Below are 72,089 nucleotides of genomic sequence, written 5' to 3'. Positions count from 1 at the left end.
GTGTTTGACTGCATGACCTTGCCATTGTTCACATCATACTGAATTGAGCTGAATCAAACATTTCAGGCCTAACTTTAAAAAGAAGTTAATGTGAACTCTGTTATATGAAATTTCAGATACACATGTGAGAAGCAGCCCAGACCCTGTGATAGATGGAGAAAAAGTGATATTAAGCTGTTCAACAAGATGCACTCTGGATAACAAACATACTTACATCTGGTATAAGAATGGACAACAGGTAACAGATGGATTGACATTATTAAACAAGCTGTACCTGGACTCAATCAACAGTGAGGAGCTACAAGAGTATTCCTGTACTGTAAGAGGTAACACAACATCTCATCATACATCTGATGAAATTATATAAGAGAGAGTTTCTGTCCTTGATGCTGATTGGTTTATTCTCAGCTATGACATCCTCACTGAGCTACTTTTAGTCTCACTGTGCAGCACTCATAGCTGATCATTAATATTTGCTGAGTCCCAATTCGCATACTATCCGTCCTAAATAGTATTCAAAACTAGAATTAGTACGTCCCAAATCGTAGTATGTTGAAATGAGTATCCCAAAGATATCCGGATGATCTACTATTTCCGGTTAGAATTCGAAGTGCAGATCAATGCACACTCTAACGGCTAATATTGCCCACAACCCATTGCGTGCGGGAGGGAGGAGCTTAACCACACTGACTCTCTTGCTTATTTGTAGTAATACTGTGGCTGTATAAATGTTAACTTTATTAGTCCAACAAAATAAACATGGTTACTGCACTTTTACTATAGTAAAATCATGGTTCATTTTCCTCTGGGTATTTTTGAGTTATATACATAAGTATAAAATACGTTAAACAATAGTTATACTACAAACTTTAAATATTTTGACTTTAAAATAAGTAGCTTTTGTTACATACATTGGTTCTACGATGACGCTCTGCTTCATTCCTCAACTTGGTAGAACACATTGTAAAATGTATTGTGAAAAAAAAACAATGAGAAAAAAGATGGTAATAGTAAATAAAATTATATTGGACATAAGTTATAAGAATGAATGAAATATTGTTAACAGTCATGGTGTGCGTGTTGTGGCAAAAAGTCTTAGCTTGAATCTTCATAAGAAAAAATACTCAGGAGACAAAGGTTCCAGGTGCCAAACAAAAATTACTTTATTTGCTCGAGCCAACCAAGTGAGACAATCAATACCCCTCAAAGAGGTGCTCAAAGATCATCTGCCCTCCCAACATCTGACTCCATTTTTATACAGTAAGATCAAACACTTCTTATCTGAGATGATGTACATTCTTCTCATTGGTCTCGGTCTGCCACAATTAATTTATTTGTTTGATGTAGAAAAAGTGCAGCTGGATCCTTCCTCATATCTAAAATGATATATTCTGCTTATTGGTTCTCATGGCTTTGGCCTAGCTTGCACAGATACCTTATTGTTAATGTAACGAAGCTGGGCAAATTCTCGAATCTAAAATGACGTACTCTTGTTTCGACCTTGCTTCTCAAGATAATCGTGGCGAGAACAATCGAGGTATAGTCGCAGGATCGCACCTGGGCTCTTTTAATTAGGAAACGAAAGTTAACTGAGAAAACGAAAAAGTTTAACTGGGTGTCTTATAGCCTTGTGTAACAACAGGCCTTAGGTCTAAAATAATATTAATACAGTATATGATCAGTAATATACCCAACAAAAACTAATATATGCGTAACTAGGCAACCACGTTTTCGTTAACGTTGCATGACGTCATCGAAGTATGTCCCAGAATGTGCATACTCTTTTGCTACACACTCAAAAGTATGTACGTTTTCCTTACAAAAACAGTACATACTTTTAGGTCGTAGTATAAGTAGGCGCATTGGGACTCAGCAATTGTGTCAGTTAAAGTTATAGTTATTATATTAAACACTTCAGCATATCTCATAATGAAAGAACCCAGGTGAAAAAAGTGCACTAAAATACACTTTAAGTACACTTAAGTACACTTAGTACACTCCACAATATACTAAAAGTGCTCTATTTTCGCACACTAATTTTGAACTTAGTATACTAAAAAGTAGTATTTAGTATTTCTTAAGATGAACTTAATACCATCTTTGTCATGACTGGGTAGGAGTGACAGGACGCAAACGCAAGGTTCCAAATAAATAACATTTAATAATAAAAACACGAGGGCTGACATGGTGAATACAGAAACTCAGGAACATTAACACAGGAAACAGACAGGGTATCAATGACAATAATCCGGCGACTGGTGTGACAGAACAAAGGCATATAAATACAAAGACAATTAAACATGACAGGTGTGGTGTATTGGCGTAATGAGTCAATGAGAGTCCAGATGAGACGGATCAGTGCAATACACAAAACATGTCACGGTCTAACCGTGACAATCTTAGTGTACTCAACTGTGCTATTTTGAGACACCATGAAGTTGTGAACTAAAGAATGTAAGAACTAAAATGTAATTTTAACATACTATGTCTGTATTTAAAAACAATATGTTTAATTATAACTTGAAGTACACTTGAATCCACCTTTAAAGGCAGGATAGGCAGGAATTATCTAAAAAAAACTTTTTTTACAAATTTGTTTAAACTGTCTATACAAATACATAATTAAAATGTAAGTACTCTGAAAAAGAGAGTATAAAACTTGAGTGTCTGTAGACCTCTCACGACTGTTTTAAACACAGCTCACTATTTCCATTTGGGACGAAACAAATGATTTGCTTGGGCGATTGTCACTCTCTCTTGCGACCATAGCACAACCCCTGTTGCTATGGGATCTGCCCAAACATACGCACACCCGATTGATTTGAACGTGCACGAGGCACTCTAGGAAGAGCAAAAGTACGTCAGAGAAAGAGCATTCAGAACTCACAGTACTTGCATATCCAGTCAGCGAAGGCAAACAAGGCAAAAAAAGGAATAAACGAAGCAATCAAACGAGAGTAAATATCACGTGGCTTTTCCTCGAGTCGATGATGCGGTAGCGGTATTGTCTCCGGTGTGTAGTCCTCATCAGAGTCAACAATGCTTTCATCATGGAAACTCTTCCATGCAAAACACTGGCTTAATATTGAGTACTAAAAGCCATCCTATCTGTTTATATTCATAGTGATAAAGTTAGGTGTATTATTACATGTGATTGTGATATGATGTTACTACATGCACCGCGCTCCTTCCTCTCCGCTCGTCTGGTAAATGCTTCTCCCAGCAAAGCAGGCAGTGGCGCGCGTTCATGTGTTTTAGAAGAAACCCAGAAGGGAGGGGGTGGATCAAATGAGCTGTGTTTAAAACAGTCATAAGAGGTCTACAGACACTGAATTTTTATACTCTCTTTTTCAGAGTACTTACATTTTACTTATGTATTGGTATATAAAAACAGTTTAAACAAATTTGTAAAAAAAGGTTTTTTTAGATAATTCCTGCCTTTAAGCATTTTGAAATATACTTTAAAGTATACTAATTGTACGTTAAAATAATATTCCAAATGTATTACCAGGTGAAAAAAGTTCACTAAAATACACTATTTAAAGCTCACGTAACACACGCTGTTTCTGCATTTCTGATATTAATCTGGAGTACCTATGGAGTAGTATGACATCCTTTATATCTCTGAAGAGTCTTTAGTTTAATCAGATTTACAAAAGAAAGATTAGCTTTAACGAATCTTTCCGATAACGTACGAAAAAATGAAGAAGGAGGAGTTATAACACGGGAGGAGCGAGTAGGAGTCATACAACACTATACAACACTGTTTTAACTTATGATTCACTACATGTTCGTGTGATTTATATAATATACACGCGCCTATTTCCAACATAAGACAGAAGTCTTACTTACCACGTGTAACTCGTCATGACCCGGTTCTGAAAATCCACCGCATCAAACACACACGCAAAACTCCGCTGCTAATCCGGATAATAAACTATATCCATTGTTTCCATAAGGCTGGATGTCTTCTCCTTACATCCAAAAACACACTTCTTCTTGTGCCATTGTTGACTTTTGAAATTAAACAAGGCTGAGTGGCGTGATAAGCTGTTAGCAAGCTCTAGCGTCTCCCGCTGACTGACGGCTGGGCGGGGTTTTCCGGGGGAAGTTTTCCGGCGGAAGCCCATATAAAGAAGTGATACGTATCGAAAACCCCTGAAACGTCAGTTAGAACCGTAATCGAAAATAATTAGCCGAAACTTGTACGAACCCTGGCGAAGTGCATTCGGCACAGAAATACTCTGAAACACGCCCAACTGCATTTTTGACACTTTGCCTACGTTTAGCATGAGGAAACAACTCTATAACTGTGTTAATAAGTCAGAATGCTTGAAATACCATTAACCCCCCCCTTTAAGTTCACTTTCCACATTATACTAAAAGTGCTCTATTTTCGCACACTCATTTTGAACTTAATATAATAAAAAGTAGTATTAAGTACTTTTCAACTTAAGACCATCTTAGTGTACTCAACTGTGCTATTTTGAGACACAATGAAGTTGAACTAAAATGTCATTTTAACATTCTAGGTCTGTTTTTAAAAAATATCTTTAATTACAACTTGAACCCACCTTTAAACATTTAGGAATGTACTTTAAAATATACTAGTAGTGTGTTAAAATAATATACCAAATGTATTCCCTGGTGAAAAAAGTTCACTAAAATACACTTTAAGTTCACAACCTTAAGGTAACAAAAGATCTTTATTTTCGTGCAGTAATTTGTGCTTAACATACTAAAAAGTAGTATTTAGTACTTGTTAAGACAAACTTAAGACAATCTAAGTGTACTCAACTGTACTATTTTCTAAAATTGTATTCAGTTACAACTTGAAGCACATTTGAACCCACCTTTTAAACATTTATAAATATAATTTAATAATTTCAGATATAATCATAGTACATAAATAATATAACATACAAAATGAAATAATAATATATTGCCCAGTGCCCACACATTTGTTTACATTAAATAATTCATTTCTAATGTACTGTAACCATATTATGTGACATTTGAGGTACGGTCAAGTATACTATTAGAATGTTATATGTACTATTTTACCTGCATGTTTGCCACCAAAACATGTTTTAACTCATTCTAAAATGATACCTATTCTGTATTCATACATACGAACCGTTTTCTTCCATCATTAACAACTAATTAAATGTTAAAGGGACAACAAAGTATGTATTTACTGCTATTGAAATGATTTTACAATATAAAACAAAGATCATTGAAATGCAATGAGCTACTTTTATCAAATTGTGGAACAATTAATACATTAATATGAAAAGTACACTATGAATATGCAACCATTGAATATTCATATAATCATAATAATGTAATTATCTAAACAAAAAAGCTACTGGAAAAGATGCAGAAGTGCATTTGAACTAACTCGATATAAACCTGCAAATGGCTGAACCAAGACACAGAGCGGTTTAAATGTCACATTTAAGTTAGGGATGGGCACGAGTACTCGATTGCTCGAGTACTCGAACATGGCATCGATGATCGATCACGAAAACGATGATCATTTGGGTTTATTTATTTATTTATTGTGGATATGGCGACATTTGGGTGTCTGGTTAGCGTTACAAGCGCATGTGGTAGTAAAGACTGGGTCTGGAAATGCGTGTTTGACGTCGTGTTGAGCTACGCAGACCGACGTATGACATCAGTAACATTACCATGCGTGATTCAAAAACAAACAGATTATTCCGCTCGACCGCGCATCAGCAAACCCGCCGGTCCACGTAATGCGCGGCAGCCCGCGAGCCCGCAAAGCCGGTCACACCTCACATCACTGAGGCACTATGGTTTAAAAGGATGCCGTGATTTTCGGAAATACAGTCAGTCAGTTGCAAAATGTACAGCGCCGTCAAAAGTTCAATGGGTTATCATATTTAAACATCAAATGTCAAGAGATAGACTTTACATCTTGACTGAGGTAAGAGGACGACACGACACAGTTAAACGCTAAAATGATAGCAAAACACTTAAAGCTGCTTAATGTTATGAAGCTTGTGCTTTGACTGGACGTGTTTAAAAGTGCACTGTTTATGATGCACATCCACAAAGGGAGTTCAACTTTCTTTTTTTTAGATAACTTAGTTGAAAACTTAGTTAAAGTCTTGCATTTATGCAGATAGATGGACGTTGTACATTTATGTTATATAAAGGCTTAATATTATGCAGAGTGCGTCATATAGAAAGCGCTTCGGTTTGTGTGTGTTAACCCTTTAGTTTCATTCCATCACGCAGCTTTTCCTGTTAGAGGTTTCTGTTAAAAACATTAAATTCATTAAAAATCTAGTATGTGTTCATTGTTTTGTCATAGTTTCTTCGAAATTAAGTTTTATTTGAGTGTTTTTAATAAAAATATTTTCATTTTCACCATGACGTGTACTCTTTGATTGCCCCGCCCCCAGTTAATCGAGTACTTGTTCTTCAGACCTATGGATTAATCTAAATGAAAAAATTACATAAATGCACATCCCTAGTTTAAGTGGAGGGTCACTTCTTGCAATTCAGACACTGTAGTAATTGAAGACTTAATCACAAGGTCTGTGAAAAGGAAATTAACCAATAAATATAGCTGCAAGCAGCAATTGCGGGGCCAAGCACCTTCAGCGCAATGAGCACCTAAAGCACAGCAAACACCACACGACGCAGCAAATGCGCAAAGCGCAGAAAGCGCGCAATACAGAGCCCGAACCTGAAGCAAATGCAGAGCAGAACCACTGCAGTGTGGAGCGACAACAGCAAATATGGCAAAAATATAACACATGTGGAAAACCAGACAGGTCGAGAAGAACGTGTTAAAGTGAACACAAAAGAAAATCTCAATAAGTGAAAGTAAGAGCTGGGTTTCGAACCCATGACCTCAAGTTCCCAAAGCATGGCACTTACTGCATGCACCACCGAGTAAACGACTAAACCACTGAGTTGGTGTACAGTATCCAAGCTATAGAATAGACCTTTAGAGCTATAAACATTGATATCCAGCAATTACCAAAAGTGCAGAAATGACAACAGAGAGCACAAATAACTGAAATACAATGTATAGTATGAGAATCACAAAACTTAAGTGAGAAAAAAGTTAAGACAAAATACCACTGCACATGGGCTTCGAACCCATGACCTCAGGTTCCCAAAGCATGAAACTTACCGCATGCGCCACTCAGTAAATCTGGAGTGACTAGGCTGTGGGAAAAAGGTTTCAGAGCTGTAAGCTTATATGCCAAATCACTGAAATGACACAAAGCAAAAATAAACAGAAATACAAAGTATAGAGCAATCAGATAACTTAAACGGCAGTGAATTCGTGAAGAAAATTTGGTACAATAATGAACAACATGGGCAAAATTTGTCAGATTCATTTTAATATGACAAAGGGACAGCGTCACAGGCACGGTCCGCTTCACAGAGGTATTTCTCAAAAATTTCACAGGCAGCGGAAAAATCTGTTCAGTCACATCTGTGCGGATTGCTCCAAACATTATACAAGCAGAAACTTGCATAAAATAAACAAAATTTGTAAAAGGAGTAGCGAAAAAATCATTTACCATATCCCTTACAATAAGACATAAATAGAATGATGGAGAATGAGAAATGAGGCATCATTGCAATTGGCATAAACCAGTGAATCCAGTTTCACCAAAAAAATTATATTAGACAAAGTATTTAGAAGTTATAAGCAGTTCTATAAGAACTGTTATAGTTCATAACCCCTAGGTGGCGCTGTACTCTCATTTCCCAGGTACCTTCAGGACATCACGCTGAAGCTCCCTATCAATTTTTGCACGGATATGTCCAATAGTTCAAAAGATATAACAATTTATGACAAATTTCAAAATGACAGACAGGCGGTTTGGTCAAACCCGACATAATACATATTGACAGATTCGGCATGAAATTTTGCAACGGAATTTTGAAATCCTTAGACACAAAGATCATAATTTTCTGACAAACAGTTCAGTAGTTATAGGCAAAAATAGCTATTTTCCATATCTAATGACCCATAGGTGGCGCTGTCACCGAATTTGGCATGGACCCCCAGTTCATGTTCGACAGGACGCGTACCTAATTTAATTTCAATTGATCAAAGAATGACCGAGATACAGCCTCAGAACTATTTTTGTGTCAACCTCGTTAAGTTTGCGCATTTATTACTTTTGAAAAAAGATAAATATCAAAATTCTGTTCAGTCATTTCTGTGCGGCTCACTCCATAGATCATCTGTGCCAAAATTCATAACATTTGCACCAAATTTGAAGGAGGAGTAGCGAATAAACGGAATACTGTACATTTCAAAATGGCCGCTACTGTAATGGGTGGAGTCTTACTGTAAGGTATTAAAAACAATAAGCATGAGGAAAGCAATCACGTGTACTAAGTAGAATTTTCATAGATCAAGCGGATCAGCAGTTATAACCATTTGAACATTAAATATTTGCACTGCTGGTGGCGCTATAGAGTAAGTACTAGAGAACCCATTTTTGGTCACATGACTTTTTAAGACCACCACTACAACTGTGCCAAATTTCATCATTTTCCTACTTACGGTTCATAGGGCCGCCATAGACTCCCATTTGGGAAGAAGAGGGAGAATAATAATACTGACAATTCCAATAGGTGCCTCAGCACCTTCGGTGCTTGGCCCCTAATTAATGAACATAGATATGCATTAGAATTTTGTTAACTCCTCAGTTTACCTTTTAAAGCTTTGACTGTGTCCTCATCAAGCTTGACATGAGTGTCCGTTTGATCCGTTGCTACATGGCACTCTACAAGTTACATTGAACATAGGGTTATAGGAGGCTTAGCTCACTGACACTGATATAATGCAACCTGTGTGTATTACAGGATATGCCTTACTTTGATAATTGTGTTTTACTTTAACCAAGGGCATTTTCCATTGACATGTCTATTGTCATGTCTATTGTGGTCTTGCTTACAAGAAAAGTTCACCTCTGTTTAACCCTCTGGGGTCTAAGGGGTTTTTAGGGCCCTGGGGAAGTTTTGACATGCACTGACATTTGGGCTTTTTTCAGTTACTTAAAAACATATAAATGGCCAAAGTCTCATAACACTGAGTTCAGAACAAACTGGGCTACAATATTATATGATCAACATGTATGTACATGTTTGTATTTTTGAGAGAAAAATGTTTATGTGTGGTTTTTGAAAAAGCTAAATTTTTAAGTCACTGATACAAGTCCACAAAACTCATTCTAAACATGTTTTCCCAAGACTTTCCAAAACAGGTTCTAGTAGTCTAGAGTTTTTTCTTCAAAATGATGTGAAAATCGTCTGGCCTGCTCATTCACATGAAAGAATATATTGATTTACAATTTCTAAGACACATTTGCTTGGGAAAGGCTGTATGCGTGGAGGGGGGAAAGCTCCTGAATAATCAGTGATTGACAGCTGAGAGACAAAAGAGTTGAATAATGAGCCACATAATGAGCCTTGTTGGGATGTTCAACAGGAATGTAACTTTCTCTGTAGTAAAACCATGATAAGGTTTACTTGGGAATTTATAACAAAACAATTATATATATATATAATGTGTGTATATATAGAAATATTTTCTATTAATTTCACAAGTATACCTTTAAAAACCATAGTAATCATAGTAAAGGTACTGTTACAATGATAAGGTTTACTTGGGAATTTATAACAAAAAAATTATATATATAATGTGTGTATATAAATATATAGAAATATTTTCTACTAATTTCACAAGTATACCTTTAAAAACCATAGTAATCATAGTAAAGGTACTGTTTGGCCATCGTAAAAATTAACACAGGGTTAGTATTTGGTTGGCCAGCGAGAGGTTTACTTTTGTGCAGTAAACAACTCTAAAGAAGAACTGCCTATCGTTGTCTGGACTTATTTGTGTTTTAGTAATCATTATAGTAGAAACACAACAAGGGACAAGCGTGACAAACATGTTTGTTTACACCCGCCGCCGCCATTACTCGCTCACGTGTTGATAATGAAAGCAGTAATGCGAGTGTTCCTGTGTTTAAGAAACTTGCTGTGTGGAGATAAACTTAGACGCAAGAAAGTAAGGATTGTACTGTTTGCAATTGCGTATTTTATAAGAATACCAAAAACCGCGTTGAGTTTCCTGACTCGTGTGTTTGTGTATGCGTTTTCCCTCGCATGAAATGTTTGACGGAAGAACAAAGAAACACTCACGTCTGGAGATATTGACACACATACGCAACTAAATAAGGATTGTATTGTTTGCCATCGCGTATTTTATGAGAATACCAAAAACCGTGTCGAGTTTCCTGACTCATGTGTTTGTTTATGTGTGTTCCCCTCGCGTGAAATGTTTGACGGAAGAACAAAGAAACACTCGCGTCTGGAGATATTGACACACATACGCAAGTAAATAAGGATTTAGATGTCATGTTTTGGTGCATTCGGATGAAACAACAAGGAATGGAGAGACTGGATTGTGGATTGCATATCCATTGGCTACTGAAGACACAAGTTATGCATATGGATCTCTGCTCATTCAGGAGGAGAGGGACCGTCTCTCTAATGTTACCTGATTATCTGTAATGAGAAGCAATCCACAACCCAGTCTCTCCATGCCTTGTTGTTTCATCTGATTGCACCAAAACATGACATCTAAATCCTTATTTACTTGAGTATGTGTGTCAGTATCTCCAGACGCGAGTGTTTCTTTGTTCTTCCGTCAAACATTTCACGCGAGGGGAAACGCACATACACAAACACACGAGTCAGGAAACTCGACGCGCTATTTGGTATTCTTATAAAATACGCGATTGCAAACAGTACAATCCTTATTTACTTGCGTATGTGTGGCACTATCTCCAGACGCGAGTGTTTTCTTTGTCTTCCAACAAACAGTTCACGCGATGGGGAAACGCACATACACGAACACACGAGTCAGGAAATCGATGCGGTTTTTGGTATTCTTATAAAATATGCGACTGCAAACAGTACAATCCTTATTTAGTTGCTTCTAAGCGCATATCTCCGCACAGCACGTTTATTAAACACAGGATCACTCGCATGTGCACACACAAGTTACTGCTTTCATGATCAACACGTGAGGTAATGGCGGCGGCTGTAAACAAACATTGATAAGTTTTCACCCTTGTCCCTTGTTGTGTTTCTACTATAATGATTACAAAAACACAAATAAGAGTCCAAACAACGATAGGCAGTTCTTTTGAGCTTTTTACTGCACAAAAGTAAACCTCTCGCTGGCCAACCAAACACAAACCCTGTGTTCACTTTACCATGCTTAGGCTACTATGGTTTTTAAAAGGTAACTTGTACTTGTGAAATGAATATAATATCAATAGAAATATATATATATATATATATGTGTGTGTGTGTATTTACATTATATTGAAAAGTAAACCATATCATGGTTTTACTACAGAGAAAGTTACATTCCTGTTGAACATCCCCACAAGGCTCATTATGTGGCTCATTATGCAACCCTTTTGTCTCTCAGCTGTCAATCACTGATTATTCAGGAGCTATCCCACCTCCACGCATACAGCCTTTCCCAGGAAAAAGTGTCTTAGAAATTGTAAATCAATATCTTGCTTTATGTGAATGAGTAGGCCGAATGATTTTCACATCATTTTGAAGAAAAAACTCTAGACTACTAGATCCTGTTTTGAAAAGTCTTGGGAAAACATGTTTAGAATTAGTTTTGTTGACTTATATCAGTGACTTAAAATGTTACAATAAACATTTTTCTCTCAAAAATACAAACATGTACATACATGTTGATTATATGATATTGTAGCCCAGTTTGTGATGAACACAGTGTTATGAGACTTTTGCCATTAATATGTTTTTAAGCGACTGAAAAAAGCACAAATGTCAGTGCATGTCAAAACTTCTCCAGGGCCCTAAAAACCCCTTAGACCCCAGAGGGTTAAAATGTTATGAAATGTGGCACAGGTGATCTTTGGAGTGAGCCGCATAGAAATGACTGAACAGAATTTTGATATTTATCTTTATTCAAAAGAAATAAATGCATGAACTTAACGAGGTTGATGCAAAAATGGGTCTGAAGCTCTATCTCAGTCATTCTTTGATCAATCGAAATAAAATTTAAGACACTTCATGTGGACCATGAACTGGGGGTCCATGTCAAATTTGATGACAGCGCCACCTATGGGTCATGAGATATGGAAAATGGCTATTTTTGACCATAAATACTGAAATGTTTGTCAGAAAATTATGATCTTGGTGGCTATGGATTCCTTGGCTCATACCGAATCTGTCGATGTGTATAATGTCGTGACTGATCAAACCACCTGTCCGCCATTTTGAAATTTGTCATAAAGTGTGATATCTTTTGAAATATACCACATATTGACACCAAAATTGGTAGAAAGCATCAGCATGATGTACTTAAAGTACCTGGGAAAATACAGAGCAGCGCCACCTAGGGGATATAAACTGTAACAGATCCGCTTATAACTTCTGAACACTTTGTCAGATATTAGTTTTCTTTGTATAATTGTATTCCCTGGTTCATGCCGACTGTAACAATATGTCATTTGTCATTTTCCAACATTTTGTTCATGTCTTACTTTAAAGCATATGTAAAATAGTTTTTTCGCTACTCCTTTTACAAATTGTATCTATTTTAAGCCAGGTTCTGCTGTTATAATCTTTGGAGAAATCCGCACAGAAATTATTGAACAGTTTTTTGATACTCTGTCTCTTCCTTAGAAACGCCCTCTCCAAAGTTGACCGTGCCTGTGATGTTGTCTTATTTGTCATAGTAAATTAATATGAGTGTATATTACATTGTATATCATTACTATACAGATTTTTCTTTTTGTCTTCACTCTCACTTGAGCTTTTTGATGCTCATATACATTGAATTTTCGTTATTTCTGCTCTGTGGTGTCATTTCTGTACCTTCAGTGATTACCGTATGTCAATACTTGAAGCTCTAAAGCTCGTTGCTGCAGCCTGTTTGAACCATGTCGACTGGGTGGTGCATCAAGTTAATCCCATGCATTGAGATTTTGAGGTCATGGGTTCAAATCCTGTGTGAGCCATGGGTGATGCTTTCTGAGCTTTAGGTGCTCATTGCGCTGATGGTGCTTGGCCCCGAATTGATTGCAGCTATATTTATTCTGCTGTTTCTTCTTCTTCTTAGCCATAGGCGTCTATGGCAGCCCTATGAACCATAAATAGGAAAATGATGAAATTTGGCACAGTTGTAAAGGTGGTCCTAAAAAAGTAAAGTGACCAAGAATGGGGTCTCTAGAACTAACTCTATAGCGCCACCAGCAGTGCAAAAATTCAATGTTCAAATGGTTATAACTGCTGATCCACTTGATCTATGAAAATTCTACTTAGTACACGTGATTGCTTTCCTCATGCTTATTGTTTTTAATGCCTTACAGTAAAACTCCATCCATTACAGTAGCAGCCATTTTGAAATGTACAGTATTCTGTTTATTCGCTACTCATCCTTCAAATTTGGTTCAATTGTTATGAAATTTGGCACAGATGAACTTTAGAGTGAGCCGCACAGAAATGACTGAACAGAATTTTGATATTTATCTTTGTTTAAAAGTAATAAATGTGCAAACTTAACAAGGTTGACGCAAAAATGGTTCTGAAGCTGTAGCTCGGTCATTCTTTGATCAATTGAAACTAAATTTGGTACACTTCATGTGGACCAAGAACTAGGGGTTCATGCCAACTTTGGTGACAGCGCCACCTATGGGTGATGAGATATGAAAATAGGCTATTTTGGCCCATAACTTCTGAACTGTTTGTCAGAAAATTATGATCTTGATGTCTATGGATTGCTTACCTAATGCCCCATCTGTCGATGTGTATTATGCCGGATTTGACCGCCTGTCCGCCATTTTGAAATTTGACATAAATTGTTATAATTTTTGAACTTTTGGACATATGTGCAAAAATTTGTAAGGAGCTTCGTCATGATGTCCTGAAGGTACCTGGGAAGTCAGAGTACAGCGCCACCTAGGGGTTATAAACTATAACAGTTCTTATGGAACTGCTTATAACTTCTGAATACTTTGTCTGATATTAATTTCTTTGTGAAATTGTATTAACTGGTTTATGCCGATTGCAACGATACCTCGTTTGTCATTTTCCAACATTCTGTTCATGTGTTATTGTAAAGCATATGGTGGATGATTTTTTCGCTACTCCTTTTAGAAATTTTGTTTATTTTATCCCAGGTTCTGCTCGTATAATGTTTGGAGTAAACTGCACAGAAATGACTGAACAGATTTTTGATATTCTGTTATCTTTCTTAGAAATACCGCTCCAAAGTTGCCCGTGCCTGTGAGGTTGTCTATTTGTCATAGTATATTAATGTGACTGTATATTACATTGTATAGCATTACTATACAGAATGATCTTCTTGTCTTCAATCTCACCTGAGCTTTTTAATTCTCATATACAATGTATTTCTGTTAGTTCTGCTCTGCACTGTCAGTTCTGCATCTGTGTTGATTGGCATATGTCAATCCTTGCAGCACCTAAGCTGTTTTTTTGCTGCCCTTTGAGCTGTGTTAACTGAGTTGCGCATCTAGTAAATCACATGCCATGAGATTCTGAGGTCATGGGTTCGAATCCCATGAGCGTGGGTTTTGTCTTGACTAATTTGTTGTTTTGAGTTATCTGATTCTGTTATTCATTGTATTTTTTATTTCTGATCAGTGGTGTCATATTTGCACTTTCAGTGATTGCCATATGTCAATGCGTGTATCTGTAAGCTCTTTTCTGCTGCCACTTGAACCATGCAACTGAGTGGCGCATCTAGTAAATCACATGCATTAAGATTCTGAGTTCTTGGGTTCGAATCCTGCAAGGGGCACGTATAAAGTTCTTCTATTAAAGTTTTGTTCTATCTCTCACCAATTCTTCCCAACCTCTCTATAGTTCACATATGTTCTATTTTTGCCGTGTTTGCCGTTGTTGCTCTGCACTGCGATGGTTCTGCTCTGTGATTGCTGCGCCTTGTGTGCTTGATGCACCTGGGGTGCTCATTGCGCCTTGGGTGATTGCTGCGTTGTATGTTGCGTGCTGTGCTTTGGGTGCTCTTTGCGCTAAAGGTGCTTGACCCCGCAATTGCTGCTTGCAGCTATATTTGTAATTTTTTCTTCTTCTTCCTCAATGGGAGTCTATGGCAGCCCTATGAACCGTATGTAGGAAAATGATGAAATTTTGCACAGTTGTAGTGGTGGTCATAAATAATCATGTGGCCAAAAATGGGGTCTCTGGCAGTAACTCTATAGCGCCACCATCAGCTCAAATATTCAATAATCAAATGGTTATAACTGGTGATCCATTTGATCTATGAAAATTATACTTAGTACACGTGATTGCTCTCATCCTGCTTATTGAATTTGATACTTTACAGTAAGACTCCTCCCATTACATTAGCGGCCATTTTGAAATGTACAGTATTTTGTTTTTTTGCTACTCTTCCTTCAAATTTGGTTCAATTGTTATGATATTTGGCACAGGTGATCTTTGGAGTGAGCCGCACATAAATGACCAAACAGAATTTTGATATTTATCTTTATTTAAAAGTAATAAATGCATAAACTTTACGAGGTTGACGCAAAATTAGTTCTGAAGCTGTATCTCTGTCATTTTTTGATAAATCGAAATGAAATTTGGTACACCTTATGTTGACCATAAACTGGGGGTCCATGCCAAATTGTGGTGTCTACGGATTCTTTGGCTCATGCCGCATCTGTGGATGTGTATTATGCCGGGTTTGACTGAACCGCCTGTCCACCATTTTGAAATTTGTCATAAATTGCTATAACTTTTAAAGTATTGGATATATCCGCGCAAAAATATGTAGGGAACTTCGACATGATGTCCTGAAGGTACCTGGGAAGTCAGAGTACGGCGACACCTAGGGGTTATAAACCATAACAGTTCTTATAGAACTTATAGAACTGCTTATAACTTCTGAATACTTTGTCTGATATAAATTTTCTTTGTGAAATTGTATTCACTGGTTTAAGCCGTTCGCAACGATACCTCATTTGTCATTTTCCATCATTCTGTTCATATGTTATTGTAAGGCATATGGTAAACGATTTTTTCGCTACTCCTTTTACAGATTTTGTTTACTTTATTCCAGGCTCTGCTCGTATAATGTTTGGAGCAATCCGCACAGAAATGACTGAACAGATTTTTTTGGCACCTAGCATTTTTTTTGAGAAAAACCTCTGTAAAGTTGACCGTGCCTGTGACGTTGTCTATTTGTCATAGTTAATTACTGTATGCAAGGCCGCCTTAATGCACGGGCTTACCTGGGCTGAAGCCCAGGGGCCTCCCAAGTTCAAGGGCCTCCCAAGTTTGCGTTCATGACGAGCTGAAAATGTCATATTGTTTTGTAACTTGTCGGGTTTTCTGTCAATCACTCTAATTGCACGTTACATGGCTGCTGATTGGTCCGTTGTAACTTAACGTGAAATAAAATGTCAGACGTAACATATTTTTTATTCCGCGTAATGTAATTAAGTGCGCGTTGTCAACTTGATATTCCTGCACGTTAGACTGAGTGTGACAGAGAAACGGGAAAAAATCCACCAACAAATGAAAAAGTAATTTTTCAAATTTCATAATAAGCACTAGTGAGGTGCAGGTCTCTCTCTCTCTTTCGTGCGCGCACTCGCTCGTTCGCTCTCTGTGCTCGTTCAGCTGAGTCTCTGGCATGCAGAAGTCTTTTCCACCGTGCACAAGAAACTGTGCCGCTAAATTAAGAATGGAGTTCCCGCACATAATGCTGTTAGTTGTTATAAAGTTTAAGTTTACTCGCGTTTATATCAGTGACGCGTGCGCAGCTGGAGCGATGTAGTTTGACGCGACGTCAGCTCAGTACACACATCTGTTGGTAGAAGGACGAGAAAGAGACGCAACGGTAAAGGTGCAAGTCTAAGAAAGTAAAGAGCGACAAAACCATCTCAAATGATCATCCCCTGATAGCACCATTATAATCTCATTATCTAAAGATCTTATATACAGGTATGTTCCCTGTCTGTCTTGTGCATATTCATACTTGGTCGTTTTACATGCTTATGTATGCATAAATACTAAATACAATGCATACTATATCTTCAGTAGCCTACAAAACAAATAACTGATTAAAAAACAAGATTCTGTCTATAAAGACTTATCTTTGTTATCATTAATGCATTTAACAAGATTCTGTCTATAAAGACTTATCTTTTGTTATCATTAATGCATTTAACAAGATTCTGTCTATAAAGACTTATCTTTTGTTATCATTAATGCATTTTCATTTTAAAACTAACTTTAACTTATTATATTTTTAAAACTGTGGTGAGCATTTAGTTAGTGAGTGGCAATTTTCTGCAAATTATATTCCAAAAACTATATAAACATAAAGCTTATAAACATATAAACTTTCACACATTTTGGTTTTATTATCACACAAGTTGCTGTGTGTGGTTGTTAAATAAAGTGTCTTGTGTTTATGCTCAAGTGGGCTCAGTGATATGTTAATAATGATATTATGGTGTTTTCTGTCTCAAAGAGGAAAAACTCACTGTTGTATGTCTCGAAAGAAACTAATGCATTTTGTGATGTAGATTACCTAGATATTACACTTAAAAAAAGAGACTATAAATCGAGGGGACGGGGGGCCTACAAAACCTCTTAGCCCCGGGGCCTCACATTAGGTTAAGGCGGCCCTGACTGTATGTTACATTTCATAGCATTGTACATAATGTTCTTCTTGTTTTCAATCTCACTTGAGGTTTTTGATTCCCATATATATTGTATTTCTGTTATTTTCTGTGTCACTTTTGCATCTTTGGTGATTGGCATATGTCAATCCTTGCATCTCTGAATCCTCTTTTCTGCTGCCCCTTGAACTGTGTCAACTGAGTGGCACAGCTAGTAAGTCACATGCAATGAGATTCTGAATTATTGGGTTCGAATCCCGCCTCAGGCAAGTGTTAATTTCTTCTATTGACGTTTTGTTCTTACTCGCCTATTCTTCTCAATCTGTCTGGTTTTCCACACGTGTTCTATTTTTGACATCTTTGCTGTTGTCGCTCCGCACTACGGTGGTTCTGCTCTGCGTTTGCATTGCTTCGGGCTCTGTATTGCGCGCTTTGCGCATTTGCTGCATCACGTCGTGTTTGCTGTGCTTTGGGTGCTCATTGCGCTAAAGGTGCTTGGCCCTGGCATTGCTGCTTGCAGCTATATTATATTATTGTCTTTGTAATGTTGTCTAAAAGTAGTGGTAGGGTTTTTCCAACCCCAATCAAACACACCCGAAAAATCCAATTCAAGTCTTCACGATCACTTGGAAATTAAATTCAGGTGTGTTTGATTAGGGTTGGAACCAAACCCTGCAGGACAGCGGCCCCCCAGGACCCAGGGCCCCCCACGCCTGGGGTAGGGTAACACCAATGACATAAATTTGGGGGACAAATATTTATTCGATATTATTCATATTAATAGTGTACTTTTACCATTTCAGTGTTGTATTAAATTCATACAGGGTTAAAGGTAAAAGTAAATTAGATTTGTTTTATATAAAAAACATGGTTTTAAATAAGAAGTACACAGTTCAACTTCAATGTATGATCAAAGGGACAGGGCAATTTTCAGGACCAGACATTTAAAAAAAAGTTTTAAAAAAGGGGGGAAAAATGAAAATTTATACATATAAACTCTCTCATCATTTTAAGAACAGTCTATATTAATTAAATATATATCATTATGGAATTATTAGGTCAAATTAAATGATTAAGCGGTCTGCAAAAGCAAGGGACAAGCATTTCCACCTTTTTTTGTAGAATGACTCTAATTGCAACAACAATAAAAAACATTGCAGAAGTAATCAATGTGAATCGCATTGTTTCAGCCAGGTCCTCTGATGATTACTATATATAATTTAACAGTTTTAGTTTCAACTTTTAATTCACATTTACCAATGATCATGCACGTGGTGTATTGAACAACAGAATCAGGAAGCCAATGTGACGCACTGAATCCTAAGAACCAATGAGGTTTATTCACGTCCTTCACGTGTGTTGTTTGAATATAAACACTAACAAATTTATGTGAATTATCTTTGTAAAATTATTATATAATGCACTTTCAATGATATGATGTTGAAATTCCAATTTTAGCCTATTAAAATTATTGTACATGTTTTAAAAAAGTATGTTTTTTTAAAATACACTAAAACTTCAGTAAAAGTATGCTTGTTTAAAAAAATGTGTAATTAAAATTTTTTTTACCAGCGTACTTCTCGTGCTCTTTTTAGAAATACGTTAAAAGTATGCTTGAGTTTAGCATACTTTAAAAAGGTGTAATTAAATATATATTTATTACCAGCTTACCTCTAGTGCACTTTTTAGAAATACAGTAAAAGTATGCTTGAGTTTAGCATACTTTTAAAAGGTGTAATTAAACATATTTATTACCAGCGTACACTGTAAAAAAATTGTGAAGTTTACGGCAAATTACTGGCAATAAAGTTGCCAGCTAATACCTGTAAAATTACAGTAATGTCCAGTAATACAAAATTACAATACATTACCGTAAAATAAAAACGGTACCTTGCTGTAGTTGTGTTGTGGTTTATTAAAGCAACACCAAAGAGTTTTTTTACCTTAAAATAACGCTTCCAAAACAGTTTCAGTCGTTCATCCACTCTAAACAGGGTGAACAGCACTTTCACATTCGCTTTGCAGCCCTCTATCGGCCAAAACCGCACTAAAGAAGTTTCCAACCGTCGGGTAGCGGTCCTGTAGTCCGAGTGAATACTACAAAAACTTGCTTTACGGCAGACCTACAATCCAATCAGAGCCAGCTATGCCTCAGTATTTATGACAGTGGGTAATGGACAATTACGCTTCTAACCTGTAGGGGGAGCAAAGAGCCAAAACTCTTTGGTGTTGCTTTAAAGTTATTTTACAGCTTTTAACTGAATAAATACGGTATACTACTGTTTATTATTTACAGCAACAATCTGTGACTGATTTGATTTACAATACTTTATTGTAAAATCCTGTAAAATTTCACCTATGGGAGAGACATGGACAGCTCCCTGAATGCCCAACACACTCGCAGTGAGGTATGACAGCCAGTACAAAAATGGAACAGTCACCCCCGGGGGGCGGTGCCCGACACGTCCCATAATAGTGTGCCCCACGCACACACACAAGTGGCTGTAGTGCGCATGCAAGGCAGAAATTATGTAAAAAGCACACCCTGGGGAAAACCATAAATGCAAAAAACAAACTAGGGCAGGGATGTGAATGCATGCTTGGTAACATGAACGAGCTCAAAACCCGTAAGCGCTTTGTTCCTACTATAATGACAACAGTAGGAAAAAGGTGTGCAGCAGTGAAGGTGAATGTGTGGGGAGAAGCAGAGCAGATGTCCTGCAGTGACACTCCCCTAAACAAAGCCCAAGAGGTGGCCACGCCTCTCGTAGAATGAGCTCTGATCCACAAGCCAATGTGAAAAGCGTTGCTAAGATATGGAATTACCTCTGTGAGGGGGCGTCCATGAGATAAAGAGCTGGTCACTCTTCCGGAAAACCCTAGTCCTGTCGATATACGTCTGTAATGCACGAACAGGACATAGAGCATTAAGCCTCTCATCCTCAGAAGAGGAAAAAGGTGGAGGGTGAAAAGCGGACAGCTCCAGCACCTCCGATGTGAACGCAGGGAAGCACTTAGGCATAAATGGCGGGTTAGGTTTAAGAAAAACCTTTTCTCCATTCAGAGAGAATTTAGTGCATGAAGGGTGTACAGAAAATGCATGCAGTTCACTAACACGTTTTGCTTATGTTAGTGCCAAGAGCAGAGCTACCTTAAAAGACAGCAGCTTCAAGGAAATAACACCCAGGGGCTCAAGGGGTATTGAGACAGGGCGTCCAGCACCATGGAGAGGTCCCATTAAGGGACAGACTTCCTGATGACTGGCAAAGAGCGACGGGCACCCTTCATAGATCTGCAGAAATAACCGCCAGGTAAACCTTAATTGTGGAAAAAGACCTACCTTTATCCATAAGGTTTTGTTAGAAACGCAAAATCTCAGGGACTGAGCACTGATAAGATATGAGGTCGTGCTCATTACACCACCCTTCAAACACTTGCCACTTACAACCATATAAGGACCGTGTAGAAACGGCTCTGGCATTTTGAATAGTAGCAATTACGCGCGGGTGTAATCCCAGCACGTTTAAGTTTGTCCTCTCACGGGCCAAACCCAGAGAGCCACCCTGTTCGGGTGTGGGTGATAAATTTCCCCGTTTGCTTGAGACAACAGGTTTGTGTGGAGGGGGAGGGGCCACGTGCGGGCATATAGCAGAGGAATTATTTCTGCCAACCACTGAGCTTTGGGCCATTTGTGTGCCACCAGAAGGAGAGACAAGCCTCTCTCTCTCACTCTGGACAGTGTGGGAATTATAAGGCACAGAGGGGTGAAAGCATACAGCAACTCTTTGGGCCATGGGTGGGCCAGTGCATCCACCCCGAGGGGTGCGTCCGAGTCCTTTAGCGAGAAGAACATAGGACAATGGGCATTTTTGTGCGAGGCGAACAGATCTACGGTTGGCTGTCCGAATCCCCTCCATAAATCGCACACACCACTTGTGGGTAGAGATGCCAGTCCCCTTGACAGAAGATACGCACCCCTGTTCAGAATGCCTAGAACATGAGTCGCACGAAACGACAGAAAAACCCTCTGCTCCACACTAACAGCTTGTGAGCTAGATTGTGGAGTTTCGATGAGCGCACACTGCCCTGACGATTGATGTATGCCACAGCTGTAGTATTGTCACAGCGAACGAGCACGTGATGCCCCTACAGACGCGGCAGAAAATGATTCAGAGCTTTCCATATGGTAAGGAGCTCCAAATAATTTATGTGCGCTGAACGGAGACGGCCACAGCCCGTTCACCGTTCTGCCCTCCTGGGTTCACCGCACCCCGTTAGGGATGCATCTGTCGTCACGACTTTTCGCAGCATAACTGATCCCAAGGGTGTCCCCTGTGCGTAAAAGTCTGTGTTCCTCCAGCAGCGCAGAGCTGCTGAACAGGTGCGCGTCACTGTGACACTGTGACAGAGATCACGTAACGGGCTGAAATGTAGTGACAAAACCCATTTCATGAAAGGTCTCATTCTCAGGAGACCCAGGGGGAAAACCTGAATGGCTGAGGCTATAAGACCCTGTAATCTGAGGCATGAACGATACTGCACTCTCTCTTCCTCTCTGAACTGTGACACACAATTCATTAAAGCGTGGACACGCTCCTGAGAAAGATGCGCTCGCATGCAGACCTAGTTCAGTTCCAACCCTAGAAAAATCACACTCTGACTGGGTGTGAAATTGCTTTTGTTCACATTCACTCTGAAACCCAGGGACGTAATATGAGAGAGCACACGGTGGGTTTCCAGCAGCACTTTCTCTTTCAACTCGGCTATGATGAGCCAATCATCTATGTATGTCAAAATCCGTAGACCTTACATTATTAGAGGGGCAAGAGCCGCCTCCGTGCACAGACAGAACTTCCGAGGGCTGAGAGAGAGACCGAAAGGAAGAACTGTGAATTCGTAACATATGTTCTGATATGCAAAACGCAGAAACTTCCTGTGAGGCGGATAAATGCTTATGTGGAAAAAAAACATCCTTCAGATCGACTGAGGTGAACCAGTTGTTCTGTTTTATGGCTCGGGCACTTATATCGCTCCCTTTATTAAGAGAGAGGAGATTTCTTCTGTCAGAATGTGAGCGGAATTCTCCACTGTGTGAGAGAAAAGAATACCATTGAAAAGTGGAGGTTTTCTGACAAACTGTAGTCTGTAACCCTGCGTGATTGTTCTCATGACCCAATCGGGCGCTGCTACAGTCCGCCAGGCTGGCTCGTGACTCGCGAGAGTCCCCGCCAGAGCCGGGGACACGCAGCTCACATCGTGAGCACCTGGTTGACTAATTTGTGATGCAATGGCGCCATCTAGTGGACAAACAAGGGTCGACATGCGTGGGTTCAGAGAGGGGTTTTCTCTCTGTAGAGAGATGTGCTCTCTCTGAAACAAATTCATTTGATTTGTTTGTTTTATTGTGTTTTGGGTATTTTTTGTGTGTTTTGTTTTGGGAAACACTTGGGCCAGAGCCTTTATTTGTAGGGTGAGGGGAACAATGTATGTGCTTAGTGTACATTTCCTCACAATTGACCCTCTGAACGTGGGGGGGAAACACACGTCCACCGAACACACGGGCTGGGCAGCCTCTTGAGGGGGGTGGTCGGCCCCTCCGTGAGAAAACCTCCGTCTCTTGGACGGGAGCTCTGAGGAGAAAAGAGAGTCCAAAGGGCTTGTGACCCATGAACAAGGACCCTGCGTCACCAACGGTCGAACATCAGGCCGGCCGCTTGCGTTTTGGGATATTGGGGGTCGGTTTAGGGGGTTTCCCAGCCGCGGCGGGGGGTGGTTTCCCCAGGGTTTAGCAGGCGGTGGGTTAACCTGCCGTGGAGAGGGTTTGTGGCAGGGTCTCTCCTTGCTGTGATGCTGGTTCCGACCCGTGGCCGGGGGGTTAGGCACACAAACAGGGGGGAAGGCAGAGCTTGAAAGCCTCGTCCTCTTTCTTTTTATTGTCACACCGTTGCTGCATCAAAGCCACACCGGGACAGAAAAGAGCCTGGACAGGTTCAACCGGGGCACCAGCGAATCGCCTCTTCTCGCTGTCGGGGAGGCCCGACAGGTTGAGCCAAAGCGCAAGCACCCCCGCCACAGACAGCGCCATCGAACACCCGCAAGCCTGGACTGCCTGCCAAGCGTTACGGAGAACCAGGTCGTTTACCGTCAGGATCTCTTTCCACAAAGTCGGCGATGGTGCCCCTTTGTCCAGCTGAGCTACCAAGTTGTCCAAATTCTCCGCCTGGTAGGCGGAAAGGAGCGAGGCAACATTAAGAGCCTTTTCCGCCAAAGCCGAGGACTTATATGAGGCCTGTAGAACCGAGGCAGAAAAACGGTCCATCTTGTTAGGCAAGACCAGCTTCAGGGGGGCAAGCAGCCCACCCGGGACGGGGTTGAGGTGTCTGGTGATCGACGGCTCGACCATGGGCAGATCGCCCAAGCCAAGAGCCGCCATGTCCTTTATCTCGAGGCCGGCGAGACCGTGTTTAACTCTTTCCCCGCCATTGACGAGATATCTCGTCAATTAAGAGAAAACGCTTCCCCGCCAATGACGAGATTTTCCGTCTTTCCGCAATACCGCTATTATCCACCAAGTGGTGCCCTTCCACAACTTTTTAAACCCGGAAGTATTGCCCTATGGCAAGCTGCTGCATGTCCGTGTCTGTTTTAAAGATCGATCTGAATAGGATCTCTATGAAAAGTCCGTCACAAAAATGGAATTATCTCTGCTTTTTGCTCAAAATATGTTGTTTTTGCAAAAACCTACCCATATTCAAAAGCTGATTGCAAAAGAACCACTAAAGGTAGGATGAAACGTTTTTTTTTTGTTTGAAAGCAGAGGGTCTGTTCTTTCATTTGGTATATTGTCGGTTTATATATTTAAAGAAGAACGTTTCTGGAAGGCATTAAACTTTGGTGAAAATCATAAAAAACCCTGGCACTGGCTGGCAACTTTTTTTAAAAACGCTGGCGGTGAAAGAGTTAAGGTCGAGCGGGCGGTTCCAATAATGCCTCATGTGCTTAGAGCACGCAGGAAAAACTGGAAAGAGTTGTTTCCTCGGGCCGGGATGGGGGTCCCAGCACTTTCCCTTCATAAATGTCCCGCTCTGTGGAGTCGGCCACTCGATTTTGAGCCGCGCGGCCGCGCGCTCGCATACGTCGAGGAGAATGGACTGAGGTAAAGCCGCGGGGGGGGTTGACCCTGGGAAGCACACGAGGGCGGGATGGCCTCCTCGTCCTCTGAGGTCCCAAGAAGGTCCGCGTCGTCAGCGTCGTCGGAATTGACTGGTTCGCCAGCTAACGCTGCAATTTCCTCGAAGATGTTATCTTCTGGACATGCGGGGTTGGGCATGTTGGCCCAGCTGAGGGAAGTCGTGCCCCTGAATGTCTCCGGTTGCGCATCCCCTCCACCAAGCCCCTCATCCGAATCCGAAAACCCATCATCGCCACACTGGGTCGCAGCAACTTTAAGGCGACGCCGCAAAAGCTTTTTCAGCAGCGCAAGGCAATGGCTGCAGTTTTCCGGGTTTTGCAAAGCTTCCTCTTCGTGTTTGAGACCCAAACATACCACGCAAAACTCGTGCGAATCCTTAGCAGCGATCAAAGCTTCACACGCGGCCGGGCAGGCCCGTGATGAAGACTTCACGGAAGTAGCGCCAGTTTTAGAAAGCGACATACCAGCGAAAAATTCTGAGAAATCAGTGGTGGGCAGCTGTGGATAAGGGAAAGGTGAAAGAAACACGTTCTCAAGAAACATTTTCTCTAATGTCTGTGTGAAATTTTTCTGTATGCAAATTTGACTGTTAGGTTTTCTGTTTTTTAACAGCACATTCTCTTAAATAACAGTCTGGCAGCTTGGTTGCCAGCAAGATAATGTTTTTTTAAAGGTCTCCTTCAGTAAATTTCATTTACAGATCAGGGCTGTTAAAAAACATTAGCATTCTGTGTTTTTATATCTTACACATTTACCCCTTTAAACACCACAGCAAATGTGTCCACACTACAAAAAGTAAAAAAAAAACAGACCGAATGTTGAAGTTAATGAGATAATGAAGAGATGATTGAGTTAATTATGAACAGCTGCTGTTAACAAACACAATCACTGAATGAAAGATGAACAAGAACTGAATTAAAGAGAAAACAAGCAGAAACTCAACATACAGACTTAGGGCCTTTTTACACCTGGTCACTTCATGTGTTTTCTCTGATCGGATAGCTATCTGATTTGTTAAAACTGTTCCATTTACATTTGGCCACATAAATGCATCTTGGCAAAACGGATATGAATCCGATCTTTTACCTCCTCCCATAATGCAAATACACTATTTATTACTCCGCCTTAAAAAAACTTAAGATGACGTTTATGCAAAAATAGGCGGCACTTACTGTATGTTGTACTGTATGTTGGGCAGGGGACGCGCGTCTCCTTGCTCGGCATGAGCTGAAGCACGCAGTACAGCGCAGCAGTAGAGTGACAGCGCGGTGATTTCATGTACAGGTCCATGACGGGAAAAGCATTCACAAAACTCTCTCTTAACGTTTATTTCTTTGTTTAATATCATTTGAGGTTGTCATTAGACTCTTGTAAAGCTTCTATGAAGTTTTTTACCAGCTGTCATCACCCCATAAGGCAATAAAGCTCTCTTCCAGCTTACTTGCGAGTGACGTGCTTACGTTGGGGAGGAGTAAAGCGCTGACGTATGTGGTTTCGTCAACCAGATGCATTTACACTTCTCTAGTTTTGTCTGAAATGCGTCCCAGACCACCTCCTGAAGTGGTTTGAGCGATCGGATTTAAATCCGTCTCGAAAACGTTTCAGAGGGCATTTACACCTGGTCTTTTTACGATCAGATAGCTATCCGATCAGAGAAAACACATGAAGTGACCAGGTGTAAAAAGCCCCTTAGATGAGACTCAGACTTGCTCAGATTTTCTAAGATCTTACAAGAAGATCATCAAACAACTCCACAAACAGCATTAACATCTCCACTTATTACAAACCAGTTAGATTTTATTTTATATGTACATTAGCTCTTACTGAGAAATAATTCATTAAGGGGTGTTTTCCTGGACAGGGATAATCCTAAACCAGGAATAGGCCTTAGATTAATTAGGAAATATAACTAGTTTTAACAAACATGTAAACATTACAAAACAAAGGGCACTGATGTATTTTAGGATATGTCAGTCTAAGTTGTTTTGAGTTTGGACAGCTCTAATCTACTCTCCCTGTCTGGGAAACAGTCCCAGACAGTTCATTTTTTGTTGAAAATAATAGTTACCATTCTCGTGATCAGCGGTTGCTTTAGTAGAACTCTTGATCCTTGGCTTGGCCCTTTGGTGTTACATTTATCTGGCTATTTCAATGTGATTTTAAAGACATTGGGTATAGCAAAAAAAGTATAAAGATGTAATCACTGACTAATAAACATTATGGTGTTAGTTTCATAAGTTAAATGGAATTTACTGACTTTATACAGAAACTCATAAGTGATTAGATGGGTGGCAACCCCTTATAGTAGTCTAATAATGTGACAGAAACTCAGTGTTAAAGTATACAATCTTAAATAAGTTGCGAACAAATGAAAAAAAAAACCATATGCAAACTACATACACAAACATCAGGAATCAGTCAATGAATCTCAACAATGGTGACCATCAAATGAAAAGCTTCATGCTGCAATGCATGCTGCGTATCAGCATAGTAAAAAACTCATTCATGACTCCCAGCATGCATTGCAGCATGAATAAATTATGCAGATTAACTGTTTTCCCATTTTCTTTTGTCACCATAGTTGAGAATCATACACTGATTCTCAGAGGTGGAAAAAGTACTAAAATATTGTACTCAAGTAAAAGTAAAGTTACTTTAATAATATTTTACCGAAGTAAAAGTAAAGTTACTTGTCTAAAAATCTACTCAAGTAAAAGTAAAAAGTAAATCATTTTAACTTTACTCAGAGTAAAAGTTACTTTTTTTTAAAGCGGGGAGTGGTGGAGGATTCTAGTATAGTTCAAAAACGACAAGGGAATATAAATCTCAAACTAGTTGTTTTTAATTGTAGGAACATCTTTACAATTAAAGTGCAATAACATAAAGTTAATAAAATAAAAAGCTTTTTTAAAGTAAGAAACATTTATGGAATTGTTTAATGATTTTTACATGTGAGTTATGCACTTTTGAAGGTGGTCAGCAGCTTGTAAATACAATCACTATAGTAAGGTTGTAATTGATGTATTGCTGGTAACATACATTATTTTATTAAACTATATATAGTTTAAATGAGCTTATATTGAGATGAGTGCCATGTCTATATATTTTTGACACGTTTTATTGTCTTCTAGCTTTCCTGACCTGGGTACCTGATGACCTTTATTCTTCTCTCTCTCTCTCTCTCTCTCTCTCTCTCTCTCTCTCTCTTGCTCTCTCTCTTGCTCTCTCTCTCGCGAGCTCTCTCTCTCTTGCTCTCTCTCTCTCGCGAGCTCTCTCTCTCTTGCTCTCTCTCTCTCTCTCTCTCTCTCTCTGCAATGTCTAATGACCTGCGCATTCTCAAGGACGTTTTGAAGTTCTGTTTGACTTGACGCGAAGCTGCTAGACCTCGGAAGATAATGCGCATGGTATTAAAAACATGTCGTGCAATTTCGTACTTAAGAGCATGAATCCTACCTTTCATAGAAATGAAACACTCGCTTCGCGTCAGTGGAAAGTGGTCGCTTAAATATGACCAGGGGTTTCTTTCATAAGATTTGAACTGAGGCGGGTCTGCATTAGCGCGCGCCTGTCTCGTCCGTCTCCATGGTTCTTTTTGCGCGTTCCCCAGGCCCCGCCCATTTACATCCGTTTCGCGTCTTTATCACCTTGCTTTTTAAAAAAAATTTTACTCAGTAACGGATATGATTTAAAATGTAGCGAAGTACAATACTTTAAATAAAACATACTTAAGTAAAAGTAAAAGTACCGATTTTAAAAACTACTCAAAAAAGTAAAAATACACAAAAAAACTACTCAATTACAGTAACGTGAGTAAATGTAATTCGTTACTTTCCACCTCTGCTGATTCTTGATGCCTGTGTGTGTCAGCTGAGGGCTAGTTTCAAGTTTGCAAAAGTCCATATGTATGCAACTCTATCAAGATATCAAATTACTGTAATAGCTTACTAGTATTTGTTGATTAATGACTCTGATTCAAACATGTAGATACTTACTAATGAACACCCCTAAATCCTACTAATTGTTATGATGCAGTATAACAAGGCTGGTAAGACAAACTACTGAACAAAAACCAGACATCCAACCTCACGAGAGTCTATTATCTTTTGGTTTTCTTTGCCATAACAAAAATGCATCATAAAGACACCGTTATAGCAACCAGACAGTTACAGCAACTTTTTGAGTGTGTTAGCCACCCAGCTCGTTGTGAGGATCCATTGGTGTGCTGGAGCTGGCTGAGAAGAGGAAGGAGAAGCCCTCGTAGTCGTGGCCTTGACGTTTACACTTGGTTGTCTTCTGGCTCAGGACTCTGAATCTGGTCCAAAGTGGTGACCCTGACCCTATGTCACTGTGAGTGTGTGGAGTGCTGTATGTGATTATTTTTGAGAGTGTACACATGGATTTATTGGAGTGCTGTGCATTGTCAGTGTTGTCAGTGATCACTTTCTAGGCTGTGAACTCACCTGTGTACATCCCTGTATGCCCAAGCTGAAAACCCAGTTGTACTCACCTGTGTACATCCCTGTATGCCCAAGCTAAAAGCCCAGTTGCACTCACCTGTGTACATCCCTGTATGCCCAAGCTAAAAGCCCAGTTGTACTCACCTGCCTACATCCCTGTATGCCCAAGCTAAAAGCCCAGTTGTACGCACCTGCGTACATCCCTGTATGCCCAAGCTAAAAGCCCAGTTGTACGCACCTGCGTACATCCCTGTATGCCCAAGCTGAAAGCCCAGTTGTACTCACCTGTGTACATCCCTGTATGCCCAAGCTGAAAGCCCAGTTGTACTCACCTGTGTACATCCCTGTATGCTTAAGCTGAAAGCCCAGTTGTGCTCACCTGTGTACATCCCTGTATGCCCAGGCTGAAAGCCCAGTTGTACTCATCTGTGTACATCCCTGTATGGCCAAGCTGAAAGCCCAGTTGTACTCACCTGTGTACGTCCCTGTATGCCCAAGCTAAAAGCCCAGTTGTACTCACCTGTGTACATCCCTGTGTGCCCAAACTGAAAGCCCAGTTGTACTCACCTGTGTACACCCCTGTATGCCCAAAGCTACAAGCCAAGTGTACCCACCTGTATCCCTCTCTGTCCGCTTAGAGCTACAAGTCAAGTGTACTCACCTGTAAATCCCCTTTTACGCCCAAAGCTACAAGCTAAGTGTACTCACCTGTATACCTCCCTGTATGCCCCAAAGCCAGGATACTTACCCATCTACTTACCAGTGTACTCAACACTCTTGGTGTTTTTGTCAAAATAACGAGGATGGTTCGGCACAACACCATGGTTCACCTGCAAAAGCTCATACCTCTCCCCGAACAGTTCACTCATGTGTCAAAACTAAATATCCTTCTCATTTAAACAGTCAGTCCCCCCTAAATGCTTCGTCCCTTTGGCATTGTGTAAGCACAGCAAGTCAAAATGTTTAGATGTTTTGTCACTATGGCAGAGGACCATTTAAATATCCCTCATGTCCACCTTTCAGTCTTAGCCCAGTCCTTGATTGACAATGAATTTTTTTTTCTAGCTAACAGAATACAATTGTGTATAAAACTAAAAAAAAACAAATAGGTTCTTAGGGTAGTAGCCTCAGAGGTTTTATATCACACATTGCACTCACTGCCAAGGAAATTGTAACCAGTTTTATTCACACACAAAGTAACTTCCATACATCAGAGTAAAAAGAAAATATATACAGCATAATATACTCTAATATAAACACAAAAAACAAGGAAAATTATATGCAGCCTACAGTGCTGTAAATATTGCTGGAGTTTCAGAGCCAACATTTCTTCACTGGTCGCTGTCCTCACCCTCCCTCTCCTGGTCACCATCCGCACCCTCCTGGTCATCCACAAGCTGCTGTCTATCTGGTTACAGATTCTCGTCCACATCACAGCATATATTCTCCCTTGCGATGCAATGAGGGAAGAAACGGCGTGCATGTCGCAACCATCCCCTACACTGATCTCCTGTTATATCCTCACATGCAGCATCCATTGCATGGAGCAGGGACCGTTGATCTTGAGCCCGATGCTTATACACTCTCCACCTCCAAGCGGAAAAAAACTCCTCAATAGGATTAAGGAAAAGAGAGTAAGGTGGTAGGAACACCATGACCATCCTTGGATGTGTAGTGAACCAGTTCCTGATGAGTGCGCCACGGTGGAAATTCACATTGTCCCATACAATTACAATAAAAAAAAACATATTGTGATAGGTGAGGCCCTACGAGACCTTTCTCATTTTCAGGAGCTTCTGTGTGTTGTATGGGTCAAGACTGGGGATGTGAGTAACCACACCATTCTCAGATATGACAGCACACGCTGGCCTGGGACATCCACTGTGGTCCGATGGCCAATAATATTACGGCCACGTCTTCTGCCCTTTGGCTAGGTTGAAGCCAGCTTCATCCACAAATACAAGAATGTGAGGGGTCTCATTTCCTTCCAATGCCATTATTCTCTACAATAGCATAAAAAAGAACACATCAAATCAGTCATACAGAAGAGTCATACACTAAAGTTACAAACAATTTCATAGGAATGTTCTATGTTATCCACAAGCTCAATATACTACTGGCCACTACTCCAGTTGTTCCAAACCAGAGGTGGGTAGTAACGAATTACATTTACTTCGTTACATTTACTTGAGTAAATTTTTTGGGTAACAAGTACTTTTAGAGTAAATTTAAGGATGGGTACTTTTTACTCTTGCTCAAGTACATTTCTAGTGAAAAAACTGTACTTTTACTTCGCTACATTTGGCGACGTTACTGCGCTACTGTCAAATGGTAATAATTAATGATTTTTTTTTTTTAAGTTTATAGGGCGTGTTCGAAAGTTTCGCGAGACAAGATGCGTCACCCTATAGCCCATAATGTAAGGACGTCTTGCTTTTATACACAAATCCGGACACCTCAGTAATGTGTAGAAAATACATTCAAATAAAAACGGGATTGTATTTTATTTAAATCCTTTATAAAGAATGAATGAATAAAAATAAAAGAATAAAGTTTGATTTTTAAAGAAACATGTATTATATATTATAATAAATGTAGAGTTGATTTGCACAAACAGATAAGTTCCATATGAAATTCTAAAATGATCATTTTTATTAAGCTCCTGTTTATGTTCAGTAATTGCAGATTAAAAGCAGATGCTGACAAGTTTGTGTTGTGAACATGAAAATAAATACAGAGTTAACCGTCAGAAAAACATCTGTGTGTGTGTTTGAGATTTCTTCTCAAATGACACGTTATGTGATGTTAATGTACCCATTGCAGGGCTGAGATAGGCTGCTTTACTTGTATATAAGCAGAACAACTTTTAAGTAGAGGTTTGTGAAAACCCTCCAAGTAGTCTGAAATTCAGTGCTTTTGCGCTACTTCTCTATCAGATCGGAAGTAACGAGTAACTAACTACTTGATTAGTTTTTTCATCTAATACTTTTTTACTCTTACTCAAGTAAATAATTAGATTTGATACTTTTACTTTTACTTGAGTACATTTTTGTATAAGTACTTGTACTTTTACTTGAGTACAGATTTTGGGTACTCTACCCACCTCTGTTCCAAACATTGGGAACATGTACTGTACCCTTATGCAGAGCTACTACAGGGGGTATTTGACAAAAGAGAAGGGGGGAAATCATGACTAGACTTACTGAAATATTACAATAAAACCCACAGTATCATATAGATTAATGATTTTAATGATAATTGCATAATACAGTAAGCTGCAGTTTTTAGGCAAAATGTGGAAGTCGGATAAATCAAACACAAATCAGGTTAACTCTTTCCCCGCCAGCATTTTTCATGATTTTCACAAAAGTTTAATGCCTTCCAGAAAATGCTTTTTTTAAATATATAAACATACGATACATGATTTAAAAGAACAGACCCTCTGCTTTCAAACAAAAAAATCTGTTTCATCCTAACTTCATGTGTTCTGTTTTTATCACCTCTCAAATATGTGTAGGTTTCATCAAAAACACCAAATTTTGAGCAAAAGGCTGAGATAATTCCACTTTGGTGAAGGACTTTTGATAGAGATCAGATGCAGAGCGATCTTTAAAACATACACGTACATACAGCTGTTTGCCCTAGGGCAATACTTCCGGTATTGCACATTGACGATATAACTCGTCAATGGCGGGGAAAGAGTTAAGTGGGTACTAAAGCCAAAAAAGTTTGGGAACCACTGCTTAACTGTAAAAAGGTTATAATGATGTAAAACCAGTAACTGACTTACTTGTACATACAGGTACCGCAGCTCTTTGACTTTATCAGAGTTCCTCTCAAATGGTACCCTGTAAATTTGCTTCATTGTCAATTGATGCTTCTTCAATATCCGGTCTATTGTGGAGATGCTTATAGAGTTAACATTTTGGAATATGGCATTGTCTTGAATGATTGCAGCACGGAACTGTCTCAATGTAATGGCATTATTTGCCATCAACATGTTACAGATCTCTTGTTCTTGTTGGTCAATAAGAAGTTTTCTTCTGCCACCCATGCAAGGTTGTCGTCCAATCCTAGACATAGAATTCAAAGTACAAAACTTCATTCTAAATGTATACCATAAGTATTCCTTACAGAATGAGTTACCTATGTAATCGTATTGTTGTAGTAACTTTACCACAATTCTAATGCATCAATGCACAGTGACTGGAATACTACTGTAAACTGTATCATCAATACTGTAGAAAATAAACTATTCCATTTTTAGTATCATAACATCCCTTTGAAGTTAGAAATTACTGTAGGCCTATCACATACACACACACATTCTGGTTTCCATGTTTTGTGGGGAAATTACATAGACGTAATGTTTTTTTTACTGTACAAACTGTATATTCTATTCCTTTCCCCAAACCCCAACCATCACAGAAACTTTACTGCTACTTCACATCTTCAATAAACATCATTCTGTTTGATTTATAAGCTTGTTACCTCATGGGGACCTCAAAATCACCCCACAAGGTCACAAAAATACTGGTATTCCTATCTTTGTGGACACACACACACACACACACACACACACACACACACACACACACACATTCTGGTTTCCATGTTTTGTGGGGACATTCCATAGACGTAATGCATTTTATACCATACAAACTGTATATTCTATTTCCCTAACCTACCCCAATCCCTGTTTGATTTATAAGCTTGTTTCCTCATTGGGACATAAAAATGTCCCCACAAGGTCACAAAAACACTGTTTTTCCTATGTTTGTGTGGACAATTGGTCCCCACAACTTGATAATTACCAGTTACACACACACACACACACACACACACACACAATTCTTGCTCTATGTCCTGTCCTATACCATTCCATCATTGACTGACTACATACCTATTTTCCCTGCGGAAGGTTTGGAGGATGGAGGAGACTGTAGAGCGAGGCACATTAGGCTGCACTCGGCGACCTGCCTCTGCCATTGTGAGGCCATGGTTGATGACATGGTCAACAATTGTGGCCCGAATTTTATCCGGGACAGCATGGTGTCTTCGTGCTTCTCGTCCTCTTCCCCCTATTCCACCACCACGCACTCTTACACCTCCTCTTCTTCTTCCCCTTCCTCCTACTCCTCTTCCTCAAGCAGTAACTTGGCCAGGTGCCTCCATGTTCAGAAATTGTATTGGTCCTGCATGGTCAAGCTCTTTACATACATGTTGGGTAGCATTCAGTCATTGACAGCACCTGTCAGGTAACTAAATCTACTGTTTGATTGGTCATCTGAGATGTGTGAAACTCCTCCTTTGTTAGTCAAGTTCTAGTTTCACCTGACTGTCAATTGATGTAATACAGTTTTTCTCAGTTGGTTTGGTGCATTTCTCACATCTGTCATGACTTCTGGGTGATCGATGGTGGTGTGTGGGGTATGTGTTTGTTTATTTACCTGTGGTGACGGTTCCTCATGTGTTCACTAAATCCCGCTCGTTTCGGCAATTGTTCACCGGTGGTGTCTTGTTTACCTTTTCCTTTATATATTCCACGCTGTCCTGTCTCTCGTTGCGCGCTCATTGTTTTGGTCACAGTCTTGCTACCCAGCCTTGTCTTGTCGGATGTTTCTGTGTATTCTCTCTAGTTACTCCAGGTTTGGCTTTCGGGGTCCAGAGGCTCGTCTTCACCCGGGATCCTCTCGCCTGTGGATTATATTTGCCATCCTCATTGACTCTGTTTGTTTGCCCGGAAACAGCTGGTTCGCTTCGTATTCAGGCGGTACACCAGTTGCTTTCGGGTTACTCCTGCTGTCTCCATTCCGTGAGTGGTATATCCAGGTATCACACATTGTGGATTATATGAACTCTATTGACTCTGATTGTTTCTCGGAACAGCTGGTTTGCTTCGTATTCAGGCGGTACACCAGCCACTTCCGGGTTGCGTCAGCTACATCTGCATCCGCAGTGGATTACCTCCAGTCTTTGAACATTGGATTTAACATCTTCCATCTCCGCCTTTCATCCACCTTCAGTCGTGCGTGTTTCATGCCCTCTGTCGCGTGAGGTGATTGTGCTGGTGTCAACAACGGTGAACGTGGGTGGCTCTCTCTCTTCAAGATCTGAACTGGACTATTTTTCTATAGTGTCGACTCACTCTCTCCTACTGTCGTGTGTGCTTCATACCGACAGTAGTGATTACATCCAGAGTGAGTCGAGGGCGTTGCCGTGTGTGGTTCTAGAAACATTGACTTTGCTCTGCATCTATCTCTTTTTTTTAAATAAACATTGTTAACTTGCTATTGACTCCGAACCCTTCATTGTGACAACATCACTATTTACATTTGCACAACAGTTAGTTCAACCTCCACAACATTTAGTCATTTGTGCACATCATGATGTTTTATTAACAAGGTTCGGGAGGAGCACGTTCAGATAATCAAACACAGGTGGAAGCACTCTCAGATAATCAAACACAGGTGGAAGCACTCAGCAATCAACCTAAGAGGGTACAAATAGACTCAGCAGTCTTACCTCATTATGTTGTCAGTTCGCAGCATTGACAGTTTGCAGCATCTTGGCTCGTCGGTTGTTTGCTTAAACCATGTCTCAACACAACAGCTCATCATCAAGCGAGGAAAGCGATGTCCCCAGCGATTCATCGCCGCACTCAGCCAGTAACATCCATCCGACACCGGTCATCAGAATCGAGCCCCAGGCTTCTACACGCAGCCGCACGCCTACTCAAACAGACTCACGCTCGCCAAGACGCCGAGGCCAGTCTTCACCAACACCGGCAAGACCCCCATCCTTCTCCCCAGCCTCCTCCTTCCGCTCGGCTGTCCCAACAGTCCCACCTATCAGGAAGTGGACCGTAACAGGATTAAGGAAAGCTATGGGTAACTCAGACGTACAGGGTCCGCGAAAGCTAAATAAAGCAGAGTTGTATGATCTTTATGTCTCTTTACAATTGTCTAATCTCTCTCCTAAGCACCCTCTAGCTCCCAAGGCAGCCCAAAGGCAGAGCGGAGCCCGCAAAGCGCGGACACCACCATCATCGTCCCGCACGAGATCTGGCTCACTCCGCCTGGCGAGTCGCAGCAACAGGCCTTCAGCAAGCCTCGGCCGCGCTCCAGATTTATCCGGAGCAGGACCACTCCCATTTCCCTAAGCAGCTCAGCTCCGCACTGCGGCTTCTGTGGCCGCAGCGCCATATGCAGCCGGGCCCATCGGCCTCCCCACAGCTTCTATCTCTAATGCTCCTGCTGTTAATAACACTCTTCCTTTCCAGTGGCCTCCAGTATGGAAGCATATGGGTAGCAAAATTCAATTTAGAATGTAATATGCAATATGACAATGCAATATGTGGAATGACAATGCATTTCTGTATTTGGGTTTGCATTTTCCATGCATGTGTGTGCAGTCCTTGGTGCAAAATAGAAATGAAAATGTAATACTTTAATTTACATTTTCCATTTTCTACAGCCCTGTTTTAAATACATATTTTAATGCTTTAGAAGTTGCAAAATTAAAATGGAAATGTATTACCCGAACTGATATAATGTGATTCACATTGTCAAGCAAAAACTGTAGCAAAATTATAATTTAAATGTAAATTTCCCTAAATGCATTTGCATTTACGGATGGGAGACTTGGGATTGCGTTTTCATTTGCACAGCGTGCAATGGATGTAGCAAAATTAAATTGGAAATGTATTAGCTGGTTTGATAAGATGTGCTTTACATAGTCAAGCAAAAACTGTAGCAAAATGATCGTTTAAATGAAATTTTCCCTAAATGCATTTACATTTACGGGTGGGAAACTTGGGATTGCATTTTCATTTACATAGCGCGCAACGGATGTAGCAAAATTCAATTGAAAATGCATTCCGAGTTGACCAAGCCCCCGCCATGTGAATCACTGCGTCAAGGCGGGGCAAACAACTCCCATTGCCTGGCCTCTCACGTAGGAAACATGGCGGCAGCAGGGCTGATTGAGAGTGTTATTCGCTGACCGAAGCATAAACAGAGAAATATTAGTATTTATGGAGATTATTACGTGTCTGGTGACAGAACTACAGCGTTGTTTGATCCTCTCACCGAATTGTCTGCATTATCAGACGCTAGTTCACATTGGACTGTGGCTGCCTTCGAATTCAAATATCCTAACTTTACGGATGTTTCTACCGCGAACATTTCATCACAGTTCAAATAAACACTGACTGTATGTGAATGTATTTTTACATTGAAAACATTGTTCATTTTTTTATGATTTTAAAATACAGATAATGATGTTATAACCTCACACGTAGCAAATCATAAAAGGTATATAGGCTATAACAGACTACTTCTTTTTTTAGTTTGACATGTTTTTGTAGAAGAAGAATAAACATTATCTGTTCCGGTGAAAAGTCTTAAACAATTATGCAATAATGGATTATCATCTAACAAGAATAACCATGGTTTTACTACAGTAAGGTTTAAGGTTTTTTAAGCGTTGGGTGGTTGGTTTTTCGAAACCATCTTGTTGTAACTATGATTTTGGCTTTAGTAAAACTATGATAAATGTTCATAAGGATCTAAGACGGAGTTATTGCTTGTTTTACTGTTTGCATCTCCAGCAGTCTGGTTCATAAGAGCACCGCATATAACAATTGTTTCTAAGTTTCGTTGCATTCTCCATGTCTGTCTCGGTTAGCTCTTCTGTTTTATCGGTAAAAAGCGGCTAATATCTCATGATGCGGAGCACAACTAAATAACACGCGAGCAAGTGAAATCAGAAAACCCTGCGGCGTTAAATCTCGAAATAGGTTACTGCGAACCGAATGGCCAAAACAATTTGAAATAAATACAAAACAATTTTCAGGTATACTACTTTACATAAAATAACACAGATGAAGTGATAACGCATTAAATGACCATTCAATATTATTAAACCTGCAGTGACACGTAAAACATTTGAATAGATTTTTTTCTTTTCGAATAATTATTGCAGATCGACTAGTCTTGCACACCCGGACATCAGCATATTGACCCGATCAGACCAAACATACATTTAACTTATGTACTTTTATACTCTTTCATAGCAGAAGTGTAGTGAAGGGTAGGCTATATTCTGACCTGTGGCCAGTGACGTCGTCTTATCTTATTCAATACTTTTTAATGTTCTTATTTATTTATGTCCACAAAAGTTATTAACAAAACATAGATTAAAATTAAGAAACAAATTAAATGAAATGAAATTCATTTTAGAGAAGCAGACAAAACATATGAAGTAAAATTACGTTTAATTGTGGTGGAGATGGTCGTTTAACATGCAGCAAACAGTAAAACAATTTATGACCCCTACCAAAATGAACTGTTTTACCTTAAATCAAAATAAAAAAAACATGTTTACTACAGATTTTCTACAACCATAGTTAAACCTAGTAAAACCATGGTTATTCTTGTTAAATGAAAATCCATGCATTATTGTTAAAGAACAGAATTTTACCGGAACAGATAATGGTTCTTCTTCTTCACAAAACATTTCAAACTTAGAAGGTATTTATGTCCAAGTTCAGTCTGTCTACTTTTTTTCACTCTGTGAGGGGTTTTAACGCCGTTTTCTGTATTTTAAAATAATTAAAAAATATTTGAACAATGTTTTCAACGTATAAATACATACATGTAACAGTCAGGGTTTATTTGCACTGATGAAATGTTCGCGGAAGAAACATCTGTAGGCCCTCGGTGGTCAAAAAAAATAAAACTAGAGTAATACAAACCGTAATCAATCTGCAAAAAAAAAAATTTACAATAATAAAATCATGGCTTATTTTAAGGAACTATACAATATGATACCTGTTTGGAAGACAGGGATGCGCACCTAACAGAGCGCAGACAAACATGCTCATAAACAGGAAGTAATAAATGGAATTATGTGTGCATATTTGAATACTGTAAGAATATTTCCTTTAAATATATTGTTTGTCATATAAAGTGTTGAGAGATAATAATGTTTTTCCACTGTTATTGTTTATTTTGACCTGTTAGTGTGGTTTTAAGCGTGTTTGACCTCAAGGGTTTATTTCAGTAATATTGCTGTTTTATAATAATACAATTTACATCAATCCTGCTTCCTTCTCTGTTTATTAATTTAATGATGCTGTTATGTTAAGTCAATATTCAAGTCAAAAGCGGAATAATGTGTGCATATTTGAATAACTGTAAGAATACAGTTCCTTTGAAAATAATTTTGTCAACGTTTTAGAAATAATAATGTTGTGAAAATATTTATTGCCATATGAGACGTTTATTGCCGTTGAATACTCTCGTCTATAATGTGGAAATTATATATACGTAGGAAATATAATGTGGTATACTTCAAAGTTACACTGCTAATTTTTATTTATGATATGTGGCGATAAATAAAATTTTGCAAATCTGCTGATTTGATCCATTAATTTCCTGACCACCAGGCTATTTTAAACATCATTAATCCACACTTACTAGTCTATCAAATAATATCTAAAGTATATTGTTTTGTGAAAAAAAAGATGATTTGTTATATTGTTTTTGCGCTTTTGTCAATCACACGATATTTTTTATAGTCAAAAGCAGCGGTCAGCAGCTGCAGCGCGCAAACGGATTGTGAAAGCACAAAGCGGCTGCTTGACAAATCTAACCGCACACATACTGCAATAAACACATCAAAGGCCAACAGGCAATGCCATTTGTTGAGGGGTCGCTCACTGATCCCCGTATTTTTGTAAATCCTATGGACCTGCCGAACGGGTTAAGCATTTTTTTTTTCATATACTGTGTTGAGCAAAAAGGCTGCAGAGTTTGACCAGCGGGAATCGGCCGCACATCAGGCTGCCAGATTGTGTTGCTAACTCGCAATGTATAACTACTATCAGACCGGCGTTCGCAGCCTCAAAACACTGCCAGTCCACCGGGAAAAGTCCCGACTATCCCGATTGCCACGCTACTTGAATGCGAAGGCACGAAAGGCAGCCACAGGACAGTGGAAAGTGAACTACCAAACAGATGTCAGCGTCTGATAATGCAGACAATTCGGTGAGAGGATCAAACAACGCTGTAGTTCTGTCACCAGACACGTAATAATCTCCATAAATACTAATATTTCTCTGTTTATGCTTCGGTCAGCGAATAACACTCTCAATCAGCCCCGCTGCCGCCATGTTTCCCACGTGAGAGGCCAGGCAATGGGAGTTGTTTGCCCCGCCTTGACGCAGTGATTCACATGGCGGGGGCGTGGTCAACTCGGAATGCATTTTCAATTGAATTTTGCTACATCTGTTGCGCGCTATGTAAATGAAAATGCAATCCCAAGTTTCCCACCCGTAAATGTAAATGCATTTAGGGAAAATTTCATTTAAACGATCATTTTGCTACAGTTTTTGCTTGACTATGTAAAGCACATCTTATCAAACCAGCTAATACATTTCCAATTTGGTTTTGCTGCGTCCATTGCACGCTGTGTAAATGAAAATGCAATCCCAAGTTTCCCATCCGTAAATGTAAATGCATTTAGGGAAATTTACATTTAAATTATAATTTTGCTACAGTTTTTGCTTGACAATGTGAATCACGTTGTATCGGTTCGGGTAGTGCATTTCCATTTTGGTTTTGCGGCTTCTAAAGCATTAAAATATGTATTTAAAACAGGGCTGTAGAAAATGGAAAATGTAAATTAAAGTATTACATTTTCATTTCTATTTTGCACCAAGGATTGCACATACATGCATGGAAAATGTAAACTTAAATACAGAAATGCATTGTAATTTTACATATTGCATTGTCATATTGCATATTACATTCTAAATTGAATTTTGCTACCCATATGCTTCCATACTCCAGCGCCTGTTGCAGATGCCAACCTGAGACAAAATCAGCTAGCAGCACAGGCGCAAACTTTCCAACAGTTCTATCCAACAAGTGATAAACCCGCCCACATCCAGTGGCCCGCAGCTCCAGTGGTGCAAGCAAGCGCGAGAGTACCCCCGTGCACATCGCAAGTGTACACTCCACTCCATCTCTCATTTCCTGATTTCCCTCCAACTAACTTACTTTCCACAGAGCCTACTCAAAGTGCAAGGCCACCACCGACATTCACAGCCCCGGTTTATAACCTTCCCAGCTCTTCATCTCAAACTAAACAATACTCTCTCTTCACAGCAACACAGATGCCCGTGCCATCCAATGCCCTTATCATGGAACCACCACCAGGGTCCCAAATCATCCGTGCACAGATTCTCGCAGCACCCCAGGAAGGGGAAAGTTTACACTCAGTGTGCCAGCAGGAAGTTTCCTCGCTGATCGGAAAAAGTAGTCTCCACACAGTCGTGAGGGGTGGAGAGTCTCCGCGCAGCGGTGAAGGAGTGGAGAGTCTTCGCGCAGCGGTGAAGGAGTGGAGAGTCTCCACGCAGCCGTGAAGGAGTGGAGAGTCTCCACGCAGCCGTGAAGGAGTGGAGGGTCTCTGCACAGTTGTGAAAGGGTGGAGAGTCTCTGTGCAGTTGTAAAAGGGTGGAGAGTCTTCACACAGTTGTGAAAGGGTGGAAAGATTTCACGTATCCGTGAAAGGGTGGAAAGTTTCCACGCAGACACGACGTATGTTCATCGTCATTGTCTCTGCCACGTTTCACCTTTCCAATTTTTTCTTTCTTCAGAACTAATATTCCCATAACCCACCCGTTAAAACCCCTGCTTGACGCATCACTCGACACTATCCTCCAAGCAGTATCTCCCAGAACCCTTCAATCCTACGTTACTGCCTTTCCATGTCTCTCATAACTTGCCTTTCCCTGATTTTTCTCTTCTTGAAATCACCTCGTTTATCTCCTACCTTAACATAATTAAACTCCTCTTTCCTGTTTTCTCTTTCCGTCCAGCGAACATTGGTCTCTCAGTGGACGGAGTGAGAACTTTCCCAGTGGAACACCTATGTTTTCTCCTTCATCCAGTGATGCAGTATGAGAAAATCCCCTGGGCAAGGACTCATTTTTCTATCTGTTTCTTTTCCGTCCAGCGAGCATTGGTCTCACAGCGGACGGAGTGAGAACTTTCCCGGTAGAGTACTTACGTTTTTCTCTTTCATCCAGCGATGCAGTGTGAGAAAATCTCCCGGGCAAGCGCTCATTTTCCTGTTTCCTTTCCGTCTAGCGAGCACTGGTCTCACAGCAGATGGAGCGAGAACTTTTCTGGTAGAGCACTTACATTTTCTCTTTCATCCAACGATGCAGTGTGAGAAAATCTCCCGGACAAGCACTCGTTTTCCTTTTCTGTTTCCTTTACGTCCAGCGAGCATTGGTCTCACAGCGGACGGAATGAGGTCTTCCCCAGTAGAGCACTTACGTTTTCTCTTTCATCCAGTGATGCAGGGTGAGAAAACCTCCTGGGCAAGCACTAATTTTTCCATTTTCCTTCCGTCCAGCGAGCATTGGTCTCACAGCGGACGGAGTGAGCTCTTCCCCAGTAGAGCACTTAAGTTTTCTCTTTCATCCAGCGATGCAGTGTGAGAAAACCTCCTGGGCAAGCACTCATTTTTCAGTTTTTCCTTCCATCCAGCTAGCATTGGTCTCACAGCGGACGGAGTAAGAACTTTTCCGGTAGAGCACTTATATTTTCTCCTTCATCCAGTGATGCAGTGCGAGAAAATCTCCTGGGCAAGCACCTACTTTCCAGTTTCCTCTTTCTGTCCAGCAAGCACTGGTCCCATAGCAGAAAGAGTGAGAACTTTCCCGGTAGATCACTTACATTTTCTCTTTCATCCAGCGATGCAGTGTGAGAAAATCTCGTGGGCAAGCACTCAATTTTTCCTCCCTACAATCGCTCCCCATTCACAGACCAACAGGGGCCGTCAGCTCAGACGGAGAGATACTATTACGGGCCTCCCCGGTCAAGCATCCAGGCACCTTCTCGAGATGCCAGCCCGCCAAACTCTGCACTCATTTGGGGGGTCCTTAGTGTCAGCTGTTCTCTGCTCTTGAACTTTGGGGGGAGTACTCTGGGTTCGGGCCGAACTCCGAGCTCGGAGCCCTCCCTCCGGACAGCACGCCAAATATGCATTAAACTTTACCCTTCAAATTATATGTAAGTGTGAACTCGTGAAATAGTAGCAGTTTCTCATTCTTTCGAACAAATTGCAACTGCTTTTGGACATGCATCAATGACTTTCATACAATTCTCTGCTGTTTTATAAAATTATAATTTGCTTATGTCATGTCAGTCAAAATTAACTATACTTCTGAATGCTGAATAGTCATTCCATATAAAACTAAATGTTCTCATTTCATTGCTTGAGTCATTAGATACAAAAATGTTGAACTAGTTGTCAAAATCTTTTTTTTATCTTTTTTCCCTTGAAAATGTCTCCTAAATTGAACAATTTCTGAATTTATGTGGCCAGACAGAGAGTAAAGTCTGGTAGTTGCACGAATGATTACAGTACTATGTATGTTGTATTTTCAGTTCCAATGTGCAATATTGTTTTCAGTTGTTCACAGCTCTACCCAGTGGTGTAGTCTAGATTTTTGTAGTGAGTATACTCTGATTTTTCCCCTCTCACCCTTATGCTAACTCGTCCCAGCGCAACGCACCACCACACTCACAGATGCATACAGTATGGATCTTCATGTAACAGAGCATTCTGAAAGTGTACTCATAAACACATAAACTGAATGTGTCATCAACATGTCAGTTTATTATAAGAAAAAAAAAGAGTTTAACAGCCAATGGGTTTACAGCTGGGGAAACTGGACTGATTTTTAGACTGGTTTAGTTAATCAACATCTAACTCGGGGCCAAAACTTACTCAACTGTTAATTAAAATTAAATAAACTGTTTACAATCTTCAATCCGTGGCTAACACTTGCATAACTATTGATAACATTACCATGTGTAATTTAATGGTGTAAATGTTTTTAATTAATACACATTCTAATAATTAAATTTGCATAGTCATTGATATAAAAAGCTTATTTTTTGCATAAAATACAAGCATTGTCTAAAAATGAAAATAGGCTTTTACTTAATTATTATTACAAGACCATCATGTAGCCTAATATTAGACACCAAAACCAAGTGAAGAAAATGATATTTAATTTGCAAGTCTGAACTGAACATCAACGCAGACATGAATTTCCTCACAGAAGTTTAAGATCATATACATCCTGAACGAAGATATATAAATGAACACAGAGAAGGGAAGTTTAACACTGTGAAGCACAAGCATGCTGAAACCATCAGGACATAAACAGGCTTATTTTATTGCACTTGAACCCTTACCTCCAGATAAAGTATTAAACTGGACTGATGATTTAAATGTTGTTTACTCACATGTGCGTTGTTAACTCTCGTTCACTTCTCCACGGACTGTTTGTTTATAGTGCCGCGTGAGCAGCTACACTGTAGGTTCGACTTCATTTGGCACTAAGCAGACCTCTTGGTGCAGGGCCGGCCCTGGCCAATTGGCTGCCCTAGGCAAGATTTCACCTGCTGCCCTTTAGAATCACAGAATCACAATTGTGTCCCAATCATTTTGTTCATAAACTTACACAGAAACAAACTGCACAGATTTGTCTTGTTTTTCTTTATTTTGAAAATATTTTGGAAACACACACGCACAAGAACACATACACACAATACCCTGTTACTCAGGCATTTGATCTTGACATTGTTAAAATCTTGTCTTTTTTACATGTTTTAACACTGCACACTTAACTTAAAATATTTAATTGTGTACAAGAAAGCAGCTGTTATTAATGAATTATTAGTAGCATGTTGTAGTGTCTCGGCAGATTGTGCTCATTGTTACATAGCTTTGTGGCTATACTGCACCGAAGCGGCAGTTTAAAATATAAACCCAGAATTCAGCGAACGTCAAGAACAAGAAAAAAACAATAAGGCCAAGACGCGGGATTTAAATTACGTTACACGGACCATGTATAAATTTCAATGTTTCTGGACAGAAATACCAACTTTGTCTGGTATTAATAAGCTGCACATTGGAGTGCTGGCTGCTCCCCGCAGTGCTGAAGATGCGTGATGGCACATATACACACAGATATCTACGTGCAATCTATTGGAAAGCGGAGGAGTCATTAGATGGGTTAGTAAAATAACGAAATTACAGCTTTTAAATAGAAGAAAAGGTTTTTTTGTAAAGAGATATTTTTTTAAAGTTTAATAGTGCAGAACTCTTCTCAAGGGGAAGAAAGCTATACTTTTCCCCTTACGTGCAACCTATCGGAAAGCGCAGATGAGTTAGTTGGGTTGGTAAAATAATGAAATTATAGATTTAAGTACAAAATAGTATTTATATTAAGAGAAAAATTGAAATAAAAAGTGCAGAACTCTTCTTAAGTGGAAGTAATAAAGTAAAATAACGAATAATAATTATATAATAACGAATAATAGTTTCCAATAGGTTGCACGTAAATATCTGTGCTGCCACCAGTACTCCGTCCGAGCGCGTCTTCAGCACCGCGGCCAGCACTCCAATGCGCAGCTTATTAATACCAAACAAAGTGAACAAGTTGGTTTTTCTGTGCAGAAACATTGAAATTTAAACATGGTCTATGTAACATTATTCCGCGTCTCTGTCTGATTGTTGTTTCCGTTTTCTTGTTCTTGACGTTCGCTGAATTCTGGGTTTATATTTTAAACTGCCGCTTCAGTGCAGTATAGCCACAGAGCTATTTAACAAGCACGATCTTCCGAGATACTATGCTTCTAATAATTCATTAATAACTGTTGTTTTCTTGTGCAAAATATTTATATTATAAAATATATAAATATTTATAGATAAATGTTTATATACATATATTAAAAAATAATAATTTGGGCGCACGGACGCCCCAAGGGGGCGGCCCTGTCTTGGTGATGTCAAAGTACAGCGAGAGCGATTCAAAGCAGATTTCTCCATGTGATAACTGGAATTGCTCTCGCGCTACTTTGTTGTAAATCGCTTGTGGGTTCTTGTGGCGCCACATCAGTCTGCGCCCCAGTCACTCTAGCGCCGCTAGTAATTTGATTTCATACGCCGATCGGATCGCGCAGTTCGGCAGGAAGTCATCAAATATATAGCTTATGTATATCCATTTAAACCCGCTAAAGTAGCAAGTGTAGCATGAAAATGGTTAGTGCTTCACATCTAAATTATGACTAAAAGTTTGAAATGACCATGCTGTTACGCATCCTCACGCTATTTTTAGTGGGTATACGGAAATCCTTGACAATTTCTAGTGGGTATACGGCGTAGTCCTGCGTATCACGTAGACTACACCACTGGCTCTACCCAAAGGGAGTTTACAGTTTTGCTTTGGTGCATTTCTCACATCACTATTTACATTTGCACAACAGTTAATGCAGTTCTCAAAACAATTACTTCAAACTGCAAAACCTAGTTGATAACCTGCAAAAGCGTGTCACTTGCTCAAAATTGATAGGTCATTCCACAAAAGCAAGTATTCATGTCAATGTAAGTGTCAGTGTCATCAAAATGAAAAGTCCTGACACCATTGTTTATGAACAAGATAGTCAAATGGCTTAACCATGTTTTCATTATGACAGTTTTCTCTATAAATTAGGGGTGTGACGAGATCTCGTGTGACGAGATCTCGCGAGATTAAATATGTATCGCGAGATTAAGTGTGTCTCGCGAGATTTCTTGTGTAGGTGAAATTCTGGCCGTTTCTCAAATAAAAGACTGCATCCTTCGGAGGTCGCATTTTTAAACTGCTTTTACTTCATAAAGACTGTCTTATTAAAGACTACTAACAATTATAAAGTTTACTAATAATTTAGTTAATCGCAAATTGTTGTAATATGCTCACGACTTGCGAATGTAATGCTCAGTTAATGATCTGAAATAAACCTTAATGATGCAGCCTGCATATGCGACCTCCGGAGGATGCAGCTTTCTGTTTGACCCTTTTAGGGGCCAGTTACACCAAAAGCGTTTATGGCAGTTGCAGGCGCCTTTTTTAAATGATATTATATGGGCATGGAGCGTTTGCGCGCTGTTTTTGCGCGCTGAGCGCCTTGCGGTTTTTGCCGGCGGCCGCAGCACGCGCCTTTGAAGGAACGCTGAGAGCGGAGAAGCGCCCGACGTCATTCGTGTCTTTCCATTGTATACTCGAATGAGGGGAGATGCGGGCCTTACGTTGTGGTGAGGGAAGTTTACAGTTGCTTTGAAGAACCGGACTCCAATCGCTCACTCTCTCCTGCGTGTTTGTGCACCTCTCACCCTCAAACAAGGTCAGAGCAAGCGTCATCTTTTTAAAGTTTCTGCTAATATGACAGTTAACAGCAAAAGAGCGCGCGCTTCAATATTTGATTGACAAGACAGCTGACTAGGTGGTTGCCTAGCAATATTACAGTTTTTCTCAGTCGCTTTGGTACAATTCTCGGATCAGAATTGAAATTTTCAAAACTACTTGTTCATTTCTCACATCATTGTGTCATTTGTGCACATCAAAAAAGCAGTTTCTCATTTCTTTGAACAAGTTGCAAATGCTTTGGTACATCCATGCAAATGATTATGTACAATTCTCTGCTTTTTCCTACATTATCGATTGCTTATGTCATGTTGATCAAAATGTATTATAATGGGTCTCTGTTGAATAGTCTCACCCCCCACAACATTTAGGCATTAGTTCATAGTATAAGTCTTTACATGCAAAATTATTGAACAAGTTCTCATAATACAGTTCTTATAATTGTGCCGATCAAACATATTTTTATAAATTTCTATTAGAAGTTTTACTAAATCTGTCCTGACTTGGTTAATTGCTCCCAGGTGAATCTTGACTTTCCCTAACAGACAGGAACGTCCCCAGCAAGCAAAAACTGAGATGTTGAAATGACGGCTAACTATAGACCCAATATAGTCCAGCTATGAGTAATCCACTTCTACCCTAAACAACCTTGAATTTGGTTACATGCCATTTTTGCCAAAATAACTTGAAGATGTATGATATTCCAACAGGTGTTCAAGGTGTTTGATTTCTTTAATCTAAAAGTATTTGCATTGTCTATATTTTGGCTATGGTTAGATGTCTATAAGACTTTAGTGGCAGCCCAAATTTAGCCTTGTTTTAGCCAAACATGCCTGCTGGGTCAGGAGGTATAGGAAGACTTCAGTGTAATACAGCACTGCATGTATTTTCCCTAAAGATATTGTTCAATGTTTACATTTCTACTTTTTTGTCTTTGGGCTATGCAGTGCTTTTCCTTTCTGTATGGCAATGACATGGTTTGTCAATGAATTACATTACAAACAGTAAAAGCGTAAATGTAAATTTTGTCCAGTCTCTTGCAATCAAACTCCCACATAACTTACACTAAGGTGTAATTTACAATTTACAATACTTGTCGTCAAAACTTTAGCGATAGTTTACATCAGAAAATCACTTCAGAGTAAACTGTTATATTGACAACGTGCCTAACAATTTGACTGTCTTATCCGTACACAATGACACAATGACTTGTTATTCTGATGCACTGACATGTTCATTGACACAGATATTTAATTTTGAGAGATGAACTAAGGATTTTAAGTAAGAGAGTGGCTTTTGCAGGTTATCCATGGTGTTTTGCTATTTGTCCGAATTGTTTTGAGAAATGCACTTACTGTTTTGCAAATTGTGAGTATGATTCAAGAAATGTACCAAAGCGACTGAGAAAAACTGTAAAATCCGCGTCGACTCGCACTGCTCTTTTTTTAAAAAGGCAGTGCCTCGCGCCTTGCGTTTCCAAGCGTTTAAAGCGTGGTTGGTGTAATAAGCCTCTTAAAGTGCATGCATTATATTCTGTCTTTTACTGCATTTGCTTTTTTGTTTGGGTTTTCAATAATGTTCGTTTGGGAGCTCGTATGAAGTCTGAGACGTGTTGTGTTTGTCTGTTGATCAGTGTCAGATGTGAAGTCTCAGCAGATTAAACCATCACAGAGTTTACATGATTTAATGTCTGCATGTTCATTTCTATTGTAAAGAAATGGACATATATTAAATATTCAAATGGATTTAAACAATGTTTGGCTAAAAATAAGCGTTTCTCTCCGTCTAAAGTGAAAGTGAAGATAGTGTCTCCGAGACGAGTCAACTATCTCCCCCTGCAGGCATTTGTTATAATATATACATAATGCTTTTTATTTATAGACCACAAATGTAATGTGTTTGTTAATGTAATGTTGTTTAATGTAACTTGGTTTTAATACTTTATTTGAACCAATTATTATTGCATCTTCGTTATTATGTCATTTTAAAGGCTACTGCTCACTTGGGTCTATTTTTATTACTCAAAAAAAAAAAAAAATTACTTCATTATCAGTTAGTAAAATAATTGTTAGGGCCAGTCCTTGATTAGTTAAAACATAAAAAATAACATGATTTCAGTTTCTTATTCATTTATTTTATCATCAAGGGTTTCTTAAAAAGTGTAAAAATATTGTCTCGTCTCGTTCTTGTGAACCCAATCTCGTGTCTCGTCTCGTGGATTAAGTGTCTCGTCACACCCCTACTATAAATGTTTTCCAATGCAAAAAAGTCAGATCTTGTTGACACTACCTGAAAATGCTCAAGACAGCACTATATACTATTTGTACAGCTATTTGAAAAATACAGTAAAGTTACACATCACTGTATTTTGTTAGGTAAGTGAGTACATGACACGGAATATGTATGTTTCACTTTTTTTATTGCATATGCTCTTTGCAATTCTAATTTGTTCACAGCATTGTGCAAAAGAAAAAAATACACCCTTATTTACAACAAACATTAACTCTCTTTGGGTAGAGCTGTACACAACTGTAAACAATATTGCAGATTGGAACGGAACATACAACATACATAGTACTGTAATCATTCTTGCACATCCAGACATTCCTCTCTGTCTGGCCACATAATTTCAGAAATTGTTCAATTTAGGAGACTTTTTTGGGGAAAAAAGATTTTAAAAAAATGATTTTGACAACTAGTTCAACATTTTTGTATATAATGACTCAAGCAATGAAATGAGGACTATTAGTTTTATATGGAATGACTATTCAGCCGTCACAAGTATAGTTAATTTTGACTGACATGACACAAGCAAATGATAATGTTATAAAACAGCAGAGAATTGTATGAAAGCAATTGATGCATGTCCAAAAGCATTTGCAATTTGTTCGAAGGAATGAGAAACTGCTACTATGATGTGCACAAGTGACTAAATGTTGTGGAGTTTGAACTAACTGTTGTGCAAATGTAAACAGTGACGTGAGAAATGCACCAAAGCGACTGAGAAAACTATGTTTGTTGTAAATAAGGGTGTATTTTTTTCTTTTGCACAATGCTGTGAACAAACGAGAATTGCAAAGAGCATGCAGTAAAAATGTGAAACATACATACAGTGTTCAGTGTCTTGTACTCAGTTACCTCACTAAATACAGTAATGTGTAACTTTACTGTATTTTTCAAATAGCGGTGCATATAGTATATAGTGCTGTCTTCTTGAGCATTTTCAGGTAGTGTCACCAAGATTTGAATTTTTTGCATTGGAAAACATTTATAAAGTAAACTGTCATAATAAAAACATGACTAAGCCATTTGACTATCTTGTTCATAAACAATGGTGTCAGGACTTTTCATTTTGATGACACTGACACTTTCATTGACATGAATACTTGCTTTTGTGGAATGAATTATCCATTTTGAGCAAGTGACGCGCTTTTGCAGGTTTTCAACTAGGTTTTGCAGTTTTAACTGTTGTACAAATGTAAATAGTGATGTGAGAAATGCACCAAAGCGACTGAGAAAAACTATCACAAATGTATCATATATTTCAAGGATTCATATATGGTATTCATGGTACACTCTAAGAAATTATGTGTTAATTTTAACACATTGTTTTGTGTTAAACTATTTAACACATTATGTGTTATTTTAACACATTGTGTGTCATTTCGTGTAGATTGTGAGCTCAAATAAATGAAATGGACAACACAAGATGTGTTAAAACAACACAAAGTGTGTTATTCCAAAAATAACACAGAGATGTGTTAAGTTAAGGACAACACACTAGATGTGTTGTCCTTAACTAGACACAAGATGTGTTAATTTAACACAATCATTTTAAGAGTGTATTATGTTCTTGACTAATTTTGACAAGCGAACAGACTATTGTGCATGTGATGACTTATACAATGAAATAACGCTGACACGTTTTGGAGTGAACAAACATTAGACTGAGAATCAACAATCAGTTTAGGTCAACAAGATATATTCACTTGGAAATTGTGCTAAATTTAGGCTACCTGTACTTAATCATTTGCAAAGATGTACTGAGACATTGAAAAAATTGTAAAAAACATTTCCCTTTTTCCCTTTTAAATTAATGAATATTGTTATATTTTATCTTCTCTCGTCTGTTTGGTCATTGGGGCATTTTGGGACCTCCTTGGGGTGGAAACTGAGGGAGGAGCGTGACGCACGATATGGGATAAACCTATATAAACATATATGTTTTAATATAGAAACCGGATTGCCGGTTGGCTGGAGTCACGGAGAGGACGCTGGCGCTGTTTGTTCTCCGCTTCTCTGTCACGGATCTTATCCGTCACGGATCTTATCATTTAAAAAATTTTAAATGAACTTTTTACATAGTGTGCACTTTTATCTTTTGATCTCAATTCAAAAGATTATTAGACTAGTTTTGTTGACCTCTGAAAGAAGCCTTGCAACTTGCCTACCATTTGCGGTCTGCTGCCGTCTTGCTGTCATCGCTTCCAGTGCCTGCAAATCATCTCTGTCCCGCTGTTTGTGAGCCAACGCCTTGGAATATAAAGTTACTACTGTTTCTACTGACTGGTGTGCTTAGGCTGCCTGAAATTGTCGGAGGATTGGTTGCGCTTAGCAACGCGCTAATGTCACAAGTGTCCGGCATGATGTTGAAATATTCCACCTCTCAACTGCTGAATCTCAATAGGATCACTGCTTCACCTTGTATTACAACCATCAGACAGCTTGGACTTCTGCGTCGATCACGTTATATCCACAGAAGTACACGGAGAAAGTTTGTTTATTTCTCAAGTGACACCATCAACATTCCCACCATCTGCTCTTCACCTGCACGTGTCGCATCCTTGCGACGTCATCAGTACACTGTCGTATCTGGAATACGTAGTTGCCCTCTATCCCTCCCCTACCCTCTGAGAGCCTCTAGTGCTGGGAGAAATGTAAAACATGGAGTGGATCACAGTGTATTACGAAGTTTACAAAGACTTCCAGAGACTTCAGCTATGTCTCCTGCTACTATGGAATTATTTAATTCACAATCTCTTAACAATAAATCCTTTCTCGTTCATGATCACATTTTGAATAAAAAACTAGATTTCATGTGTTTAGTTGAAACTTGGCACAAAATTGGGGACTACTCAATCCTCAATGAAGCCTGCCCCCAGGGCTATACCTACATGGAGAAAGCCCGCAGTACTGGACGCGGGGGTGGTTTGGCTGTTATCAATCGGGCGGAACTAAAACTATCACCACTGTCATTACCTGACCTCACTTCCATGGAATGTTTAGCCTTTAAATGTAAACCTCCATACTCCATGACAGTGCTTCTCATATACCGCCCCCCAAACCTCACGCCTCATTTCTTCATGAAATACATGACTTACTCACATCATTTTGCTCTATGTTAACCAGAATTGTCATTCTTGGTGATTTTAACATCCATATTGACAACCCTTCCTGGCACTTAGCAAGTTCCTGAGCTTGCTTGACTGCCTTGGTCTCCAGCAACATGTTAAGGCTCCCACACACACCAAGGGCCACACCCTAGATCTGGTCATTTCTGACGCCCCTATAAACAATCTGGAGATAGATGGCCTGGGTGTATCTGACCATAAGTCGGTCTCCATGGCCTTATCTTGTATGCTGCCAACAAACAGACCCAAACGCCAAATATCATTCAGGAACTGGCAACAAATTGATCCTACCTCTATCATTGAAGACCTTCAACAAATCAGCTGCCCAGCCTCTGCAAATGTAGATGAACTGACAACATACTACAATACAGGACTGAGTAGTGTCTTTGACCTCCATGCCCCTATCAGGACACGTGAAGTCAACTTTAAACATTCTGCTCCCTGGTTCACACAGGATTTACGGAAAATGAAAACTGAGGGCCGTATCCTAGAACGCCGCTGTAAACAGTCCAGTTTAACTGTCCACAAGCTTGCATTCCGTGATCATCAAAAGACTTATTACTTTGAAGGATGCACGCTCTAAATTCTACTCAAATCTTATAAATACAAACTCTGGTAACTCAAAGCAGCTTTTTTCCACAATAAACCATCTTCTGAAACCTCAAACATCCTTATCCATTGACCCCACAGAGGAGCGATGCAATAGCTTTATGGACTTTTTTAGATCCAAAGTTAATAACATACGCTGTTCAGTTTCTGGCTCATCTCTCTTGTCTCCTTTGGTTTTAAACTCTTCGCCAATGAGATTACCATCCCTCACAGACTTCGCTGAGGTTCAGCAGAGTAACATTGAGGAAACCATAAGAAAAATGAAGTCATCTACCTGCTCCTTAGATCCCATCCCAATTGTTCTACTCAAGTCAATTATTCAATTCAATTCAATTCAATTCAATTCAATTCAATTCAATTTTATTTATATAGCGCTTTTCACAAGTGTTAATTGTTGCAAAGCAGCTTTACATGAGAAGATGTAGAGGAGAACACAGAAAATCAATAGATAATATAAGAAGTAGAGAAAGCGGTTAAACCGTACAAGCGAGCATATTAATAATGTAACGTATACAGTAAAGTGCTAAGTTAAGCTAAAGTTGGCTGACTCTCCCTGGGACTAAAAACCCTCTAGGAAAAAAAACCCAATGGGAAAAAGTCCTAGAAGGACAAAAACCCTTGGGAGGAATTAATATATATTTATATATATATATAGAAACGGTAGGGATAGGAGGCGGGTAAGCGAATTAAACTGGTTTAGCCGGTGGTCGTTAGTCGGGCATCGGCTGGTCATCACGTTGAAGGACAGCCAGTGGATCAGTGATGCAATGATCTTCACAGCAACCGGAACTGGGTCTGTTTGTCTCATGGTCCTCGTGGTCGAGGACGAGACAGGGAGAGAAAAACAGAGTTCTATTAGCGTAGGGGCCGTTCGCATGCAATGCAAGTGTCAAACATTATAGTGGTTCAAGTCGGCTCGGTTCCAGACAGGCTAACTATTGCGGCAATAGTATATTACCCATATGAGGTATGTGAGTGCTTTGTTCTAGACAAACTAACTACTGCGGGAAAAGTACATTTACTGGACATTTTATGTGAATGCTTTGTTAAAGAAGAATGTCTTAAGTTTAGATTTAAATTGATCGACTGTGTCTGATACTCAAACATTATTTGGTAAATCATTCCAGAGCTTAGGGGCTAAGTAGGAAAAGGATCTACCACCTTTAGACACTTTTGATATTCTAGGGATAATGAAGTGACCAGAATTTTGTGAGCGCAGTTTACGTGATGGATTGTATTCTGATAGTAGTTCTTTAATATACGAGGGCGCTAGGCCATTTAAGGCTTTGTAGGTGATTAGTAATATTTTAAATTGTATGCGAAATTTAACTGGTAGCCAGTGTAAAGATGCCAGAATTGGACTGATGTGGTCATACTTTTTAAATCGAGTAAGAACTCTTGCGGCGGCGTTTTGAACCAGCTGTAGCTTGTTTACCTGATTTGCATGGCATCCCCCGAGTAGCGAGTTACAATAGTCTATTCTAGAGGTCATAAAAGCATGTATAAGCTTTTCTGCGTCTGATGCAGACAGCATATGGCGTATTTTTGAGATATTTCTAAGATGGAAGAATGCTTTGCGGCAGATGTTGGCGATATGACTATCAAAAGATAGATTGCTGTGAAACATTACGCCTAAATTCTTAACCGTGGAAGATGGCACCACCGTGCAGCCATCTATGGGCAACTTGTAATCTGACATAGTATGTTTGTAGCGATTCGGTTCAATAATAAGTATCTCTGTCTTATTGGAGTTTAGCATAAGAAAGTTTTGTGCCATCCAGTCCCTAATATCACTAATGCAGTCTGTTAGCTTAGAAAACTGGTGGGTTTCGCTAGGATGCGACGAGATGTAAAGCTGGGTATCATCCGCATAGCAGTGAAAACTTATGTTATGTTTCCTGATAATGTCTCCTAGAGGTAACATATATAACGAGAATAGGATAGGGCCTAGAACTGATCCCTGAGGTATGCCGTATTTAACGGGGGAGTGATATGACTCTTCCTCATTTACATAAACAAAGTGATATCGATTGGTTAAATACGATCTGAACCAGGCTAACACCTGACCACTGATGCCAACATAGTTTTCTAGTCTATTGAGTAAGATTGTGTGATCTATTGTGTCAAAGGCTGCACTAAGGTCTAGTAATATAAGGATTGAGATTTCACCACGATTGGATGTTAATAGGAGGTCATTTGTAACTCTAAGCAGCGCTGTCTCTGTGCTATGGTGGGGCCTGAATCCTGATTGGAACTTTTCATATGTATTATTATTTTCTACGAATGTGCGTAGCTGGCTTGCCACTACTTTTTCTAATATTTTAGAAAGAAAAGGTAGATTTGAGATTGGTCTAAAGTTATTAAGATCTCCCTGGTCAAGGTTTTGTTTTTTAATGAGCGGTCTAATAACTGCTAGTTTGAAAGCTGTTGGAACGTATCCTAATTCTAGAGATGAGTTAAAGATATTAAGTACCGTGTCTGACACTACATGAAATACCTCTTTTAGTAATTTTGTGGGAACGGGGTCTAGTATACAGGACGATGATTTGGATGACGTTACTAGTTTAGAGAGCTCTTCTATTGTAGTAGGATTAAATGACTCAAGATGTTCGTTTGGTAATCTAGTGGAAAATGTACTATTGGGTAGAGTGGTGGCTGCTTGCGTAGTTTCTATGTTTTCCCTAATAAACATAATTTTGTTAGTAAAGAAGTTCATGAAGTCATCACTATTGTGTTGGAGTTTACTATTGGTTTCTGTTTGTTCTTTGTTTCTAGTCAGTTTCGCAACTGTGCTAAATAGAAAACGAGGGTTGTTATGATTTTCTTTAATAAGTGTACTGAGATAGGTAGATCTGGCAGTTTTAATAGCCTGTCTCTTTCCATGCTGAACGCCATACCTCTAACTTTGTGCTTCGGTAGTTTCTTTCCATTTTTCTAGCTACTTTTTTAAGGGCTGCAGTATGATGGTCATACCATGGAGCTGGCGGTTTTTCTTTGATTATCTTTTTTCGAATGGGAGCAACGGCATCCAAAGTGCTAGAGCAGACGTTGTTCAGGTTTTCTATTATAATATCTAGATCTTCACGATTATCTGCTACATGTTTCATTTGAGACAGGTCTGGAAGAGTGCTAATAAAGCTATCTTTAGTGGTGGAAATTATTGTTCTGGCTAATCTGTAGCATGTTGTAGACTGAGCGGTCCTATCTAGAAGTATTGTGTATGACAGAAGGCAATGGTCTGAAACGGCATCGCTCTGGGGTGATATTTCGATGTCATTAATATTGAGTCCGAGTGACAGAATTAAGTCTAGTGTGTGATTACGAGTATGCATGGGCCCTGACACGTTTTGTTTAATGCCGAGAGAATTTAGAACATCCATAAACGCACGTCCTAATGCATCTTTTGGATTATCCACATGGATATTAAAATCACCAACGATAAGAGCTTTATCTACAGTGACTGTAAGCTCAGATAGGAAGTCTGCTATTTCTTTAAGAAAATCTGTGTGGTGGCCTGAAGGCCTATATATGGTAGCTAAAATGAACGAAAGCCGTTTGTTGTTGCGATCAGTTATTTCCATATTTAACAGTATTATTTCAAACTAATTAAATTTTAGGTTGGATTTATGGTTTACTTTGAATATTATATTGTATATTGTAGCTACACCACCCCCTCTCCCTATTAGACGAGGAACATGTTTATAATAATAGTCTTGTGGGGTGGATTCGTTTAAACTGGTGTAATCGTCTGCTTTAAGCCAGGTTTCTGTTAAACAGAGTGCATCTAAGTTTTGGTCAGTAATTATTTCATTGATAATTGGTTCTTTGTTGGTAAGTGATCTAATGTTAAGAAGGCCGAATTTTAACATTTGAGTTTCATCTGTTAATGTATTATGTTCTAGTTTTATGCTAATAAGATTTGTACGAGACGAGGTAAACGGTGCTCTGTATTTATTTGTTCGAGGAACAGACACAGTCGAGATGTGTTGGTACTCTGTTAAAAAAGGCTCTATGTGCTGGGATATATGTGATCTTGACATGTCAAGGCAGCTAACAGACTGATGGGTAAGCCGATCTGTCTGTTTCCTGACCTGGGCCCTGGATAGTCAGACAATATCAAAAGTAAGACTATTGGTCAGATTTCTAGAGAGTATAGCACTTCCTTCCGGAGACGGATGGAGGCCATCTCTCTTTAGCAGGTCAGGTCTTCCCCGGAAATGCTTCCAATTTTCTATAAACCCTACGTTATGCTGAGGGCACCACTTTGACATCCAGCCATGAAGAGACACTAATCTACTGTAAGTTTCATCCCCCCGGTAGGCGGGGAGGGGACCAGAGCAAATTACATTGTCTGACATTGTTTTTGCAATTTCACACACCTCTTTAATAGTATCTTTGGTGATCTCCGACTGGCGGAGTCTGGTGTCATTCGTGCCGGCGTGAATAACAATCTTAGAAAACTTACGGTTAGCATTAGCCAGCACTTTAAGTTTGGATCTAATGTCAGACGCTCTGGCTCCCGGTATACAATCGACTATGGTGGCTGGTGCCTCAATGCCAACGTTCCTGAGTATAGAATCTCCAATAACCAGGGCACCTTTAACAGATGTCTCAGCCGGTGTATTGCTGAGTGGAGAAAATCTGTTTGATATTAAAACAGGAACGTGATTTGGATGCCAAATGCGACTAGGCCGCCTGACAGTCACCCAGTTAGTCAGCCGCCTTGACTCTGAAGTCGGAACCGAGCCAAGTGTATTATGCTTAACACTAGGCGCACCCGAAACAGTGTTTGTAACATTAACATTAGCGGTCTTAGTGTCCTCAACTAGCGTTCGGATGCACGCTTCTAGTTCTGCAACCTTCTCCGTCAGCCTTACTACTTCAATACACTTAGCACATGTAAACCCCTCTATGCTGACGGAAGAAGCTAAACTGTACATGTGGCAAGTAGTGCAGGTTACAATGACAAGCGGAGTCTTAACGTTTTCATGCTGGGCGATGGCGTCTCCGTTCGCCAGACCGCGGTCCGTGAAGCTGCATCGAGATGGGTGCTCGCTCGTTGCGTGCCTCGGTCGTCTCCGGGTGCCTGGAGCCAGGGTGATGTGAGGCACGCTGTACCGCCTGGTGCTAATGCCGGGACACAACTCCTCCACAGCTTCCCGCTCTGGTGAGAAAAGGTCTGAAAAACATACATCGGATGAGTCCGCCATTAGATCGAAAAAGAAGGCAGATTTACAGTAAACAGACAGTGAGCAAGTGCTAACTTCAACCGGCACGTTTGTTTATGCTAGTGCGCTATATGCAAGCACTAGGTGTTTACTAGTGATAGATCGTTTTACTTATTAATACTGTTCAATAATCGTCACGGTAAAGTATTCCTAAGATAAACTAGTACGTTATATTATATAGATAGGAACGAGATAGTAAGAAAATAGGATTTAGATTATGAACTCGACGGAGCTCCAATGCACGGAGCAGCGTTTCCTGCTGTTAGCCCAATCATCACCAACCTTGTGAATCTCTCCTTTAAAACTGGTCATGTCCCATCTGCCCTTAAATCTGCTATCATTTGCCCAGTACTAAAGAAACCAACCTCTGACCCGGAGGTCCTTGCAAATTACAGGCCAATCTCCAACCTCACCTTCCTGTCAAAGGTTCTAAAGAAGGTAGCCGCCTCTCAGCTCAATAACTATCTTAAACACAACAACCTTTTTGAGACATTTCAATCAGGCTTCCGCTCAGGCCACAGTACTGAAACAGCTTTACTCCGGGTGGTAAATTACCTTTTGATGGCAGCTGATTCAGGATCACCATCACTGCTTATTCTTCTCGACCTAACAGCGGCCTTTGACACCGTAGACCATAACATCCTCCTTGGCCACCTCCAAGACACCGCAGGATTATCGGGCACAGCATTACGGTGGTTCCAGTCTTATCTTTCTGACAGGACTGAAAGTGTTGTTCTGGGAGGATGCAAGTCCAGACGGCTCCCTGTCACATGTGGTGTTCCACAGGGGTCGGTTCTTGGCCCCATCTTATTCATCCTCTACATGCTTCCCCTCGGTCATGTCATCAGCAGACATGGAATGTCCTTTCATTGCTACGCTGACGACACGCAACTTTACATTTAAACTGCCCCAAGTCCCTCCATAGCCTTGTCAAAACTCACCACGTGCCTTGAGGAGATAAAGTCATGGATGAACAGCAACTTCCTCCAGCTAAATCCCAGTAAAACAGAGGCACTACTTGTTGGTACTTCAGACCAGATCCGCTCTTCACCTATATCCCAGTTCACTTTTGATGGCCAGATCATTACCCTTTCCTCCACGATTACAAACCTAGGTGTCAGGTTTGATCCACAACTAACCTTTACTGACCACGTAAAGTACATCTGTAAGAATTCTTTTCATCACCTTTGTAACATTTCAAAACTCCGTCCCCTTTTAACCCTTCCGGATGCAGAGAAACTTGTCCATGCCTTTATCTCCTCAAGGCTGGACTACTGCAATGGACTTCTCACAGGGATTTCAGGCAGGAACATCCAAAAGCTGCAATACATTCAAAACAGCGCTGCCAGAGTCCTTATGAGAGTCTGTAAATATGAACATATAACCCCTATCCTATACTCACTCCACTGGCTTCCTGTTTCATCCCGGATCGATTACAAAATTCTTCTGCTCACACATCAGTGCATCACCGGACAAGCACCACTATATCTACAAGAGCTTATCACTGTGAAATCCTCTACTCGTACCCTCAGATCATCTGGGAGCCAGCTTCTTCAGACTCCCACCACTAGGCTCCGAACCATGGGGGACAGAGCTTTCTGCTCAGCTGCGCCTCGGCTTTGGAACAACCTCCCCATTGAACTGAGAACAGTACAGAGCCTGGACTCTTTTAAAGCCGATCTGAAGACCTATCTTTTTAGAAAGGCTTTTTTATGTTGATTATTTTATTATTTGCATTGTGGTTCTAATTTTTAATTGTAGCACTTAATTGTTGGACGTTATTTGCATTGTCGTATATATTTTTAACTGTAGCACTTTGAGATTCCTTGGAATGAAAAGCGCTTTATAAATAAAATCTATTATTATTATTATTATTATAGGTTTCGATATAGGTTTTTAATATATGTGACATATATATAATTGGCCGTTTTCCTATATTATATGTACATATATGTACCTATATGAACATATATGTTAACCTATATATTAGTAAAAATTATTAAAATCTGTATCTGCTAATAAATTAAACATAAATAAAGGTCCAACCAATGACAATCTGCACCTGCAGGAGCCAGGATTCAAACCTCCAACCTTCCGATCACAAAACAACACACACTCCTATGCACCACTGCTGGGATTTGAACACTCAACCTTCCGATAATTAGACCACCCGCTCTATCATCTGTGCCACTGTCACTGTCAAAGAGCTTTAAACAGTAGCTGTTAAATTGTAAACCATCTTGTTGTACATGTCCTTCTTTTCCACTATCTTCATACAAGAAAGAATAGACCTTGTAAATGTTTTGGGAAAATGTGCAGACATCACAACTTTTCATCTCTTGTAATTGCCATACACTCTTAAAACGAATGTGTTAAAATAACACATTTAATGTGTTGTCCTTAACTTAACACAACTCTGTGTTATTTTTGTGACAACACACTTTGTGTTGTTTTAACACATCTTGTCCCTTTTCTTTATTTACTCAAAATCAAGATGAAATGAGACTTTGGGGGGGTTTCCCAGACAGGGATTAAACTAGTCCTAGATTTTAAAAAAATTTAAGAGGTGTCCAAACTAAAAACAACTTGCACTGACATATCTCAAAATAAATCATTGCCCTTTGTTTTGCCTCAAAATGCACACAAGTAAAGTTTGTAGTAAGGCATGTTTGTTAAAACTAGTTATATTTCCAAATTAAACTAAGGCGTAGTCCTGGTTTAAGACAATCCCTGTCCTGGAAACCACCCCATAGTGTGTTAAATAGGATTAACACATCCTTTCATAGAGTGTAGTTAAATTCCATAAAATGCCAATTACATGTGACACCAATTTCATGTGTTTGCACATACATACGTTCTTGCATATTTTTTTGTTAGTTCTTAGTTATTGCCTTGATAAAAGAAAATATGAGCTAGGCATTATGTATGACATTTGCAAGTGAGATATGAGCTACAAAATGACCAGATCCTGCTATAGTATAGGAGACATAACTTGTATGTATAGGGCTTATATGTGGATATAAAGAAGCAATACAGGAGACCTATATGGCCTGTATATGCACCTCAATTTTGCACATATGCACCATATATATTATCATATATGGGCATATATGCTGTATATGTGCAGCATATATGTGCATATTAGCTACATATATGTTACATATATGAGCATATATATTATTATATATGTGCATATATGGTGTATATGCAGCATATATGTGCATATAAGCTGCATATAGGTTTTATATATGCACATATATCCACATATGGGTTCTTTCCATGCTCCGACCTGTGACATTAACCTACAACCAACAGCTTATTGTTCTGAATTTAACGTTAAAGGTAAGCCTATAAAGTCTCTCTCTCTCTCTCACAATTGTTTATTAAGAGTAAAATACAGGTATATTATTAATAATAATATAAATAGATAAAAAAACAGACCTGGTTGAATTTGTAATTAAACGTATTTGAATTAGCCTATCCTACAGCATAGCTGTATATGTAAACGAGTTATGTTTTCATTTTGCTATTGTGGTTCTCTAGCTGCTGGTTTTTAATCGCTAGCTATATTATAGTGCATTAATTGTGGCAGTTAAAATATCTACGTTAAATAATCAATTTGAACCTAAATGTTGCGTTTGGACCGTTTTTGTGCTGGAAACCATCAACTCTATCTGGCAACATTGCGTAAATTTTTTGCATTACTAATATCAAACACAAAGGCTTCGAACATTTTATAATTTCAAAGCTGTATGTTGCATTAACTAATTTCACCGTGGACATTTGAAAATAGATTAAAAAGAAAGAAACTACAGAACCACTACCAGATCTGGGTCTGAACTTTAAATATGCAGTGTTGTGCTAATATGTAAGTTTGTGTTTTTTTGTTGTTGTTGTATATGATTGTTCACTGCAAAAAATTACTTTATTACTTAGTATTTTTGTCTTGTTTTCAGTAGAAATATCTAAAAATTCTTAAATCAAGATGTATTTTCTTGATGAGCAAAATGACCTAAGAAAATAATACTAGTTTTTAGACAAAAAATATACAATGTTAGTGAATTTGTGCTTAAAACAAGCACAAATATCTGCCAATGGGGAGAGAAAATTTTACTTGAATTAAGTGTTTAAGAAAAAAGAAATCTTATTTTACCATTTTTTTTCTCACCCCATTGGAACAGTCCTTCTCACGTAGCATCTTCGAAATTCTGGCTTCCGAGGATCCTTCCTTGACATTGAGAAACGGCTTAGGTCTCAGCTCCTAAATTATTTAAGAAAGCTATACAGGTATACAGTAGATAGGAATTAAACTAAAACATGAAATATATAGAGTATAGGGCTTTCTATACAAAGTATATTATATTACACAATATAATATACAGTATAAGATGTATATTAGTAAAAAAACATATTCAAGTGCTTGCACAGTACCAATAATTTTTATGGGATTATCAAGACAGCAATGGTATATACTTCTTAACACGCACCGGCCCGGCAGCGGGCCCTAGGGGGCGTTTTTACGTGTTTTTGTACTTTGTTTAACATCAAATATTCAATCATCAATCATAAACTTTGCATTATTTAAAAGTTTAAACACTCCAAATTCATGTTCTGAGCTTATTTTTGCAATCAATACACTGGTGTGGAAAGGGTCAAATTAAATGCAGACGGAATGCATATAAAAATGGTTGTGGGTACTCACATATCATGCCATATGGTTCTGATAATTTCTGACAATTCCCAAAAACTTCAATGTATATTGCAACATAAGGGTCCACTCTTCAAAAAGCATCCCACGTTTTTATCCATCACAATGAAAAATAGTGAAAAATCCAGCAATATCCTCCTTTGTTTACATCTCCGCGTCCGCTAAGTATGATCGATCATGTTTATTTTCTATCAAATATCGATTTTTATCAGTGAAAATCCATCTCTTCCTGCTTCTTTAGACTGTTCCGATAAATATCCCGCCCTATTTTTCGGTTTTGTCCAACCAGAAAATGTTTGACAACTCAAAATGCCATTGGATCCCAGATTTGTCGAGCCAGATGTCCTTCAGCTCACCATAGGCTTTTGACTGGATTACGCCAAAACGAAGCCAGCCAATGCATAGCCAGCAAAGTTTGAAGGGCAGGGGTAGTAACCAATCATGAAACGATTACAAGGATTCAACTTACGTCAGTAAAGTGTACTTCTGCGCAAATCTACAGAAGCCATGGAGAGAAATGCCCACGCCCCCTCCGTGCGCGTTTGTTTGTTTGGGTAGCATAGCAGCCGGCTAGGTTCTCCAGAGCCGCTGAGAAACCTCTCAAAGGTTAGATATAACATCTCCATTGTTGATCGTCGACAGCAGGTGACTTTTTTGTGTTGAGAGTGTTTTGGAGAAGTTGATAAAGAGCATGATAGCGGAGCAAAAATACAAGACTGGATATAAACAAACCGCGTCGTCGAGGGGAGATGGACCGGACTATGAGCTCAGCTGCGCTCGCTTGGATAAAGTAAGTGGATTATTTTATTCATTATTTATTTTACGTTACATTTCTTGTTTCTTGTTAGCTGTTTTGATTATAAAGTAACACTGAAGATGACTGAGATATGAGTTTTACATCGTTTCATTTTCTATGACATGTTATATAAATGCATCATATTATAACTATATGAATCCAATGCACAGAATATACAAACTAAAAACTAGAAAATAAGATATGCGGTGGAAATATGAGTATTACCAGCTGAGAAATATAGGTTACTTGGCAAACATAAGACATTTGTAATTTTAAATATATTCATGTAATGTGTGTGTGTTTGTGTATATGTATTATGTTCATGTATATTACATCATAGTTTCTCATACAAATAGTTGTATGTCTCTAACTTTTGACTCAAACTAAAATCCTCTCTTGCTTTGTGTGTGTGTTGTAACAGGGCTTTTAGCTGACACAGAGGAGGACTGGAATCTGGAGTGCATTCATGAGCAACCACATTCAAAATAACAAGTATTTTGTTATAATGTGCAAATGTTTTTTTCTGAAATAGTTTTTTCTATGTCCTTTGGTGGGCAGAGAAGTTCTGAATTGATATACATCATGTAATATGTAGTCCTGATTCATTTTCTTTTTATAATCATGTCATTTTGTTATCATGTGTATTGGAGTTTCCAAGTGCACTTTTTCTAAAAGGACGCCTGGACTTTTTTTAAATAAAGAGTATCATTCTCAAATTTGAATCACAGCATGGTCATTCAGTTCACCTATATGGTGTCCCCAGGTGTATTACATGACCATTGCATACCTTTTTTGCTAAGTGAATGTTATTTAAAGAAAAACGGAAGTCATTTAATGTATATTTTACCTTGTTTTAGTTGTTATGACTATTAGGCAACAATATGTCAAGTGTCTAGTTTCAAACAAGACCAGAATTATGAATATAGACCATAGGGTTTAAGAGCTGCAGATGTTTTAGTTTGAAGTTGTCGTTTGTCAGAAAATGCTCAAAAATAAAAGTGCTAGCTAACAGGTTAAATGTATATACATTTGAATAATTTGAACTGTAAAAAGTTAAAGTTTGATAAAATTATTGATAATGCCTAAAAATGTAATGTTTTTTTCAACTTAAATTTCTCAGTTTAAGTGAAATAATTAAAGTTTAAAATGTTTAAATATTAGGTGTTACCAATTGAAGTAAGTTATTAAGTAGAGCCGCTTTTACAGTTTATGATAGGTAAATAAAATACCATAAAATTTAAAATCTACAATAAAAATATAGCTGCAAAGCAGCGATGGCGGGGTCAAGCTAAAAAGGGCACAGAATGAAGTATCGGTGATGACCGTCATGATTTAAGATTTAAGAAGTTTTCAGTAGATTAAGGCAAAAATAGCAATTTTTCACATCTTGAGTGCTGTGCAGAAACAATGGGTTTTGCCTCAGGTCATGTTTGTGATGACACCCGCCAAATTTAATATACATATGATTAAGCAATGTTGAGATATAGCCTCAAATGACTTGACCACTAGGGGCACTGCACTAAAACAATAGATGGTGCCTCAGGTCACGATTGTGAAGACACCCACCAAATTTGGTGTACGTACGATTAAGCAATGTGGAGATATAGCCTCAAATCACTTGACCACGGGGGGCACTGCACGAAACAATAGATGGTGCCTCAGGTCATGATTGTGATGACACCCACAAAATTTGGTGTACATACAATTAAGCGATGTGGAGCTATGGCCTCCAATGACTTGACCACTAGGTGGCACTGCACCGAAACAATAGATGATGCCTCGGGTCATGATTGTGAGGACACCCACTAAATTTGATATACATACGATTAGGGTTAGGCCAGCTTATTTCAGTTGAGACTGCTGACTAAAGTTAAGCCATACCTGCCACGCAAGGAGTAATTTATGCTTTTATTAGATCTCAGTTAGACTACTGCAATTCTTGATAGGGTGGTTTCCTACACAGGGATTATCTTAAGCGAGGAATAGGCCTTGGTTTAATTATGAAATATAACTAGTTTTAACAAACATTACTTTATGAGGCAAAACAAAGGGCACTGATGTATTTTAAGTAATGTCAGTGCAAGTTGTTTTTCAGTTTGGACAGCTCTTACATTTATTTTAGTCTAGGACTTGTCTAATCCCTGTCCAGGAAGCCGCCCCTAAATCTTGGATTGGACCGGTCATCTCTTCATCGCTTACAGTTAGTCCAAACCCAGCAGCTTGTCTCCTAACTGGGACAGAAAAGCATGAGAATATTACGCAAATTTTAGCCTTCCTCCACTGCTCAGACAATTGAAAGGTTTAAGTCTTCGTTCAAGACCTACCTGTAATTTTTATTCTGTTTTTATTTTGTGAGTGTGTTTATTTTCTTTTAAAACTGTAAAGCACTTTGGTCAACTATGGTTGTTTTTAAATGTTTTATATAAATAAATTAAATTTAATTGAAAATTGAACAAAGTTACACATACAGTAAGCTACAAATATTAATAATGTTACCTTTTCTTCTTCAGGGTTCCTAACATTGGATATCTTTAATGTAACCTGTAATACACAGAATATTTGTGCTGCGAGGGGGGGCCAGATGAGTGTGTACTGCTCTTACTCAAACATCAACATCACAACTGTGTTCTGGTTCAGTCATAAACAGAGAACAAACTGGAGAAACAAAGATGAACCTGAAGATTTGACTTTAGATTCAGATTACTCAGGACGAGTGAATCAAGAGATCACTGAAGATTACTTAGAGCTCATAATATCAGATGTGATAGAGAGAGACAGTGGAGAATATCAGCTCATGTTCATTATGAAGGATGGAGTTAAACATCTCAGCTCAGTCACAGTCAATCTAACAGTCACAGGTACATTTACATTCTCATCAGTCCAGTTAAACTCTTTTCATTTCTCATCTAATGTAAGATTTTCATTATTTAGTTTTACAGGTGAAGATGAATCCTGAATCTACAGGACAGCAAGTAAAACTGAGCTGTGATGCCTTCTGCCCTTTAACATCTGAATATGATTACTACTGGTTCAAGAATGGAGAACATTTTACATCTGACCAAAGCATATTTGTGTCATCCAGTGGAAACACTAACAGTTATTCCTGCTCTAAGTCTTATTCAGACCGCTCGTCATCTGTGTGTAAGTCTGACATTTACACAATATGAGGAGCTCAGATGCAAATGCCGCTAAACACCACATCTGTCAAAACAAGATAATGATATTAGCTAAATGTTCTCAGCACAGAAGATGAATTGAGTAAAGGGAGGCGAGTGCACATCAAGGTGCAAGAGCTTTTTACCCGGTAAAAGGAGGTTTACTGAATATATGATATTGACAAATTTGTTTACCCTTTTACTTTTATTTAAATTAGTTTGGATATTTTTTTAAAAGTGGAGACATTTTCTTGTTTGCAGATGGTTTTGCATTTAATCGCACCTTGACCAGAAAACACAGTTTAATTGATGACTGTTAGGAAACTAATTCATTCCATGGGCTTCTGAAAAACATTAAAATACGACACCAATAGTTAATGTCTGAATATTTATTCAGAAATCCACAACAATTAGTTTGCCATAGCCGTCTGTTCTAAACATTGCACAAGTGACTGCTTCATCAATGTGGTACAGCTCAATGTCAGTTTCTCCAAAAATTTACTTTGTTGTATAGAGATAGATTAATCTCTTTAATAATTCACGCAAAAAACATGATTCACACATGCGTAGACAATTTCACATGCATGAAATCTTATTCACATACACAAATATATATATATTCGCAAAAAAACGATGTGCATACACAAAATAAAAATACATATTCATAAAATCCATTTCACAAACGAAAAAAAAAACAATTCACAAATGTAGAACTTTGTACAAAAAGTTTTATATTTTGAGTTTATCATGACTGTGAATGTACGAATCGTCTTTTCGTGAGTGAATTGCTTTGAATAGACCTTTTTCACAACTTCCGTATTTATGACCGGAAATATGCAATCGTCGCGGAAATCTACTTCCGTCGCAGTCAATGCAATGTAAAAAGCCGTATCTGTTCCATTAATTCCCTGTTGATGGTGAAGTTAGACAGAAGTGAATTCAGGCTATCCGGCGAGATTAAGGACCTAACTTCACCATAAGAAAGGGGAGCACTTATGTATGCAGCAGACACTTACATTTTAGGGCTCACTGGTCGCCGCTTCCAACCAAATGCTGTCTCTACCCATTTTTCTTGGAACGAGTTCACCATGACACACAAACATACGACCACAGACATTACCAGACAAAAATGTTAACTGATAATGATAGCATCCGGCTAACATTATTGTTGCTACACACAAGACGTTCACTTGGACAACCATAGGCAGTAATTGAAGGTAATTGGTACCATAATGCTTCATTCAAAGCAGACTATAATGATTTAGTAAGGTAGTCTATATCATCTACTATACATACATTATGTTTAAGTGGACACTCTAATAATGTGTTATTTTAGTTGACAGTTCAGTAACAGTTAGACTCGCTCTCTACTTACCTTGATATTTATAGACAAATTCTTCATGGAAAAAGATTTCCTCTATTAGTCGTGTCACATCAGCAAATGTAATATTTGGCAAATCCGTTAACGAAGTTGTGTAGACTCTTTGATCCATTTTAAACTTGCCCGGGTTTGTGATTTTCTAATGTGTTGACGCTTGACAGGAACTGCGCTTTCACGACGATTACGTATTTCCGGTTACTGTGAGAAAGGTCTATTCGTGTGTGTGTTTCCCTTTCGAGAGCGGTCACTCGACATTGCGTCCGCTGACGCTATGGGAAACTCCTCCCTCTTCCGGTTTCTGAAGCTTTTATTGAACAACGCCAGTGTTCTGGCCAATGCCGCCCATGACAGCCTTATAGGGGCGGGACTTCCGCTACTATATAGCCTGTTTAGGCGGCAAAATACTCAGATTCTTTCTCTTCACCGTGACTGAAGCGTCTCGCCGTAGATCGTCGCACTTGTGAGGGACGCAAGGATCGCGTCCCTTACACGCGTTCTGGCAGAATTTTACAAGGATTTAAAGCGAGCTGCCAATCAGCACAACATCCTTCTGTGCCCTGTTGACATTCCCTCTGCACTTGTCCTCTTTCAACTATGTGCCAATTGAGACCATATATTTAGCAATATACAGCTTCGCATAGCAATCTGTCTCGACACACACACACACACACATCTAAGCAGTGCACAATGCATCTCGCACGCCCCCGATTGGTGGCAACGTTGCTCTATACTTACGGATTGCACTATATATATATATACACATTTCTTATAGCAGCCTATACGTCTGGCTATTAATGTATATTTGCATTGAATAGAGGCTTATTGTACTGCATTCCACTATATATATACTCATACGTATATTTATATATATTTATACATTAATAGCAGCCCACACGCCTGGCTATTAATGTATATCTGCATTAAATAGAGACTCATTGTACTGCTTGACACTATATATATATATTTATACATTAATAGCAGCCTGCACGCCTGGCTATTAATGTATATTTGCATTAAATAGAGACTCATTGTACTGCTTGACACTATATATACTCATACGTATATTTGTATATATACACATCATTAAAAGCAGCCTACACGCCTGGCTATTTATGTACATTGGCATTGAATAGAGAGGCTATCTCTCTCCTCACTCATCTTGCTCTTAGCTCCCTGGCTGAATGCAGTGAGCCGATGTGGATGTAAACTTTTAGGAGTTATGTTGCTGTACCAACAGAGGATTACTATCATGCCTTACACATCCGTGCAGTGTTCGGGCAATATCTCACTACAAACACAGGTATCTGACTCCCTGCGTGCGCGTGGCGAGCTGTTACTAAGTTGTTCATTCTTAAGGAAGTGTCTCTCTTTCTCTCGGGTTCTGCATCCGACCTTGCACAAAGCAGCAAGCCACTGCAGACCCAGACTTGGTTTTTATATGGCTCTATGTGCGGCAAGTGAGCCAGTGCCCTTCAGCGGATCACTCCACTAGATGATTCACACACGTCTGGGTTGTGCACTATGTGGTACAGTTCAGGAGTTTGCAACATAACTGTACAGCTGTTAACAAACTCTATTAAATGGCAACCTTGCTTCAAAGCACACAGTATGTGGCACCCGACACACACAGACGACCGGTTACTATCCGTTCCAGTGTATAAGGAGTGTATCTCCTCGCTCGGTGCTATTGCAGAACCTAGCTCTGTTCTTCCATGGCTCTGTGTAACACACCATTGCTTTATGCCACACAATATGTAACTGGAATCCTGTGAGCTGCAATCCGTTACAGAAATGTCCCAGATGCGTGGAGTCGAATCTGCACTTGTATCCTGCATTCAGCCATCCAAGCGGTGAGCTGGGACAGTTTTGACTGGTCTGCCATCAGTGCATGTCTGAACACACAACCCCTGTGGCCCTACAGCAGCCTCTCAGGCACATATGGCTCGCTCGGCGCTATTATGATTTGTCATGGGTTTGTAACGTCTACATATGATGGGTGGCTCACACACCTATGTTTAGCAGCAGGCTTGTTCCACAGCTGACAACATATACTATAATAGGCACACGCATGTGTGATCGGAGCCATTGCAAACATGTCAATATGGAGCTACAACATCCCGATTGCTCGGCAATGTTTAGCCCATTACCTTACCCTGTACAGCACTCAATTCCTCCCTTGGCTAACGCTGCTGTGATACAGAAGGCAGAGAATTATGAACACCCGCTTTATAGGGTATTTGTATATACTATTACCCAGAGCGGCTGCCAATTTGATTCGACACAGACCACCCCAGCTGTGCAGACCTGTCGCACAATCAGCGCAGCGCGCCGGTACTGAGTCTGGAGTTTACGAACGGGTAATATAGTTTTTACCTGACGAGAGAGGTAGAACAGCTTGTGCAGCCACTATTCTCTCACCGTTGACTATGACCTCTGTTGTGATAGGAGACTACTAGCCATGCCGGTGGTGCTTATAGCAGGCTTTATGTAGACCCGCACACATTCACAGGGTGTAACGCTGTTCCCTCTTAGCTGAGTGTAATGCGCATCCTGCTATCTTATTGCCCGTTTGGGATTGTACCAACCAGCCACAGACACACTCCTTTGATTAAAGTAGTTTCTGCATGCGTGCGTGTGAGCATATAAGCACGGTGTGCATGCCAGCTTTACGTTTATGTGCTTCATGCGAGCCGTCCCCCTCAGGAGCACTCTGGATTTGAGTCTGCTCTGAGATATTCCACCCGAGACACTGCTGTGCTGGTGACGAACGCCTCCGTGGTTGACCGGCTTACAAGTTCACAGCGCACTACCTACTGTACCAGACAGCAATTTGCGTCTGCTCTTCATTAAGCAGCTCATGTCCTGGCTGCCGCAAATGCAACACAGACTTAAGGGCTGTTAAGGACTTTAGAATGTTTGAGATTGTTTGGACGTAATGAATCAGTACATGATGGTGGAAAGTGTAAGCTTTGTCCTTATCAGAGTTGCGCTTTGTATGAAACACGTTGTGCTCGGCCAAGTGCCAGCGGTTACGTGTTGCCCTATTTTGGTTTTGCTGCTTATACACGCAAAATCAGTAAGGACAGCGAGCCCTTTCTACAAGACGCCCTCTTTACGCAGCACCTGTAATGGTG

General features: G+C 39.4%; 1 protein-coding gene across 3 annotated transcripts; it reads right to left on the bottom strand.

The window, feature by feature from the left end:
* Positions 1–30,743: 30,743 nt before the first annotated feature.
* Positions 30,744–69,162, bottom strand: LOC129434835 (uncharacterized). Of its 3 annotated transcripts, XR_012365784.1 has the most exons (5): positions 63,069–63,198; positions 52,119–58,866; positions 44,726–44,889; positions 33,184–33,466; positions 30,744–31,396 (listed from the first exon to the last, which is right to left on the bottom strand). XR_012365784.1 is itself a non-coding variant. In XM_073861633.1 (2 exons), the coding sequence occupies exons 1-2, from the start codon at positions 69,065–69,067 to the stop codon at positions 57,794–57,796; spliced, it is 1,191 nt and encodes a 396-aa protein (XP_073717734.1). In that variant the 5' UTR covers positions 69,068–69,162; the 3' UTR covers positions 57,395–57,793. The 3 variants fall into 3 exon arrangements, 1 of the variants encoding a protein (XP_073717734.1); XR_012365783.1 differs by lacking the exons at positions 30,744–31,396; positions 33,184–33,466; positions 63,069–63,198 and adding an exon at positions 68,950–69,162 and having other exon boundaries at positions 43,881–44,889; XM_073861633.1 differs by lacking the exons at positions 30,744–31,396; positions 33,184–33,466; positions 44,726–44,889; positions 63,069–63,198 and adding an exon at positions 68,950–69,162 and having other exon boundaries at positions 57,395–58,866.
* Positions 69,163–72,089: the final 2,927 nt, after the last annotated feature.

This window comes from Misgurnus anguillicaudatus, chromosome 23 (genome assembly GCF_027580225.2).
Source record: "Misgurnus anguillicaudatus chromosome 23, ASM2758022v2, whole genome shotgun sequence".
In the NCBI taxonomy this organism is placed as follows: Eukaryota; Metazoa; Chordata; class Actinopteri; order Cypriniformes; family Cobitidae; genus Misgurnus; species Misgurnus anguillicaudatus.
The sequence above is the reverse complement of the archived record's forward strand: the minus strand, read 5'-3'. Positions and strand labels throughout refer to the sequence as shown.

Coding starts and splice junctions, on each gene's coding strand:
- LOC129434835 (XM_073861633.1), bottom strand. CDS start 69,067: ATGGATCAAAGAGTCTACACAACTTCGTTAACGGATTTGCCAAATATT. Junction 58,867..68,949: donor ATTTGTCTATAAATATCAAG/GTAAGTAGAGAG, acceptor TATGTTTTTCAG/ACCTTTTCTCACCAGAGCGG.